We start from the raw sequence: 72089 nt of genomic DNA on the forward strand, positions 1-72089 counted from the left end.
GAGGAGAAAAGTTTTACACCTGATGTTCTACATGGCAACTTTACACACAAGACCTTTTTGCCGACACTACTACCACCTACATAAGTAAGCTTTTCCTGTGTTACTTTCAAGTAATGCACTTAAGCTATTCCTTATTTGTACTTCCCACTTTCATATCAACAGCCTCAAAATGCATATTGTAGACTTCGGGATATGTTACAGGTCAGCGTCACACCAAGATTGAGGAGAAAGGGGGGGGGGGGGGGCATGTCACTCTCCAACAAGTGTTTACCAATAAATAAGTGGCGGAAAATTACGGGTATAGGACGGCTTAACATGTGGAAAATGAGATTTTCATTATTCACTCACTGTATTTAACATTTATTATTCCTTTAAAATCGCACAACAACTTCAATAAAACACAGTTTAATCACTCATCTGCACACTTATTTCACAATTATGTCACTTTTGAACTGCAAATCCTCTAAGAGCTGTCTTGAATCTTCACGAGTCTCTCTCAACAGCCTTGATGTGGATAGATACGTACAGCAACCAACAATCAGAGTCAGAACTGTGTCTGCAAAATCACAAGGATTATTAAACAATTTTTGCTGTCACTAATTACAAGCAATGTAACTGACAGAGTAGATTGCTAATATTTGCTGTAATGAAAGCCACTCAGTGGGGTATATTTCACATTTGCAAGAACGATCTCACTGACGTAATTAAGTCCATCGAAACACTTAGAAACTAACCTCTCGTCTGACGAAAACGGTCTAGAGACGCAGTGGCAATTTCTCCAGATCTGTTGACAATGATATTTTGAGTTATCACTTTACTGAGTGACTGAATTGTAGTTCGGGTACCTGTGAACATAAAATATGTTAGAATTCATTTTCTAAACACGAACTATTACGGTACTGTATGGCTACTTACATATTAATTACACTTATTATTTTCACAGTTGTTTCTTTAATATAGAATTAAAGCAAACGGAAGAACAAACGTAAAACATACTTACCAATGACAGGTTTGTTGAGATGCAATTTTCTGTGTGGACAGATGTAACTTCTTCATACAGTGGTAAGTCGCAGAAATCGCAGGAGTCACAGACATCGCAGGAGTCACAGACATCGCAGAAGTCGCAGAAGTAGCAGAAATCACGGAAGTAGCAGAAATCGCAGAAATAGCAGTGGCGGAAGTGTACACGACCTAGGTTCCTTATCTGCGACAAATCACAGTTAAGAATAACAGATACTGAAAAGTAGCATTCACAGAAATCACCGATATCGGAAAATCGTAGTTTAGCCCATCACTATACTTGCGACTGCTAACTGTGACTGAAATCGCAGTTTGATTTTGTAAAGTTGTTATTGTGATATCTGTGACTTCTCAATCACTGTGATTTCTAACCGTTACGCGATTTCCTGCCCACCACTAGTTCTCATTTTTATTGAACCTCTTTGACTGCTAGAGCAGCTCGTAGCTAGTAACAACTTTGCTTGATGTGATAGCGTTGCAGAAGTGAATTATCTGCGTCAAAGAATTGTTTTGTTGTCGTTGAGGGTCTTGCATTTGTTAAGCAAGTAACGAAGTTTGGTGTGATGCTACGAAATACGTGAAAGGGGTAAATCTGTGTACAAGTAGTGACAGAAAAAAAAGCATCCAAAATGGATCAGATGTTACCAAGTCCTGGATTTAGCATACCAAGTATTGGTACTCCAATACATCATCAGGATGAGGATCAGCAGATTCTCCCTCAGGCTCAACAGCAGCAGCAACAACAGCAGCAGCAACAACAGCAGCCCCCTCAGCAACAACCACAGCAGCAGTTAACTTCATCATTACAAATGCCGATATTAGCTACACCTCAGAAGTCAATGCCGGCATTTACACCTGTGGTATTTACGACTCCTCAGAGCTTAATGCAGCCACAAACCCCGGTAAGTGTAATCAAATTTTCAGATTTATTTTGTGGTCGTTGTCTTTTGAAAGCTGGACGTGTAGTACTCACCATCTGTTGTGTCTGATGGATTTGAATTCAACAATGAAGGATGTGTGTGCGCGCCATAATAAGGCCTACGATGGGAACAAACTAACCAATCGAAGCCAAGTATTTGTTTCTGTCTCCCAGTAAACCCTACATAACTTTTACGCTTTAGTTACAGGCAGGAAAGGCATGGTTACATGCTTGACACCAGTTGTACATGAGTTTAGAAGTTATTGTTTATTTTGTGAACATTACGTTAATGGACAGATTTGTTCTTTAACTCCCTTCGCAAGCTATTAGACTGTGTTACCCGTTACATTTATTTAATTTCTCATTTAGACATGGATTATCAGCAGGCTTTCTTTTAACTGTCTATACGTTTCTGCTGGAGAAATACTCAGTGTGATTTGATTTAGTTCTATTTTGTATTTGTTGTAAAACTATGGTTTATAGGCTAGTCTGTATCTTGAAAGCTCTTGCGATCTTATCGACATAATAGCTTAGTGAATAATCGTCGAATTGGAATTTATTCATTTATTTTTCCCATACTGTAAGTGTAATCAACAAATCATTTGTAATATTATCATAAGATGAAATAGAGGTAGCCTAAATAAACACTTGTAAAGTCACAAACCTGACACATCCCCAATAGGCTACAATAATAGTGAGAAGAAGAAAAATGGACAAATTAAATGGGCACAAAAGGCAGTTACTACTGATTATTGGTGCTTGTTGTGAATTCTCTCTTCAGCCATAATTAGTGGCAAGCGATTATACAGAAACCAGATTAGGTCACCGATTTAGCTGTCATATGGTCCATCAGTGACTAAGTTTCAGGGGTACCTGAAGCAGACAAGTCAAGAAAAAGATTCAGCGCATTGAAAATGCATATTGGACCCCTTGAAATCTGGTTGTGGTACATTGCATTGCGTTAATACTTGTTCCAAAGTGGCAGCATAATTCATCCATTTTTGTGCCAAAGTCAGATTTAACTCAGAATAGTGAAGATCATCCTTTCATGTAGTGTTGTAGCTGTGCACTTCGCTATTATTTTTGAATTAGGTTGGGTTATTAATAACAAATTTTGTAAGTGAATACATGTATTGGGAAGGTACAGTGAATATTCCCTAAACAAATGTCTGCGAGGTGATCTTGGGTGGGCTGCAACTATTGTTGTGATTACACACTTTTGTACAATGAATACTTTTTCTCTTAATGATGAATTACCCCAAAATATGATGCCATATGAGAGTAGGCTAATCTACTAATATCATTATCGGACATTGAGACGCTGCTGAAGAAGCTCTGCTCCCTCAGTTAAAGATGACGGGTGACAGATGCAGAAGAAGAGCAGCTGCTAGGATGTCACTGAAAAGTACTTGGGGGGGAAAAAAAACCTGGAGGATGAGAAGATGAGAAAAAAGAGAAGTTCAAAAATTCCCTCTGGGCATTTGCTTCATATGGTGTCGAAGGTTTTTGGACTTCTTGATAATTTTTTACATTCGCCATAATTCATTTTATTTATTTTCTTGCATTCACCTTTTATAAAAAAAATATCTAATTTATTTTTTTATGTTCACCTTTTGTGAATTAGTTTATAATTGGTGAATGTGATACGAAAAAAATTTTCATTTTTATTAATTTTTCTAAGTACTTTAATATAAATATACTTTTTTAAATGAAATTATGTGAGCTAGGCCTGAAAATTGGATTATAGCAGATAAACTTAGTAGGTTGTATGTAACCTTACATGAGCTTGTGAACGAGGTCCAAAATTTGTAATAACCCTAGTAGCTTAAGTAGCTGAACCTATCTGTGTCAGGATATCATCAATGTGTTTTTTCCAATTCAATTTCCCGTCAGTGCACACATCCAGAAATTTTGAATATTTCTCATTAGCAACAGACTTCTGTTCAAAGTCTATATTTACCAGCGATGTTATGCCATTTACTGTACAGAATTGTATATACTGTCTTTTCTCAGAATTTAGTGAGAGTCCACGTGCAGAGAACCACTTAACAGTTTTCTGAAATATATTATTTATGATTTCCTCAGCTGATTCTTGTTTGTCGGGTGTGAGTACTATGCTTGGGGATTACAGGAGTGTCCAATTCCACCCATCTGCTTTGACCCATGTCATCATCAGCGTGGCAGAAATGGCTATTCTAAACGTCTCCAATATGGCGCCTGTGGCGTCACTACATACACGGCAACAAACATGAAAATACATGTAAATAAGACGACAACATCTCCTTCCAAAAATACAATGAAACTAATGAGACAAAGGGTGGGGAAAAGCTAAATATAACATTAAAAAACACACCACAATCAAAAAACACATTTAAATGTACAGGAATCGGACACTTCCTTTGACCTATATAGGTCAACCACAGCTGACAATGCCAAAACACCAATACCTAGAACTAAAACTACGAAAATTGGAATAGGACATTTCGCTTGACCTGTATAGGTAAACCACAGCTGACGATACCAAAACACCAACACCTACAGCTGAAACTACATAAATTGGAATCGGACGTTTCCCTTGACCTGTATAGGTCAACTACAACTATTGTTACCTAAAAACCAACACCTACAACTATGAAAAATAAAACCACAACACCTCAACAATCTAAAAATCAAACATCCCTGGACATATATTAAAACACATTCAATACACCACAAATACACGAAACGTCACAACCTAGAAGAATGGACAAAAAAAAAAAAAAACACACATACTTACACCAACAAATTCTGGCACTGCAAACTAGGTCCCCCCCCCCCCACCCCCTCCCTACACACACACACACACACACACACACACACACACACACACACACACACACACACACACACACACACACACACACACACACATGTCCTTGATCTGAGATGATGGAACTTGGGTCAACCTCATGTTCTCGCAATAAATACTACACTTCACAGTCTCAGCAATCAGCTCAAATAACTGGGGCAATTTAATAATGGACAACATGTCCTCATCCATCTCAGACTGCAACATACCACTGTTATATTTGATTGTCATATCCATACCTGACAACAAAGCCACACAATAAATTAAATGTCTTACTGCACTGCAAAAAGCAAGCAAATAACAGCCAGTGATAAAACCACATACATAAACAAAGAAAATTAATTGATAACTCACTGAAAAAATCTTCCAAACCTTACATCCCGAACTACAAAGACTGCCAATGACTTCATACATCTAACACCAAGGTTAAGATGATTCCAATACAGCACATTACACTCGGTACGCACACACACACACACACACACCGCCACAGCCACCACCACCATCAGACACAACAAGATGACATCCACAAACACAATGAACTTCTAAACTCCGCACCGTAATGGTGCCACACTCCACAACACCCTTACGTCACTGGTCAAAGCAGACAGGTGGAATCGGACACTTCCATTGTCCTTACACTTGTATAATCAGCAAAAAGAACTAGCTCTGCATCTTCATGAATATAGAGTGGCAAGTCATTGATATATATGTCTGCTTGTGTGTGGATATGTGTGGATGGATATGTGTGTGTGCGAGTGTATACCCGTCCTTTTTTCCCCCTAAGGTAAGTCTTTCCGCTCCTGGGATTGGAATGACTCCTTACCCTCTCCCTTAAAACCCACTTCCTTTCGTCTTTCCCTCTCCTTCCCTCTTTCCTGACGAAGCAACTGTTTGTTGCGAAAGCTAGAATTTTGTGTTTGTTTGTGTGTCTATCGACCTGCCAGCGCTTTCGTTCAGTAAGTCACATCATTATAACAATAAGGGATTCAACTGTGAACCCTATGGGACACCATTCTTTATACCTCCCCAGTTAGAGGACTCTGCTGATTTTTACAGACTATCTGTACTGTTAATTTCAATCTTCTGCATTCTTCCTGTTAAATATGAATTAAGCTAGTGCACTGTCCCAGTCATACCACAATATTTAAGCATATATAGAAGAATTTCATGATTCACACAGTCAAAAGCCTTCTAGAGATCACAAAGTATCTCAGCTTGTGATGTTTGGTTAGTCAAAGCATATATATCATTTTCTGTTGAAAAGCCTTTCTGAAAACCAAACTGACATTTTGTTAGTACTTCATTTTTACAAATTTGTGATGCTACTTTTGAATAGGCCTGCATTACTTTTTCAAGAATTTTGGAGAAAGCTGTCAGAAGTGAGATTGGGTGGTAGTTGTTGGCATCAGACCTATCCCAGTCCGTCTAGAAAAAATGCCCTGTTTCAGTGAATGACTACTTATGTGGCTGAGAATCGTACTTATCTGTTTGGAACAAGCTTTTAGTACTCTGTTGGAAATGCGATCAATTCCATGTGAGCTTTTACTTTTGAGTGAATTTATTTTTTCCTAATTTCAGTAGGCGAGAGGGGTTGACTTTCAATTTTATCAAATTGCATAGTTATTGCCTCTTCCATATACTGCCTTGTATTTTCTAATTGGTAGCTGGATCCTATTTTCTCTACAGCACGTAAAAAATTATTATTAAAAATGTTTTCTACATCAGACTTTTTGTTAACAAGCTTTTCATTGAGTTTGATAGAAGTACAGTCTTCCTGTGCTCTCGGCTGCGTGTTCTCTGTAACAATATTCCAATTGTTTTAATTTTATTATCAGATGTGCTAATCTCAGACATAATTCACATACTTCTGGACTTTTTCATAACTTTTCTTAATACATTCCAGTAGTTTTTATAATGTTCCATTGTTTCTGGATCATTACACCTTCTAGGGAAATACGGAAGCCTCCGATCCCGCCCATCTGCTTTGACCTATGGCGTCACAAATATGGCGGAAACGACCATAAATCACAATTCCAACATGGCGTATATAAAGTCGTTGCGTGCACATTATGAGGACGAAAATACATCGAAAAACAAACACACACACACTCCACAAAAAGCCTAATGACCCTAACGGACAAGTGCGGGAAATAGGGGGTTTTTGGATGGGGACAAACTGAATATAAACAAATTTAGAAACCCACCCCCGTACAAAACCACACAGAACAACGAAAAAAACCGACATCATGAAACTCCCCAAATACCACTAAACACAGTGTCATCTGGAATCAGACACTTCCCTTGACCTATATAGCTCAACAGCAACTCCCGATCTCATAAATTGGGATCGAACACTTCCCTTGACCTGTTATCCTTAAGACATCTCCACATACAGGCATCCCTGGTCCGAGACACCGGAACTTTAAGTAAGCCTCATTTCTTCATAACATACTGAACACTTCATGACTTCATCCAGAAATCCAAATGGTTGAAGAAATTTTACTAGAGACAATGCACTGTCCCCCATCATAGCCGACAACCGAAAACTGTTGACCCTGTCAGTCATATCCATACCTACCAAAGACATAAAAAAAAGCAATTTACCAAAATTCACACACGACACCACACTCGCAAACTAAACCAAAAACATCACCTAACACACCACTGGAGAGCACCACCGATTGCATCAAAATGACACTTACAAACACGCCACTCTCACGAACTAAATTCCGCGCCGTCATGATGTCACACACCACAACAGCCTTACGTCACGGGTCAAAGCCGATGGGTGGGATTGGACGCTTCGGTCGACCCCCTTCTAGCTGCAAGATACATTTCCCATTCCTCCTTACAAGATAATTTTATCCCTTTAGTAAGCCATGGCTTTTTAGATGATTTCTCATGGAAACTGTTTTCAAATATACTCACAAAGGTATCATGAAATAGGTTAAATTTTAAATTAGCATCATGTTCCCTGCACACCTCATCCCAGTCTAGCTGTTGCAAGCTTTTCCTAAAATTTTCAATTGTTAAATCATTAATTGAATGCACTATTTTGGTGATAGACTGATCTATAGGGCAGCCCAAGCTCTGGATTAGGTGGGGAGTTAACAGTTTGGTTGAGAGTTGGCAAAGCCAACAGAAGCAGGAAATCTGGTTGCTGTGATAAATTGACTGGTGGCGAAGCCCAATGTTTATGTCCACACTGTATGTCTTACATGAGTTTTGTTTCCTATTAAGAAAACCCAGCATTAATTCACAAAGCGTATAATGAGCAGGGCACCAGTGAAACCAGATTTTCCATGACATTGTGAACTGATTTGTTGTTATTGTTTCAAAGGCTGGTTTGCTGCAGTTCTCAGTGCTAGTATGTCCTGCTCAAGCTACAATTTTTACCAGTAGCTCTTCATTAGTTTCCAACTTACCCATCTGATCATCAGTGTTCCTCTTTAGTAGGCCTATCTCATTCCCAAAGATTCTATTGCCTTTTTGTCTTAACTGTTTATTGTCCTTGATTCACTTCTATACAATGCAGCACTCCAGGGAAAAACCTTTGCATAGGACTTCTTAGCATTTCAATTAATACTCTTCTCTTTTTCAGAAATACTTGGCATGTTGTTGCCAGTCTGCATTTTGTGTCCTCTCAACTTAGGCTATTGTTGATGATTTTGCTACTTAAATAGCAAAAATTATCTATTACTTTAGTGTATTGTTTGTTAATCTAACTCCCTCAATCACATGGTTCAGTTCAATTATAGTCCATTACCCACTTTTTACTTTTGTAGATATTAAACTTGTAAGATCATTTCAATACACTATCCATTCCTTTCACCAACTCTTCTGAGTCCTTTGCCATTGTTGACAAAATTACACCTTCATAAGCAAACCTTAAAGTTTAAATACATTGTAGAAACTTCTGGTAGAATGAAAATAAGTTAGCTGTAAAGGAAGCAACTCACCACATTGTAGAAGTGTTGAGCCATTGACAATCACACAAAATGCTAAGTGTGTGCGTGTGTGTAGGGTTGGCGAGTGAGTGAAAAGTGGCTGATGGCTTGGAGAAAGGCAGCAGGTGTAATAAGAATGTGGGAGGGAGACACAGCAGATGTAAGGATAGAAATAAGATACACAGGCACTGGAGTAAGTGCATTTGTGCAGTGCACATTGACAATAATGTGGGTGAGCAGACTGGGAAGGTGTGACAGGACAGAGGAAGGGGAGACAGTTACATAGAGTGCATGGGTGCAGTGAGTTGGTGTTGATTGAAGGTAGGAGGATTAAGAGAATGAAGGATGTGTGTTGTAAGGATAACTCCCATCCATGAAGTTCAGAAAAGCTGCTGCTGGGGTAAAGGATCCAGATGGCACGGATTGTGAAGTAGCTATTGAAATCAAGCATGTTACACTAAGCAGTTACTTCTTGCATTGGGTGGTCAACTCCGCTCTTGGCTACAGTTTGGCAGTGACCACTAATTTTGGTGGACTGCTGGTTGGTGAGCAAACTGATGCAAAGTGCTGTGCAGATATTGCAGCAGAGCTGAGAGGCTACACTACATGCAATGAATTGGAAGTGTTGATAGACAAGTGCAGGAATTCTTTCAGTGGCAGCACTCATATTATAGATATGAACCATTTTCTTCCCTGACTCCCCACCCCAGTACCTCCTGGATTTCAGTGCATTACTCTTGACGCCGCCACCTTATACTCGTGTCCACGGCCTTGCTGCTATTGAACCCTAACTCTCCCAATGTCCCACTGACTCCAACCTGCCAACCTCACTTGTACATTCAACTATTTATATCCTCTCACACAGCTTCTCCTGCTTTGAGGGGAAGATATACAAGCAAATCCACGTCATGTTCATGGGCCTTCCATGGGACTATCTCATTCCAGTCTGTTTAGGGACTGTTTAGAGGTAACCTTCCTGGCCACTCCAAATGCCTTGTTTCATCTGGGTTCATTGATGATATCTTCAAGATATGGACATAGAACCAAAACACCCTATCCTGTTTCCTCCACAGCCTCGACACCTCTCCCATTCACTTCACCTGGTCCTCCACAGGCCAGCATCCCTCCTTCCTGATTGTTGATCTCCACGTCTCTTCACCCGTACCGTAATTCATATTAAGCCCACTAACCATCAATAGTGCTTAGCATTTTGACAACTGTTATGCCCTCCACGCCAAAAAATCATTCTCATGGAGCCCGGCCACCTGTGGATGGTGTGCCTGCAGTGACGAGAATTTCCTTGCTCAGTATGCTGAAGGTCTTGCCAAGTTCTTCACAGACAGCCACTATCCTCCAAATTTAGTCCACTAACAAATTTATTACTCTATATCTTCACACACTTGAATATCATCCCTAGATTAGGAACTGAACCATGTCCTTCACCAGGGCTTCGAATATCTATTGCCATATCTGGAAATGAAAATCGTCCCCATAATATGTAGGTCTACCATCCCATCCCTTTTAAAGTGGTATTTAGCTGCCCACCCAACATACACAATATCCTAATCCAGCTTTATATCACTGCCATTCCCAGCCCCTTACCATAGGGGTTATTTTCATGTGGCATATACAGATGCAAGACATGTGGATTCACTCACCCAGCACATCCTACTGTAGTCCCGTAACAGCTTATCGTATCCTATCAGAGGCAAGGCCACCTATGAAAGCAGCCATGTCATATACCAGCTCTGCTGCAATTTTTGCACCTTTTTTTGTGGGCTTGGTCACCAAGCAGCTGTCCACCAAAATAAGTAGCCACCACAAAACTGTGCACTTGGTGATCAACACATCCAGTTAATTGCACATAGCCTAGCCTCTCAGCTCTGCTGCAGTTTATGCACAGCATTTTGCATCAGCATGACCACCAGCCATTGGTCCAGTAGAAGCAATGGTCACCGCAAGCTGCAGGCAAGAGCAGAGTTGACCACCCAGTAGTGGAAAGAGCTGCTTAGCCCAAGATGCTTGATTTCAATTTCTCCTGCACCAGTGTACCTGAACAACTTAGGTAGGAGTCAGCCTTGCAACATACCCTTCACTCCCGTAATCTTTGTGGTCTCTATCTCCAATAACCAAATGCACCAGCACCATCTAACCAACAGCCTTCGTTCCTCTATTGTCACCTCCTCCCAATCCACTCCACCGTATCATCATTGTCATTGTCGTATGCTGCATGAACTCACTGGCCTCCGTGCCTGTGTATTGCATTCTTATTGTGTTCCTCTGTTGCCTCTCACACTCTTGTTCCTACCTCACACCCCTGCTGCCTGCCTGTGAGCTGTCAGCCATTCTTCCCCAATGCTCCCTCCTGTTCCCACTTGTTTTCTCACCTCACCCACCCCTTCCAACACAACCTCTACCCCATTCTACTTGCCAACCTGTAGACCCAGCAGAGAGAGAGAGAGGGGGGGGGGGGGGGAGGAGGGTCACAAAACAGGAAGGCAATGAATTTTTTTTTATTTTGTTTTTGTGTGCCTGTTGATTTTTCCTCAGTTTCCTATACCGTTTACTCAATGTGCCAATTGATTAACATCAAGGACAGGCTACAACCTTGTCTCACTCCCTTCTCAACTACTGCGTCCCTATGTTCCTTGACTCTGTGTGTAAGTGCAATATGATTTGTAAAAGTATGTTTTAAAAGTGATTTCAGGATTTCTGCTATTGTATTTTGCCCCCAATTAGTTCTTGTTTGTCCCACATAAAGACTCTCATTTTGTCGTTGTTGCCAGCTTGATGCATTGCCGTTTTGACAGCTAAACAGATTTCATTCAAAATCTCTCTATCTAAAGCCCTATAATACTTTGTTTTATACCTGTTTCTTAGAAGTTTCTGTGCAAAATCTGTTTGCAATGGATTATTAGCAATTTCCATTATTTTTTTATTTCACTTCAAAAGGTTTTTAAGAAATAAAGTAGCAGAAAAATAAGACAATTGAAAAATCCCAAATTGTTATACTAAGTATAAACTGTATTCATAAATCCAGTGCTTGGACTACAATTTCTCTACCTAGTCCTGCCCAGAAGAAAAGTTTAGATTCCATCTTGAGATATGATACTACTACATCTTTATCCGTTTATCTAAAACATCTAAATCTGGGTTTTGACAATGTTATGAAAAGGATAGATTGCTACTTTCCTTATAGGGGAGATGTTGAGTGACAGGCACAAGAGAAAGACTGCCATACAAGTCAGTTTTCGGCCCAAAAATTCCTTTTTCCGAATTGGACAGAACACACACACACACACACACACACACACACACACACACACACACACACACACAAACAAACAAAACCACTGTCACTGGCTGCCTGAGTTCTCTTTGGCCCCTGCCTCCCATGTACTGGGCTCCTAGACCAATTAGTGGCATGCCACTCATAGTTAAGTAAGCAGTAAACAAAAAAAGTTTTCTGATTCTTGTTTAATTTGTGGATCTTTAATGTGACAAGGAATACAACTTCTCTTTAAGAACTGATGTGATTGAACAAAACAGTGATTTACTATTGTAACAGGAGAAAAAAATTGTGTTAAAATATGCTTATTCCTAAAGGTACCTGGAATTTTGAGTCTCAAAACTTTTTCTTTGTCGTGGTTATGCTCACTAATAAACTCAAAGAAAACAGAAATGTGCTTCAAATCTAGAATATATAAACATCTATTGAAAAGAGGAAGTAATGGAATACGATGTGCCATACGTAATGCAGACAGGACACACTATTATGCCACAGTAGTCGACGCCATAACAGCTATGTGTTTGTAATCTCTGCATGAAAGTCATAGAGTGGAAAAAAGTAGAATAGACCACTAATTACACAATTAACAACATTGTAATTAAAGTGAAACCACTTACCAAACCAGATATTGCTGTCAAAAGTTTTAGAATGCTCAACTGTAGCTTATAGCCATCAAATATTTGCTAGTTCGGTTTGTTCAGTGTTTCTATGACCCCATTTTCTTCTATAACTAACCTGCAAAAACAAAAAAAACTAATTAATGGTTTTGTTTTTTTTGAGATATATATATATATATATATATATATATATATATATATATATATATATATATATATATAGAGAGAGAGAGAGAGAGAGAGGGGGGGGGGGGGGCTTCAGTCATCAATATTATATTCACTTTCACTATGTATAACAGTCTGCCCAGCTGGGGTACTTTTTGGTACCACGACTGTAGAAATCGAACGGTTTGGAGGCAAAGAACTCGTCAAGCCTTGTTGAAAGCACACTTTCATCCAGAAAGGAAGTTCCTTGAAGGTTGTTTAGTAGAGAGCAAAAAAGGTGAAAGTGCCAATTCCTCTTCAGTGCTTTTTGTCACTGTGGCAGAGAGTGGGTGGGCATTATCCTGGAGTAACATCACTTCATGCAGTCTTCAGAGTCATTGTTCGTGTAATGCTTATGCTAGACATCTCTGTCGTTGACATTATCTTTAGTGGATGAACCCAGGCTTTTATACGGACAGTTGTTGTTTCGTTTGGGCTCAGGCATTCCTTTCCTTTCGTACGCCTTTTCTCTATTTTGTGTGGCACTCTTTAGTGGTAATTGAAAAACAAATTTTGATAAGAGGAAATTAACTGGAGTGACAGTAATTAAAAGAAGCAGCCAAGTAAAAAAAGAAAGAAAAAAAAAACACAGCACCACTAAGAGAGAGTTCATAATTCAAGATTTTGTCTAGCCTGCTTTGGTACCATTGAGTGAACGGTATCTGTTGGCCGTACGCCGATCATTAACGTTATGCTTTATGCACAGAAGTGGTGCCTGGAAACTGTGTTAACAGATCGACTTAACAGATCTTAGGGACCAAGAATAGCTGCTACAAATTCGAACATCAATGCTGTTTTGCAGTGGCCAGCAAACAATATGTTGACAGTCTTGCAGTTCTTCTAGCTGAAACGTTGAAAAGTTGGCAGGCAAGGTTAATGTTGTTGAAATTAAATGTTGGTAGGCCTAAACAATAACAATTATTCATATATATTGATGATACTTTTACATAGATAAATACTTTACATACCTTGAAAAAATCATTCGAGAGAGTGATCATTGAGAGACAGCCAGACGGCGCTCATGTTTATATACAAGTAGACAACTGAAGGCAACAGTACTGTCATTTTTTCCTCAGTCTCTTCCTGTTCTGGAATCCTCTTCAGTGAAAACATGTTGGAAAGACTTCGTTTCTGTCACAGCTGATCACATAAAATTTGATTGTTGAGACGCTTGCGCTGCATCTGATGCATTATTTGACAATTAAAAAATCTCACATTTAATCCTAGTATGCATACCCTGGGTCCAATGGGCCTGCAGGGAGTTTTAACTTTTAATTGCTATGTGAAAGACTTAAAATTGTGGCCCAACTAGTCAGGTATGCTCAATTGCAGTATTCAGAAATACATTAAAGGTACCATTAGAAATCTGTGTCAATAGTTTTAAGTGTCACATTTTCATCTTTGTACCACACATTTACGTAATCTTGGTCTGGCGGACACTGTGGTTTGTGTTGTAGTGTCGTCAAATTAGACTGGGTTGTAATCGATTACATTTTGTTGGAATTCAGGGACTGCATTATTGGTATACCTACACATTGTTGTAATTGCAGAAAATATGTTGTTACAACTCTTCCCTATGGGCCCCACTTTCACTGTTCCCCTGATGTACTCATTCCTTAGCCTGTCCTTTCGTGTCACCCCACTCATCCACCTATCATGCTCGTTTCTGCCACGTCCATCTTTCTCTCTTGGGCTTTTGTAATTAGCCAAGAGAAAAAGATGGAATTGGCAGAAATGAGAAAGTTAAGGTGGATGAGTGTGGTGACACAAAAGGATAGACTAAGGAATGAGTACATCAGGGAAACAGTGAAAGTGGTGGCCCATGGGGAAGAAGATCCAAGAAAGTAGGCTAAGATGGTATGGACATGTGCAGAGAAGAGGGGAGTACTACATGAGGAGAACAATTGAAGACCTAGAAATCGAAGGACCAAGGAGAAGAGGAAGACCAAAACTGAGATGGAACGAAAAGGTAGCAGGGGACCTACGGGAGAAGGGATGGCTCAGAGAAGAAGCACTGGATAGACATTTATGGAAGCGAGGGATCCAGCAAAGCAATGCTGACCCCACATGACGTGGGAAAAGGCTGAGATGATGATGATGTTACAACTCGCAACTCTGTTCAACTGTCGGATAGCGTTCTCTTGTGTTGTGTAACAGAGCGAAATATTATAGTGGATTCTTATGAGTATGTGAAGCAGTATAGTAATGTTATAGGAATTTGCTGCACAGCAATGTTGTGTTTGATATTTGATCTGAACTCAGAAGAAAGGTAAGTGTTATTTGTAACACTAAACAATAAAATAAAACAACAGTTACATTCTTACTGTCGACAGAAGAAGAGAGCAATGATGTTAAGATAGCATACACTTATCAGGCCCAAATTTTGAATCAGTTGTTAGTCAATGGGTAGCTGAAGATGATGATTTCCTTTCAGATATAAGTACTGCTTCAGATGAAAACCATGAAGTTGTTCATCAGGCAGCAGCATGCAACTCTCTGAGTGATGAATGAAATATGGTGGTGGTGGTAATAATGCCTCTGGACAAATAAACAGTGAAAATGTTAACATAAATGTTGCTCCAAATGGTATGCGATGGAGTAAGTCACTCCCTACCCACCCCCCCTCCTTTGTGCAAAATAAAATGCTTGCACACAATTTGGTGAAATTTATTCCAGGACCAGTAAGGGGTATAATCACTAGCACCCCCAAAAAGATGCTTGGGATTTATTTATTCCTCTAGCCATTGTGAATGAAATTGTGAGATGCACAAACCTAGAAGCAAGAAGAGTTTCTGTATCAAGAAAAATAACTGGAATAATGTAGCTAGTCAAAATGCTCGCCTTCTGGGGAATTTTACTTCATATTGGAGCAGATAAGGGTTGGGATGGTCCAATCTGGGAACTTTTTCTGGGAAAGTTTTCCACTCCGTTATATAGAGCTACAATATCTGTAAGTAAGTATGAGACAATAAGAAAATTCATTGGATCTGGTGACAAAAGAACACAAGAGGCTAGGTTACAAACTGATAAGCTTGCTGCTATATCCTATGCATGGAAAATATTTACAGGACAGTGCAAGAAAATAATGATATCTAAAAGTAATGTTACCATGGATGAATAGCTATTCCATTTAGTGGCCATTGTGGGTTTGTGCAGTATATGCCTGGAAAGTATGAAATGAAAATATTCTGGATGTGCAAAGCTGAAACTGGTTATGCCACTGACGGGATTGTGTACACGGAAAGAGAACCAGATGAGCCACCCCAGAAAAATTTGGACCGTACCACAATGAAAACCCTGGCAGGCAATGTTGCTAGTACAGCCAGAAATGTTACCGTACATAATTATTTTACAAGTGTACCATTGGCACAACATCTGTTGAGTAAAAGCGTAACTGCTGTGGGAACAATGAGGATGAATAAAAGAGAAATTCCAAAAGAGGTGAAGCCAAATAGGAGTAGAGCAGTAAATTCAAGTGTATTTGCATTTAAAGAAGAAATGACGGTGGTTAGTTTTTCACCAAAGAAAAACAAGTGCTTAATCTCCTAAGCACCATGCATCATGATAAATGTATGGATCAACAATGTCCAAAATGGAAGCCTGTGATTGTGAATTTTTATAACCAAACGAAGGGTGGTGTGGATGTTATGGATCAACTAGTGCGTAATTATACACGCAAAAGACAAACTTAAATTGTGGCCAGTGGCTCTCTGGTGCAACATAATGTATTTATGTACTCTAAATGCCTTTATTCTTTACAAAACACATCATCTCACATATCATGAAGGGCTTTTGCACAAGAGGAGACTTTTCATCAAGGACCTTTCAGTGGAGATGATACAACCATTTATGATCAGATCGTCTAATCCCTTTTTACATAAATCCATGTATCTGGATATGAAAAAGTTCATTACTATTCCTAAAAGACAAAAACAGCGGTAGTAACAACAGCACACTGAGTCATCTGGAGAGAACGTGTTCATTGTGTCCTGCTTCAAAGGACAGAAAAACAAAGACAGTGTGCTGTAAGTGCACAGAACGTTTGCCGGGACCATAGCATTGTGGTGTGTAACAATTGTAAAAATTAATGTTATCCTTGTTTGTTTAATGATTTGCTCTTTGTGAATACCATAACTGCCAATCTGTGAACAGTTTATGATAATACTGGTGGCTTATGTTTCAGTTTCTATAATGCAATTTATTTAATGAAAATTATTCAGGGTTAAAAATGTACTCCTTTTGATTTAATAAAATCGTTAAAAATGACCACAGCTGTATTATACTGATAAACCATACAAAAATACAAGGTTTCTTATGTAGGTTTACATAATTTTTTTAGTTTTGGGGCTTAAATTTATTTACACATAAAAAGAAATGTTTCAGTGGGGTTGGGTCAGAATAGCATGGAGGCTATAACATGAATTGCTGACCATCACCACCACAACTGATCAATCAGTTTCTCAGTTTCCTGTTTAAGAATTCACGAACATCATAATGGAAGTGGGATGCAGCACCATCTTAGTGGTCTACAGCTGTTTCATGAGTCGGTTTTCCAAGATGTCCAGAGACATAAGTCCTGTAGCACTGTTTTCAAAAAAGGAGAAGGGGCCATTAACTTCAAACTGTGGGAATGCACAGAACACATTAACTTTTGGTGAATCTCAATGTTGCTTTTTCACTGAAGATGTGTTTCTCACAAAACCCTTCCTCTTCCATAAGCTGTTGCAGCTGTGCTGAAAATTCAAAGATCCTGATGTCCGACTTTGTGATTGGGACTTACAGCTTGTAGCAGTTGCAAGTGGTAAGGCTTCAGCTTGAGTTGTTTCCTTAAGATCTTCCAAATGGTCGGTTGTGTTATGACCAGCTGCCTGCTTGATCCTGCTCATAGACTTCTATGGACCAAGTACAAAACTCGCCCATGTGTAGTCAAACATTTCTTCAGTCACTGCAGGCTGACCCAGTGATTTCCCAGTGCAGAGGTATCCTGAAGCTTCAAACTGCACATATCATTGCCAAATGAAGTTGACAGTTGGTTGATCTTTGTTCTGAAGTGTCTTTGCTCTGTTACAGCAGACTGATGTTAATGAATTTCAGGCACAATATACAAGGTGGAATCCATAATTTTCGGGACTGGTGCTGCCATCTGGAAAGTAGGAGTAGTAGATCTTTGCACCGCTAGGTGGTGAGAGCTGCACATCTGATGAGTCAGTGTGTGGAGTGGCATTCAGCTGGGAGGACGTGTTGCGTGTCCACAGTGATTTCTGTAATACTCTATGTTTGGTGTGTGGCAATTTTGCGATGGATCTGCGAACAGAACAGCGTGTGTGTATCAAATTCTGTGCAGATCTCAGGAAAAGTGCTACATAGACCCTTGCAGTGATTCATCAAGTGTTTGGGGGACAGAGCATGAGCCGTACGCATGTGTTTGAGTGGCATGCTTGGTTCAGGGCTGGCCGTACAGATGTTGAAGATGATGCTCACACTGTGAAGAGCATGATCATCGTTTTCTTTGATACCAAGGGAATTGTCCACAAAGAATTCGTCCCACCCAACCAAACAGTGAATTCCGCGTACTACTGTGACGTTTTGTGACGGCTCCTTGAAAACTTGTGGTGACGACGGCCAGAACTTTGGCGTCAAGGGAACTGCCTGCTGCGTCATGACAACCCGCCCTGTCACACGTCCTTGCTCACCAGGAACTTTTTGGCAAAAAACAACATGGTGGTTGTACCCCACCCACCGTACTCACCAGATTTGGCACCTTGCGACTTCACGCTATTCCCAAAACTCAAACTGAAGTTGAAAGGCCATCGGTTCGACACTCCAGAGAGGATTCAAGAAGCATCGCTGGTGGTGATAAACACCCTCAAAGAACAGGACTTCTAGAAAATGTTTGACCAGTGGCAGAAATTCTGGGACCGGTGTGTATGTGCGGGTGGTAACTACTTCTAGGGTGATGGTGACCATTAGTCCAAAGGTAGATGGCAGCACCAGTTTCAAAAATTTTGGATAGCACCTCGTACGTTTTTGTGGTGCCTGTCCCATTTTATCTAACTGCTCACTGCTGCACTCTTGTGGCAGAAACCTGAAGTGCGGCCGCAACAGTACAAAACTTTTTGAGTTTTTTCCATATGAGTGTTGTCTTTTCTGATAATATGCTAATTAATGCAACTACAGTGAATTTATGGAATTGATTTAGTCATTTATAATAACCTTGTGTTGTCTGCTTTGACAGTTGTAGTGAGTTATGAGCTTTCCTATTATGCTATGAGCTTCTAAAGTTATCAAAAATTCAAAATGTACCAAATATTGCCTATATCCACCACTTATCCAAAAATTTACACCACTGAATGTATAATCATTTACCCCACTGAAAAGAATGTATTTAAGTCTTATCTAATATATTTGGTATGGAAGTAAAAGATCATTTAAATCCTTGCAGTTTTAAAAATGTTAACAATGGAAGTAAAAAATCATTTAAATCTTTGCAGTTTTAAAAATGTTACCAATTAGTAAATCTGAACACACAGCCAGTGCCTAGAACCATGTGTATCATATTACAAGTGTGTGTCACTATGCCACTGAGACACCCACACCAAAGATTTCAGGAGACCATTAGAGGCAGCGTGTCATCTGGTGGAACAACAAATTCTATGTTGCAATCAGGAACAGACAAGTGGCACTTCAAAGGTTCAGTGCCAGTATGTCAGGAGAGAACCTTGCATCTTTTTGAGTCGCAAGAGCAAAAGTACAGTGAGCAATTAAAGGGCTCATAAGGAGATCGTAGCAAGAGATTTCAAAATCAATCAATGTCATCCATTCCACACCAGGTACAAGAATATGGAAGTCAATGAAGAGTGTCTCTGGTAAAGGAGACAGAAAGAAGATTGACACCTACCCCTGCCATAACAATTAATGGGAATGTTTTAAATTCTCTTGCTGGAGTAACATAGCTGATGATTATTTACTTCCATTCCATAAAATACAGTCCCAAGAGGGTACAGGTGGATTTCACTTCAGACAACCAAGAAGAATGTAACTCCCCCTTCTCTATAAGGAATCTTAAATATGCCTTTTCTAAGACTATGGAAACAGCCTGTAACCTTCCCCTCACTTATCGACGTTAATGACAGTGAAAAATTAAACCGAGTGTACCTAATGGAAATTTGGGAAAAGCAATCGTCACCGAAGTTAATCTGTCGGTAAAGAGGGAGAGAGGGTTACATCTAAATTAAAGGAAAAATGCAAATGAAACGTGGAAATTAATTTTGAAAAGCTGTAAAGTTAATAAAGAAAGTAAATGTGCGGCCATTACATTAACAATTAACTAGCGGTAATTAGATATTTGAGATTTGGGGGAAATTACGGTCGCCAGTCCTATGGACAGCTACTATAATAACTGAAAATGAAAGATTAATGCACATTTAATTAGCACTGAAAGTGTGGCAACTGAAGGTTGTCACGTGTTGTGTGAAAACTGAATGTTTGTCAGAAGTAATGAATTTAGCTACACTCTGACTTAATTTAGCAAAAGAATTAATAAAACCGGAAAATTGAAAGTTAATTTAGTGACTGAAATTAATAGTGAGATTTGTTTCTGAAGCACCACGAAATTCAGTAAAATAAGGGCTTGGGCTACCTCAACAATCATTTCAAAAGCTACTTGAATCTACGCAATTTAGAAATAAGAGATTTAACTTTGAACTTGAATTAAATGATTCTGGACAATTAACAATAGTAACATTTAGTATGTACCAAGCTGAGCTGCAGTCACAGGTAAGCTAAAATATGCTAACAAAACTCGCACTCTTAATTTGTGCTTGTGTAATCTAAATATTGTAGCCAGCTATGAATACCTTAACTGAACTTTGAAATTAATGCAGTGAAATGGAATGTTGTTGTTGTTGTTGTTGTTGTTGTGGTCTTCAGTCCTGAGACTGGTTTGATGCAGCTCTCCATGCTACTCTATCCTGTGCAAGCTTTTTCATCTCCCAGTACCTACTGCAACCTACATCCTTCTGAATCTGCTTAGTGTATTCGTTTCTTGGCCTCCCTCTACGATTTTTACCCTCCACGCTGCCCTCCAATACTAAATTGGTGATCCCTTGATGCCTCAGAACATGTCCTACTAACCGATCCCTTCTTCTGGTCAAGTTGTGTCACAAACTTCTCTTCTCCCCAATCCTATTCAATACTTCCTCATTAGTTATGTGATCTACCCATCTAATCTTCAGCATTCTTCTGTAGCACCACATTTCGAAAGCTTCTATTCTCTTCTTGTCCAAACTATTTATCGTCCATGTTTCACTTCCATACATGGCTACACTCCATACAAATACTTTCAGAAATAACTTCCTGACACTTAAATCTATACTCGATGTTAACAAATTTCTCTTCTTCAGAAACGCTTTCCTTGCCATTGCCAGTCTACATTTTATATCCTCTCTACTTTGTCCATCATCAGTTATTTTGCTCCCCAAGTAGCAAAACTCCTTTACTGCTTTAAGTGTATCACTTCCTAATCTAATTCCCTCAGCATCACCTGACTTTATTCTACTACATTCCATTATCCTCGTTTTGCTTTTGTTGATGTTCATCTTATATACTCCTCTCAAGACACTGTCCATTCCATTCAACTGCTCTTCCAAGTCCTTTGCTGTCTGACAGAATTACAATGTCATCGGCGAACCTCAAAGTTTTTATTTCTTCTGCATGGATTTTAATACCTACTCCGAATTTTTCTTTTGTTTCCTTTACTGCTTGCTTAATATACAGATTGAATAACATCGGGGAGAGGCTACAACCCTGTCTTACTCCCTTCCCAACCACTGCTTCCCTCTCATGCCCCTCGACTCTTATAACTGCTATCTGGTTTCTGTACAAATTGTAAATAGCCTTTCATTCCCTGTATTTTACCCCTGCCACCTTTAGAATTTGAAAGAGAGTATCCCAGTCAACATTGTCAAAAGCTTTCTCTAAGTCTACAAATGCTAGACATGTAGGTTTGCCTTTACTTAATATTACTTTAATGCTGGTGTCTGAATTTCAACGACACTCGGGTTCATTTCGGAAAAGGAAGGGACCCTGCTTCGTAATGCAATTGGGGCAATGAGCAACAAAGGTTCATGCTAAGAAACTGTAATTTTGTGATGCAACAATTTTAAAAGCTGAGGTCTGCCATACAGTTCTAAAATGCTACGTGCTTCCAGTCTTCCTTGTTGGTTGATTGAAGGTTTGAAGTCGTCGATCGAGGAGGTGGCGACAGTCACTCATTGTCGGCCGTCGCTGTTGCAGAAGCTGGATGTTGGCGCGCCTTCTTCTCGACACGGTCACCAGGCGAAACGGGCTCTTGATGTGCGCCAGCTAATGCTTCCCGTCCGCGACACCGTGTCAGAAACTATCATAGAAAGTCGAGCGCAATTACATGCTGCCAAACCCCGAAAGCGCGGCAACTCGCGGGAGCGTCACTCAGCACACCTGCTCAACCGCACTACTCCAGCCAGACTCTCTCTGCCCGCGCTCCACCAGCCGAGTTCACACTACCAAAGATCCGAAACACTTTGGTTCTCCACACGACCTATCGATGTAATAGTTCGATAGCATAGTTTTCCCTAAGTAAAAATACAAATAATATTTACAAAACAAACCAATTATACATCGACATAAATGCATAAATATATATATACAAATAGTAAAACAATTACAATATATAAAGAACAGAAATGTCATATCTTCAGGTAACAAAATAAGGAAAAAAAATATAGTGCATTTCCGGCGTTACACGTGCCCCACATTGTCTGAGGATGTTCGTGTAACCTAAACAGACTCAGAAAATGTCCCAAAAAGGTAAAAAAGTAACGGAAATGCATATGCTCAAAATATCAAGAAAATTTAGCATTAGGCTAATTAACCATAAACCAATTTTTAGACCATGGTAATTGAGTGGAGACACTCCTAACCTTATTCCACTCTGTCATCTTACACAAAAGAAAACAGGTTGACAACATATTAAAATTCATAGAAAACATAGAAAATGGTTTAGCTATTCCAAAATCATTAAAATTCGTAAAACTATCAAGAAATGGAATACTATTTACAAAATTAATCGGAGTACATGGTCATAAAAAATAGGTATATCAAAATACGCAAATTAATAATTAATTACATAGAATACACATTTTTATTTAACCTTTTCATAATTCTCGCCATGAGAGTCCACTTAACGCTAAACAAGAAAATAATATACAGCAGATCGACAAAAATATAAATATTGACAGCAGAATTCTGTCACATCAGCTGTCCGGGAAGAAAAACAACTCCGCCTTCCGCACCCGCAAGTACAAAGAATGCCGACAGCGGCTCCGCCTCGCCAGTATTGTTGCGCCCGCCTGTGCGGCACGCTTGATCTCACTCGCCTGTGTAACGGCATTTCCAGAACGTCCGTTTCACTGGATTCTTTCGGAAAAAACTCACTCCCGAGTAATCTCAAGGAGTCCATTAGCACTATCACAGTGGATAACTCAACACTGTCCATCATCACACGCATGTACTAGCCTGAAACTTAAAACAGCGTCTAAGTACATCGGCAATGACTAGCAAATCACATATTCATGAAATCTTACAGCTAGTTACAAAATCATATTTACATTCCTTAATCTACTGTGACTCAGTTGAAAACTTAAAATAGCAGCTTGGATTTTTCAATTGATTAATAATCAGTTACTCTTAAATCATTTAGTCAAAATTAATTACATATTAATTACAACTTCTTTAATGTCCTCTTGATCAGGCAAAAGCATGGCATCTCGCAAATCGTTAAATATTACACTCTATATTTACATACTGTACAAATTACCCATTCTGTGGTTTTTAACAACCCTAGGTTGGTACAATTTCAAGTCTACAATGTTCGTTATACCTAATAGTTTTCCAGAGCTTGGATGCCCTAAGCAGTAAGCATTTGTGTGAGGTATACCAATGACTTTATATGGTCCATTATAAACAAACTTAAATTTAGAGATTTCACTGTCTACCTCGCTCGATTTCTCATGAGCTTTTACAAGTACTAAGTCTCCGATTGCAAACTTAGCAAAACGCGCTTTAGCGTCATGACGACGTATGCGAGCATCGGCTTTTAGCTTCATTATTTCTCGCAAACGATCTTTTTTCACACTAATACTAATGTCAATCCGTGGAGGGAATTTGATTATCTCTTCCACTAAACTTTTACTTCGGTCATCTAACAGGATTTCCTCTGGAGAAAATCCCGTAGACTCATGTCTCAAGGTGTTTATAATTCTCTCAAATTCTGCACGTGTCAATCAATACGTTTAGTTGTAGGCCGTGCATATTAACAGACACTACTATCTGTCTCCACTTATCCTCGACTGTTTCTTTATTTTCCCACAATAAATCCTCGTCTGTATCCAAGTCATTCCAGAAAAAACCATCCGGATTTGATCCTAAATCCGGCTTATCCGGCGGCTTTTTCAGCCTCTGTTCACATACAGTTTTAATTTCAACACGTTTGTCCTGAGGCTTAGTCTGTAGCTCCGCCTCCAATACCGAAACCTTTTCCTGTAACTCGTCAACTAGTGAGTGTTGCTTTGCTATCAATTCACTAATTGTCACCTTCGTCGATTCCTCTTTGGCCAGATTGATCTCATCTGCCAATCTACCTGGAGCAATGTGCCCAGAAGTATCTGCAATTACTTCCTCTGGATCTGCGCAACCCACACTGCTACCGTCTGGCCGTATAACGTCAGCTCTAACCTCATACACGCTATAATCTACGTGCTTTTCTACCAATCGTATCCGGCTATCACTAAAATTTTCGTAATCTTTCTCCTTAATACTCTCGCAATGTTTAAACTGGAGTTATGCGTCAGATGGGTCCGCTACTTCTACCACTATAACTTTCGGTAAGGTCTGCCGGTTAGGGCCAGAACTTTCCGTTACTACTTCAACATCCAACTCCTGCGGGACGAAACACGACGAATCTTGCTCGTGCTCCCCATTAACATCAACTATTTCTGGTAAAGTCTGCCGGTTAGGGCTAGAACTTTCTATCACATCACAAACACTTATCCTTCCGCGGGACGAGACGCGGCAAATCCCGTCCGCGCTCCCCATAAACACTTCTCCCGTACAGGCCCCTATAATCTCTTAGTTCGCCGTATAAGCGACCGAACTGCCTTAACCAGATCTCATCCCTCTCTGCATCCCCTCGCTCGATGACGGACGTGTTATCCGACATCAGATCTTCTCTCAACACTTGCGAATCATTCTTAAACTCAATCTCCAGTTCCGCTGTGGGTGTTACGGCTGCCTCTTTATAATCGATTCCCGGAACACTACTTAAATTGTTCTCACTGACAATGAATGTATTTTCTACTGCCGTGTCTACAGCTGATCTACTATTTGTGGGCGCACTCCTTTCTCCTAACACTGGCACACTCTCCCGCCGTTGATAATTCGATACGGAATTATCATAACGACGACACATCGGTTTTCTACTGTTATTGGGCCGCCAAAATTTCTCCACGCCCGATCGGCCCGGCTAATGGTTTCCCTGTCTCGTCCCAGCAGATACGCTCCCCGGATGCTGCTGAGGCGACTGATCACACCCTCTGGCGTTATTACTATTCTGCGAAGCCCGTATCACGCTAGTATGATACTTGTTTCCGTCATTCCTGTTATTATTTGCATTGTACCGATTGTCATTACGGCCCGAACCACTATTGTTATTGCTGCCAAGATTGCGGTATGCATTATTCCCATAGTTATCGTTGTTGTGGTTGCTGTGGTACCCGTTGTTGTTACCACGGCCTCTACCACTGTCGCGATTATTGCGCCAATTGTCCTCGTCCTCAACGCTTTCCAGGAAATCATTGATTGTCCTGTAATTGCTTCCTACGTAGCGTTTTGTATCATCTGGAAGCTTCTTGTAGAGTTCCCAGACTATTTCGGATTCCGTGCGGCGATCACGCAAATATTCCAACTTGCGGATCCAGCCCTCACAAAACTCCTTCATCTAGCCGCGCGAATTCGCATCGAAAGGCCTCGATACGACAAATTCGCGCCAGACACTTTGTTGTTTTTGCTCTGACCAGTATTCAGCCAGAAACAAATTTTTAAACTCGTCAAAAGTCAGGTTCGTCATGTTGAGGTATAAGCCCCGACGCTTGGCATCATCAGGCAACACGTCAATAACCGCATTAATTTTTCTCTCATTAGTCCATGATCTGGGTAAAACACTTTCACAAATTTTAATGAAATCCGTCGCGTGTATAGCGCCTTTTTTCAAGGGGTCGAACCGCTCCTCTTTCGTCAACAATTCCGAACTATGTGCACAGATTGGCACATAGCTCTGTTTTTCGTCAAGTTTCTTTTCTAATTCCGACACACTCGTAATTACGTGGCAAATGGTTGTCGCAAGCATTTCCACTTCCACCTTTTTCTCTTCACAGGTATTAGCCTGCTTCCTCACCTTAGTATCTACTTCGGACTCTAAAGCCTTTAAAGTTTCCACCTTCTGTTGATCCTCGTTTTTCACTAATTGAATTTGTTCCGTCACCTTATTCTCGATGATCGGAGCAACTGCGTCTCCTACACTTTTCTCGATTCTGCTAATTTCGGAATCAAAACGAGTATTTATGCTCGCAATTTCCGCTTGAAAGCCTATCATTTCCTGTTTAAGATTACCGATTTCGGTATTAATTACAACAATATCTTCTTTGATTTTATCAACTTTTGTGTTAACAACTCCAACATTGTTGTTAGCAACATTAATAGCTTTGTTCTGATTAGCTTCCTGTCAATTTTTTCAGACTGATCTTCTTGCTTGGCAGACTGAGATTCTTGCTTGGCAGCCTGAGCTTTAATTTCTGCCGATTGAGTTTCTATCTTGCTAGACTGAACCTTGATTTCGTTAATCAAAACATTCAATAAATCAGCTAAATTCCCGGAAACCAGCGGTTTTACTTCCGTAGCGGGTGCCTCTTTAATTGTCCCTCCGTATTCGTCATCAAGGGGTTCAGATTTGATTATCACTTCCGATTCCGAAACATTTTCTAAAGTTGGGAATTCCATTTCTGCTCTTTGTTGCGTTTCGGCGGTCGCGTCTTTCATGCTAGCCGCCTGCCCCTGAACAATGGGTTCCGCGGTGCGCGTTTCCCACTGTTCGACCGATTCTTCCGTGTCTAAGTCTACCAAATTTTGGTAATTGTTGCCTTCACTCATTTTAATAATTTTCAATATAAATGCCAAATCTTATTAGGATTCCTCGCACTACTTATTGTCGCTGACATAACGGCCTGTTCGTAACCAGTACTTTGTTACGAGATTTGCACAATACAAAATTCGTGTCCGGAACAACCTGAAATCTGAAGATTGTCCTGTCACCAGGTCGCCACGTGTAACCTCCCTCTCACTTATCGACCTTAATGACAGTGAAAAATTAAACCGCGTGTACCTAATGGAAATTTGGAAAAAGCAATCGTCACCGAAGTTAATTTGTCAGTAAAGAGGAAGGAAAGGGTTACATCTAAATGAAAGGAAAAATTCAAATGAAATTGGTGGAAATTAATTTTGAGAAAAGGGTAAAATTAATAAAGGAAGTAAATGTGCGGTCGTTACGTTGACAATTAATTGGCGTTAATTAGATATTTGAGATTTGGGGAAAATTGCGGTCGCCAGTCCTATGGACAACTACTATAATAACTGAAAATGAAAGATTAATGCACATATAACACTGAAAGCGTAGCAACTGAAGGTTGACACGTGTTGTGTGAAAACTGAATGTTTGCCAGAAGTAATGAATTTAGCTACACTCTGACTTAATTTAGCAAAAGAATTAATAAAACCGGAAAATTGAAAGTTAATTTAGTGACTGAAATTAATAGTGAGATTTGTTTCTGAAGCACTACGAAATTCAGTAAAATAGGGTTAGTCTTGGGCTACCTCAACAATCGTTTCAAAAGCTACTTGAATCTACGCAATTTAGAAATAAGAGATTTAACTTTGAACTTGAATTAAATGATTCTGGACGATTAACAATAGTAACATTTAGTACGTACCAAGCTGAGCTGCAGTCACAGGTAAGCTAAAATATGCTAACAAAACTCGCACTCTTAATTTGTGCTTGTGTAATCTAAATATTGTAGCCAGCTATGAATACCTTAACTGAACTTTGAAATTAAAGCAGTGAAATGGAATGATATTACTTTAATGCTGGCGTCTGAATTTCGACACTCGGGTTCATTTCGGAAAAGGAAGGGACCCTGCTTGGTAATGCAATTGGGGCAATGAGCAACAAAGGTTCATGCTAAGTTGCTGTAATTTTGTGATGCAACAATTTTAAAAGCTGAGGTCTGCCATACAGTTCTAAAACGTTACGTGCTTCCAGTCTTCCTTGTTGGTTGATGGAGGGTTTGAAGTCGTCGATCGAGGAGGTGGCGACAGTCACTCATTGTCGGCCGTCGCTGTTGCAGAAGCTGGATGTTGGCGCGCCTTCTTCTCGACACGGTCACCAGGCGAAACGGGCTCTTGATGTGCGCCAGCTAATGCTTCCCGTCCACGACACCGTGTCAGAAACTGTCATAGCAAGTTGAGCGCAATTACATGCTGTCAAACCCCGAAAGCGCGGCAACTCGCGGGAGCGTCACTCAGCACACCTGCTCAACCGCACTACTCCAGCCAGACTCTCTCTGCCCGCGCTCCACCGGCCGAGTTCACACTACCAAAGATCCGAAACACTTTGGTTCTCCACACGACCTATCGATGTAATAGTTCGATAGCATAGTTTTCCCTAAGCCAGACCCAGCGTAAAAATACAAATAATATTTACAAAACAAACCAATTATACATCGACATAAATGCATAAATATATATATACAAATAGTAAAACAATTACAATATATAAAGACACAGAAATGTCATATCTTCAGGTAACAAAATAAGGAAAAAAATTATAGTACAATAGATGGAAATAGGAGGATATGCATTTCCGGCGTTACAAGCCTCAGGACCAAGTAGTATTACACATAGCATATTGAGACAGTTACATAGGGAATCGAAAGAAACTCTCCATGATCTTTTCATTTGTATATGGTCACAGGGGCTGTACCCAGACTTGTGGAAAGAATCTATAATAGAACACTTGCTTAAATGAGGAGGGGCAGTATGACCACAAACAGATACCTGTGACAAGCAGTAGGTTCCAAAGTTCTTGGAGACTCTTATAGAACAACTCCCCCCCCCCCAAATCCCCCCCAATCATTTCTCCAACTGGGAACTTCAGTGCCAGTAACATATTTCCCAGGGACCGAGTGGAGACAGCCCTGCATGAAGTCAGGATGCCGTTGGGAACCTGTGGTGTGTCTTTGACAAGTTGTTGTTCTTCCATACCAACCTTGACTGATGCATTATATGGATGTGTATTGGAGTCTAGCTGTTGTCTGCTGAACCAGCTCAGCATCTGCACGACTAGGTGAGATGTTTATGACCTGGGCACCGCAGCTTGTTGCCAGCAGGCAGTTGCAGCCATTTCTCAGTGTGAATTGGTCTTGTATTGGTTGCTGGAGTGTCCTCTGTCCTGCACCGAATTCTACAATAACCCTTGATGACCCGTCAGCAGTGCACCTGTTGTTGGTAGTCGTGTGGTCGGTTGATCTCCTCCTTACCAGCCATTAGGTTTTAGCACATGACTGCGCCTGGATGTTGAACATGAATGTGGACGCCAAAAGCCCCCTTTGCTGGCTTCCACATTGAAGTTTATTGCTGGCAGCACCATGTGATGTGGTGTTGTCAGGAGTTTCTCCATCAGTAGATGGTAGGTGGTGAGCAGCAGGAAGTTCGTCAGGTGGAGACCATCATCTTGAGTACATTTTCAGCTACTTCATAGACTGTGCTGAAGCATCTAGGACATAGATTCACTACAGTATCATTATCATGGAATTGAGTGCTATAACTGTGAATGCCATCAGTCCCAATAATTAACTCATCACAAGAGATAGAATGCTTGAGTATTTAACGGGAGCTGGCATGAGGCTGTGTCATGAGACTTGGTCCGTAATGACTGCATGTGTCCTTATTCTGCTATATTCACTTAATGACTGTTAACTACTATGTCAGTTTCTTGCTGGATGCTCTTGTGTAAGTGATGGGTGTCTTATGAGCTAACAAATATGCTTGTCTCACTTCCTTTGGTTTTCTGTCACAGTCTTCTTTCTGTTGAATGCGTATTCTCACTCAGCAGGTGCCATCATAATGTGTCGAGGGCTTTGTGACATAATGGGTGTCTTCTTGTTTCTGCCTCTTGTTTTGGCATGACTTGATTTTGCCTGTGGCAATGTTAATGAGTTTTAGTAAAAATTTCTAATTTCCAACCTCTCATTATTCTGCACCATAGCAGTACTATGGGGCCCAAACTCTACTTGCTCCAAGTTTTAAGGAGCCTCATGATGTTTCAGGAGCTGTGTATCATCAACTTGGGCAATCTCACTCATGTCAACTCTGATATGAGTCAACCTCAGCTGTAGACATCTCTTTCTGCTCTCCCCCCTTCCCCCATCCCCCCTCCTTCCTTCCAGGAAGTTACTGATGACCTTCATGCCGGTGACCACTTTCCAAACCAGATGCACCTATGAGATGGAGCAGTTCTTGAAAGGCAGCTGCCAAGATGAATGGTGAGCAGAACAAACTGGACATTGTTCATCCAGATAGCTATGTTTAAACAGGGGAAGCATCCAGAAATGGATAGACCCCATGTCACAAGTGTAATCCACCATGCAGCCATCTTATCCACACTTAAGTCCTCAGGCCGTGTTAGAAGGTGGACTGACGAATGCCACTCAGCAATGCGGTCCAGCTGTGTGGCCTTTTTTCAGTGTGGGAGCTGGATTCAGCAATGTCTTTCGATCCTGTATCCAATACAGCGCAACATGCTATGAAACTTGCAAATGCTGTTAAAAAAAAAAAAAAAAATCCTGCTAAAATATTTTAACTTAATATGGCAGACAGTACAATTTTGCAATTCATTGAGGGAGCCAAATTCAATATCTTTCCTTAAACCAGGAAAGCACCAAACATGTCCCAGTAATTACCAGAGCATTGCTTTAACAAGCTGTGTAGAAAAGAACTTAGAATGAATAGATGTCAGTCAGTGTTGACAACGTGACCCTGCTAGAGGCAGGTATTCAGCAGGTTTACCAACAACAGCATTGTATAGGAACACTTTTTGATATCAGTGAAGTGTACGATATGGCTTGGAGGCCAAGTGTTCTAGGACAGCTGCACCAGTTGGGTTTTTGTGGCCACCTGGATTCTTCTTATCTAAACACTATTTTCCAAGTTGGTGATATGCTGTGTAATAGTTTTGGGCAGGAGATATCACCCCACCCGCAGGTTTTGGGGAACGGACAAGTTGTGCCTGCTACAGTTTTATAGGGATTTCGTTAGATGGTGGCCTGACTGTGGGTGCTCAGTGCACAGATTAGTGAGACCTTCTTACCTGAAGGTAACTGATGGATTTCACCATGAGGTGATCATATTGGTCACAATTGCTCACAGGCCCAGGCCCATACCCAGTATGGGTAAAGAGACTAAGGATCTGCCACTTACCATCTGGCAGCAACTCCTCATTGTTCATCAGGCATATAAAATCCTTGCTGTTTCCAATTCATGAGCATACCATACTGTTGCTCATCCATCTCAAATTGTCCACAAGCAATAGGCTGTTTTGGAACCATGTTACGTATGAGCTGGAGTCACTGGTGAGGGGTGTGTATACATAGATGGATATATGCACAGGGACTATCTTGGTTTCTCTGTTATTTTTCGTGACTGTGTTCACAAGATCAGGTTGCCTCAAAGCTTCCCAATGTTCAGCACTGCATTATACACAATGTTGAGGGCACTAGAGCAGATGAGATGTGCTGCAACTGCTAAATTCCTTGTTTGTTCCAACTACATGAGTGTCCTTAATTCTCTACAGCACAAGCCAGTTATGGCCTCAGAGGTGGGATCTGACAGAGTGTGTTCCACAGCTTTGGGAGAGAGGGCTGTCTTTTTTTTTTTTTTTTTTTTTTTTTTCTTGGGGGCTCTGCTGGTAGTGATTCAGTACGGGCACAGCAACTCCACGTTTCCCAAGCTGAGGACTGGCCAGCACTGCCAGACCTCTTCTACCATAAACTCTGGGCATACATCAGGGACCATATTTAGGTGTGACAATGGAACATTGTGTGTTTCAGAGAATGGCAGGCTTGTCATCACTGCCTGGACTGGTTTTATACTGCAAATGGGCTGAATGGCTGTTGCTCTGGAACATCTGCCCCCCCCCCCCCCCCCCCCCCCCCCCTCCCCCAGTTGTATAAGGCTTGCGCAGGCTTGTGGGGCTCTTCCTGGTTCGGTATCAGCTTCCCTGGCAGCTCATGGGATTCCTGTTGAGTGACCTCAACCCAAGTCTACTCCTGCTGGGACAGGTGTACCGTCAAGAAGCTACATCTACCCAACAAATAGAGCCTGGATGGTCAGTCTGCCCAAGTAGTAGTCTCAAAATTATTGTGTCAAGGCACTAGTTTGTCATAACACTTTCATCATAATCAAGAGAGCAGAGAGAACCTTTGAGATGCTTTCCTCTTTTCTTCCTTCTATATTCTTAAGGGGGTTTGAGGTTATTGCTTAGTACTTAAAAAGGTGTTAATTGACTTAATAATGTTCACACTTGTAGTTGAAACTGACATGTTACACGAAGTACCTTAACTTCTGTAAGGTGTGGGTACCTGTTTCAGTATAATGGAGATGGACTCTGAGGAATTATGTGATAATTAGAAAAAGCATAGATGTCACAGAAGTGCAGAACTATATGAGTACAGTCAGTGGCACTTTGGAAAAAAACTGCAGCACTTGTTCTGACCTTCAACACTCCAGAATTACTTGAACATATTCTTAGAGATTATATCTGTCTTACGGTTTACTTGTTTATTCCCAGTACAATGTGATATTTAAAATGCCAAAGATTTGAGGATACCAGTATTTAAATACCGCTCTGGGGACTGCCTAGTATGGAGTAGGAAGTGCGTAGTTTGTAATGAAGAAAGGAAAATTCAAGAGTTGAAAGTTAAGAGACACATACCCTAAGGTGAAGATAATAAAGCTTTCCAAGTTATGCAAACTATGGCATTTGCTACTTATTTTGCGTTGGTTCTCAAGAAGCCATTCACAAAGTGTAATGCCACCACACAAACCCAGACCACAGAATCAAGTATGAGTACATGCACTTGTCAATGTACCAGCAGGGAAAAAACTACATTTGACACAGAAACCACTCGGAAGTCATCAAGGATGGGCTTTGAACGTCAGCAAGATACCACTGCACACCATCTGAGTTCCACTAAGCCATCTCCTCTATCCATGCAACCAGCTCCTCCCGTAAGTGAGGAAAAAGTCCCAAACAAAGTAATTCAAAATCGACTATAGTCACAGCTAAGTCATCTATTTTTCGATTTTGATTTTACTGTTGAGGCTATTGATGTTCACATGGAGGAACCAGAGATAAGGGTACCATCTAATGTTCCCCCAGACCTCTCGGGTAAATCACTGCCCTTGGAGAGGAGGACGAGAATGTCCATCTCTAGTCAGTGACTACGGAATTGCAGTGGATCTTAAGTGGATATCAAACACATTTGAAAGAATTGCAGCTTCTGGCATGGGAGAGACAGTTCTGCATCTGCTTACAAGAAACTCATTTTGAAGTTACCGTTACACCAGCTTTATGGGCTACCACCTGTGCAGGAAGGACAATCCTATAGGAGACAGGGCGAAGAGTATGGTGGCTGTTTTCATTGATGACAGCACTCCTGTCCTCTTACCACGGTCATACATGCAGTTGCAGTGGAAGTCCTCACACTAAAAACATAATGTGTTTTTTATATCTTTCACCTTACTATCCGTTGGGTGCAGGTGCAGTGACAGAGCTCTTCCAGGCACTCCCCCACCCATCTCTCCTCATTGGTAACAACACTGCACATCATGTGCTGTGGGGCTTGGCTACCACATGCCCCAGGTGTCGAATTATCAAGCACCTTATCCATTTAGAGTGTATCTGCCTTTTGAACTCTATTGAGATGACACACTTTTCTACAGTAATCTTTCGCTGCTGACCTCTGTTTTTGCTCCCCACATGTTGCAGACTCATTTGAGTGGGAAGTGGCCACAGATTTACATTCCAGTGACCACCTTACAGTGTGGATCCACCTGCTGACACTGATGATGGTTGACAGAAGACTACAAGGATGAATGTTTCAAAGGGCAAATGTTTGAAAGACAGTCAGTAGGCCATTTCTGAACAACAGAAATGTTCCTGGGACAACAACTGATGTGTTTGCTATGCTGGGGAATGGAATCAGCACCAGTTCAGTGGATCATATGTGTAATATTGTGTAGTTTAATTATTTATTGTATTTAATATTGTCCATAGTGTGAAGTGTAATTTACAAAGTTAAAAAACAAGTTTGGTGCACAACATTGTGTGCAGATAGATCGTATCTCTGCTTATAATGTTTGATTATCTAAGGACGAGTGTCCCTTGTGGACGCTAGTCAGTTGTTTCCTGAGGATGGCCCAATAAGCCAAAAATTAGTTAGGAATAAACAAAAATCAATAGAACAAAAACAACTTGTTAATCAACCTCAAAAAAGTAATATGGTAACATGTCACCTGTGTGATCCACTGAACTGTTGCTGGTTCCATTCCACAGTCTAGCAACCCCGTCAGATGATGGCCTGCCCGAGATGGAATCAAGAATGTTGCTTGGCAATCAGAGCCAAATACACAGCCTTTCTGAAATTAGAACACCATCCATACACAAGTGAGGTGAATGATAAAAGAACTGAAGAGGAACTGCAGGAAGGAATTTGTGACTTTCATTAATCGGTTTGCCTCCACTGCACAAAATTGGGAATCAGTAAGGCAGATTTCAGGTAGGGTGGTACACCTCATGTTGCAAACTTATTGAGGAATGGAATCTTGGTGGGCATTGCTAGATACATGGATCAGGCTTTAGCTGAACACTCTTTTATTTTCACTGTGTCATTTGGACAAATTCCTGAATTCCAGATGTTCCGTAGGACTGTGGAGATGAAGACATCTTAGTTTACCATTCTGCAAGTGGGAGTTGGAATCAGCTCTGTCTGTAGCCAAAGACACTGTTCCAGGAACCGATCAGATTCATTATACCAAAAGCAGGTTCTTATGTTTCAATCAGACATGGTTTGATGGACAGTATACCCCCTCTCCCCCCCCCCCCCCCCCCCTCCGTCCTCTTGGAAGAAGGCAATGTTAATCCCATTATGGAAACCGTACAAGCATTGTACCAACCCTAACAGTTACCGGTGTGTGATTAAGATTCTCAAGTGCATCATCACCAGCCACCTCATCTGGCTTCCCGAATCCCAAGGTCACCTGTGCCTCTCACAGTGTGGTTTCACTTGCTGCCAATCTGCCGTTGACAACTTAATTCTACTGAAGATGATTGCTCTGCAATCAGGAGCTCCTTTAAATACTCTTTGTGGATGACTATCTTCTACTCTTCCTCTGATCTTACAGCACAACGAGGCAACTACAGCTGACTGTTAGAAGTCTGTAAACTTAGGCCTATTAAACTAATGTTAAGTTCTCAACAGAGTAGGCTACATGCATCTATATTAATTTTGGTTGTCGATGTTTTAACTAGCCAAAGTTCACAACAAGAGACAGTATTTTAAACTTTATGAACAGTGTACACCTTTTGGGCCTACTAGTTGACTGACACGAAATTAACCTGGCTTTCACAACTGAAAGACTGCAAACAGGTTGTGTCAAATCACTGAATATTTTGAAATTACTCAGCAGAAAGGTGTGGGCTGCTGATAGGTCCGGCATGCAGTTTTATAGAGTGTTTTTTCAGATCATGATTATGTGAAGTCTGGACCTGGTGTAGATGCGGCTCCCTCATACTCATGCTGTTCGGTTCTGTGTATTTTATGTTCTTACATTAGGGCACCCTTTAGTTTGGCTGAAGATCTGCCTGCCATCCTCGCTCATGCCGCCACCAATGCAACAGGGGTTTTCAAATTTTGTGAACTGTCACACTTCATCCCTAAAGTACTGTGGAGGGGCGGAGAGGGTAGGTCATTGTGCACTACATGGATAGCATGCCCAGATAGTTTGGCATAATAATTAAGTGATTTTCAGTTTAAAAGGTTAGTGCATTGTGACAGCAGCTTTTTATAATTAAGTGGACTTTAATACATTAAAAGCAAGTCTTTCTGTGGGAGAATGGCCTTTGGTTCTCCCCCTTCCTTTCTTACACTTCATACACCGTGGCATTGTCATAAGAAAGAAGAATGTTACTTCTAACAGAACTATGTGAAACACTGAATATCTTGTGGATCTGGATCATTGCTGTTCAGAGCTACCCACTAGTTTATCTCAAAAGAATCGGAGCTTTTCAAAATCTCTTCGCAAACACTACATTGGTACTCTCAATATACACACACTCTTCAAACTTGAGAAACTAAAACAACTCAGACATACTAGAAAAATTTCATATCAAAATTCTCGCCATTCAAGAGATGCGCTTCAGAGATGAAAACCATTTCAATACAGAAAATTACAGGATCTACAAAGGGAAAACGGCTGTCAGAAGAGGCATACCATCACTGTTTGGTACAGGATTTGCTGTACATAAATCAGTCGTGGATAACATCATAGACTTCAGGTCCATATCAGAATGTATTTCCACACTCCCCTTCAAATCAGCTAATCAAGCATTCACAATTACCAGTGCTCATGCACCAACAAATAACCATTATAGAAAAAAGCCACAAGAAGTTGAAAACTTCTTGGAAGACATGGAAGAAGTAACCAACAACATTCCAAAAAGACACATGAAATTTTTAATGGGAGATTTTAATGCGCAATTAGGTAAAGAAAGTAAGTACAAACAAATCAAAGGTCCGCACTCAGCACACATTCGTACAAACAAAAGTGGAGAACACCTCATAAAATATGGTCAAAATTTCAACCTCAAAGTTATGTCGACGCAATTTCAAAAGCCAAGATGAAAACTTACAACATGGAAAGCACCCAACACCGTGTGGAGAGAATTCCAGATTGATCATGTGGCCATTTCCACCAAATGTACACGGGAAATTCTAAATGTCACAACATGTAAGGGACTTTTCGAGTCTGATAATTATTTACTACAAGTTAAGATTAGGACAATCCCGAGACAGCAAAAAAACAGCACGAAACAAAATAGTCAAACCTGATCCGGAATACTTGAAGATAAACAGGGACAAAGTTGTTGAAGAGATTATAGGCATTCAACAGACACTTGGACAGACTTTGTGTAAACAATTCAGAAGGCAATGCAATGGGGGCAACCTCCTAGGAAATGAAAACATAGGTGGTGGAATGTGAATTGTGATATAGCCATTGAAAGAAGAACACAGGCATGGAAGAAATTCAGCAGTAACAGAACATCAGAAACATGGAAAGAATTTCACAAGATTCAGAAACAATTAACAAAGGAAATCAGAATAGAAAAATGGGCATATGACAACAACAGGATGAAAGAAATTGATGAAGATTTCAACAGAAATAACACTAGAAATTTTTACAGAATATTCAAAGAAAATATGAAAGGTTATCAACCTCCTAGCCTCTGCTTCCGAAGAACAGATGGATCCCTCGAAATGAACATGAAAGAAAATTGCAAAATCCTCAAACAATACTTTGATGAACTTCTGAATTGCAAAAAACCCACAGAAAAATTAACCTTCCAAAAGGCCACAGCCAACCCAGATTCTAATCCACCCACAATAGAAGAGATAGAGAGAATCATCAAACAAATGAGAAATAACAGAGCAGCAGGAGAAGATGGTATTATTGCCGAGAGCTGGAAGCTCCAAGATGAAAACATCACCAAGCAAATTTTTTAGATTATCTCAGAAATTTGGGTCACAGAGAAGTTGCCAAAGGAATGGAAATGTGCTTCGGTCCATCCCCTACATAAAAAGGATGATAAGTCAGATCCAAATAATTACAGAGGTATTTCTCTAGTACCAGTGACATACAAAATTCTCTCAAAGGTGTTATTAAACGGACTAGAACCACAAGTAGAGCCGCAAATAGGTGAATATCGGGCAGGCTTCAGAAGAGGGAGACCAGGCATAGAACAGATCTTGAACTTGAGAAAACTTTTGAAAGTCAGACAGATGAGAAACACTGTAGTTACCTTTGTTGACTTTAAAAAGCATAAGACTCCATAGACCAGCAAACTCTCTTTGACATACTGGAAGAGTATCGCATCGACAAAGAAGCGAGGGCAATTATACAATAGATGCTCACAGACACCACCTCGAAGATTAAGTTCATGGAAGAAATTTCGGTACCCTTCCGGATACACACAGGCGTCCGACAAGGAAATGGACTTTCACCAATCCTGTTTAACATAGTCTTAGACAAAATTGTCAAACAATGGGAAGAACAAGTTAAAGGAATACAGCTAGGAAGAACACGTGAAACAAAAACAATCATAAAATGTCTGGCATTTGCAGATGACATAGCCATAGCACACAGGAGGCAAAGGAAGCACTGGAACACCTACATGAAATAGCTGCCAAAACAGGTCTACGGATATTGTATGAGAATACTCAATACATGAAACGACAAACCAACAATGTACACATCATGCAAACGATGTATGGATCCGTAAAAAGAGTTGAAAAATTTAAATATTTAGGGGAATACGTACAAATAGGAGGATCAAACAAGGCATCCAACATAGAACGAACAGAAAGACTCCAGAAAGCATACAAACTCAAATGGTCACATTATAATAAGAAAAGCATAGCAAGACAGGCCAAAACTAGACACTACAAAATAGTTGTATTACCGGAAGCACTATATGCATCAGAAACGACCACAATTGGAGCATCAGGCAATATAGAGACAGAAAAAATAGAACACAAAATTCTCAGGAAAATATTTGGACCAATACACAAAGATGGCATATGGATCAAAAGACCTACCAATGAGTTATAGCAACACATTTATGCTATTTTCGGAGGTTTTTTTCACATATATACCAATTGCCCATAATAGTGAGAAAAATTCCTGTGAAACTGTGATGTTCCAACTTATATTTCTAATTATTTAATTTTTGCATGAACCTATCTTCCTTTGTTGTCTTTCCTTAGTTGACACATTAGGTATGACAACCATTATTAATTTTTCAGCAAAATCTCATGTCGCCAATGGTTGCACCATCAAGCCAGATTGCACCACCAGCTAGTCTTGGGCCTGCTACTCCTGGTCCAATGACACCAATGACTCCTGCTTCTGCTGATCCTGGAATTGTCCCACAGCTTCAGTAAGTAGCACGTTATTTATGTACAGTGGATTGTGACGTTTATACTCTACTCGAGGAGTAATATTGAACTAATTTCAGGAATATTGTATCGACAGTAAATCTTGGTTGCAAACTGGACCTTAAAAAGATTGCACTGCATGCACGAAATGCTGAATACAATCCCAAACGCTTTGCTGCAGTAATCATGAGAATTCGTGAACCAAGGACCACTGCTTTAATATTTAGTTCTGGAAAAATGGTATGCACAGGTGCAAAGAGTGAAGATGATTCAAGACTGGCAGCAAGAAAGTATGCACGTATCATCCAGAAGCTTGGGTTCTCAGTGCGTAATATTATTATTTTTATTACTATGATTAGTAGTAGTAGTAGTACTGTTTAATCATCATCATTGTCATAATTATAAGATGCCTAGCATGTAGTAGGAATTATTTTCTCATTCATGAAATGGATATTTACTGATCCTTAAAGAAATATTGTGTTGCAGGCCAAATTTTTGGATTTTAAAATTCAAAATATGGTGGGAAGTTGTGATGTTAAGTTTCCCATCAGGCTTGAAGGTTTAGTTTTAACGCATGGGCAGTTCAGCAGGTACGATGTCTAATATTATGGGAGGTTAAATAGATATATTAAATTCCTTTGGGAATAACATTTGCTTTATTGTGTGTTTCAGCTATGAGCCAGAGCTTTTTCCGGGACTGATATATAGAATGGTCAAACCAAGAATTGTCCTCCTCATCTTTGTGTCTGGAAAGGTTGTTCTGACAGGTAAGAGTGAATATAAAACTAACCTAATTGTCTTTATTGCTATATGTTTCATTAAGATTGTCTGTTCAAATTTACTTACATTTTATGTCCTGCTGCTGAGTAGTAGCCGGAGGGCACTTAAAATTATGCATCTGAAGCATTGTCACATCAGGAATACATTTTCAGGACAAGGGTTAATGTATGTATGTATGTATGTTCACAAGTTGTCTCTGACCTGTCACACCAGCCCCTTTATTGAAAACAAGCACCTTCAAGAATGAAATGTATAGTTGCCCACTTCACAAAACGTAAAAATATAGCGATCTTTCATTACAGCATTAAGGAATCACAATCGGAGTACTCCTGTTACTTGGGAGTAACAGAATATGTGGATGTAAAGTATAACAATTTCATAGGCTCTTCTACAGGTTAAGCAAATGAAAGGCTTTAATTTACTGACAAGATACTGGAAAACTACACTTTTTTCAGTGAAAAAGATTGCTTGAAGCATTTGTATGGCTGCCCACTTCACAAAACATAAAAATATAGTGATCTTTCATTACAGCATTAAGGAATCACAATCGGAGTACTCCTGTTACTTGGGAGTAACGGAATATGTGGATGTAAAGTATAACAATTTCATAGGCTCTTCTGCAGGTTAAGCAAATGAAAGGCTTTAATTTACTGACAAGATACTGGAAAACTACACTTTTTTCAGTGAAAAAGATTGCTTGAAGCATTTGTATGGCACATACTAGAATGTTGCTCATTTGAAGCATATGGAATTTCAAGCTTGGGGAATGTGCAAAGTAAGTCAGATGGTATACATGCATCTTAACTGATGCCAATTCAAAGAAAACTGTCTTATGTCCAGCAAAATCCACTTTGCAAATTTCAAAAACTGGCTTCAGAGGAAATATTCTTCTATTAAGTACTTATCTTCAAGAGATTGTGAATATGTCATTAGATTAATAACAATATGTGCAGAACGGAAAGTATTTTTCCAGCACACTAACCTTGAACTGAATGAAGGCAAAGGTAGTATGTGGTACAATAAAATGTAGAGTCTGTTACACACTATCAGGGTGGCTTGGAAAGTTCTCAGAACGGAATAGAAAAAGGTACCTACATCACTGAACCTTTTTTTTATTTTTCAATGTAGTCTCCTTGTAGATTAATGCACTTGGTCCAACGATGTTCCAGTGCCTTGATCCCATCTCGAAAATGAGTTTCGTCCAGGCCTGCAAAATAGTTGTCAGCTCCGGCTATCAATTCTTCGTTTGAAGTGAATCTCTGTCCACCAAGAAAAATATTCATTTTGGGAAGAGTGGAAGTCTGACACACCCATATCAGATGAATAAGGCTAGTGTGGCAACAATTCATACTTTAGTTTGTGTAATTTAGCCGTGGCGGTGGCACATATGTGCGGACACGCATTCTCTTGATGAAAGATAACTTCCTTCCTGGTTAACCTGGCCTTTTTACACATATATTTTTTTTTGCAATTTGTCCAGGAGGTTAACATAGTATTCTCCAGTAATTCTTTGCCCAGTGGGGAGACAGTCTACAAACAGAATGCCCTTCGCATCCCAGAACACTGATGCCATAACTTTTCCCGCCAAAGGAATTGTCTTTGCTTTCTTTGGTGGCATCAGAGAATCAGCATGTTTCCACTGCTTTGACTGTTGTTTTGTCTCTGTGGGCCCAAGTTTCATCTGTTGTTACAAACCAGTGTAAAAAAAAAAATGTTTGTTTCTTCTAAAATGGGCCAAACATTGTCCTGATATGTCCATTCTCATGCGTTTTTGATCCAGTGTCAAGAGTCGTGGCACCCATCTTGCAGATAATTTTTTCATTTCTAATTCTGCAGTTAAAATGTGACACACCCTTTCAGATGACATCTGGCAAGTATGAGCAATTTCACGCACTTTCAATCTGCGATCTCTAACGTTTTCCTGACGACTGGAGACTGTGTGGCACTGGGGTGCGAGCCTCTCACATCTCTCGCGGGTGATTTATGTATTGTGTGCAGCCGATCTTCTTCTTAGGACAGACGTCTGTGTCAAATACTTCTTCTCCGAAGATTTCATTCTGGTTAGGGAAATGATACTGAACTACTTCTCTACTTTTGAAATGATTTCTTACTCTCAGAATACTTTCACATCAACTTCGCTATATTTTCTTCTCCACAATAAAACAACCACACAAGTTTCACATGTGCTTTCAAGTCTCGTTATCTGGCGGTTTCCTGTGATTAAGGGTGGCAGTGTAGTACTGGTGTTGGTGTGCAAGACTCACGCTCCCTCTTGGCTGTCAAACTTACTTGGAGTTACTTCACCGATCTTCTTTCAGGATAGTCTATTGCGGTATTCTGCCCAGCTTCTTCTCGGAGGAATAGATGCTACTGTGGAGGAATTTTCTATACTTTTAAATTACTCAGTACACTCGAGAATACTTTGAGTTCAATCTCACTATATTTCATAACACACAACACTTTTCATACACTAAACATTTCTCCTTCCGGTCTGACAGAAGCTATTACAATCATCTTTCTACACATACAGTCTATAAATCTCTCCAAGTTTAACAAGACAACTGTCTCGACTTTACGGCAGTAAATGAGAGAATGAATGAATGAATAAAAGTCTCTTCTTTTCTTTCAACAACTATCAAATGTTCTCACCAATAATATTTTATATCTCACAGAGTACAATGCGCTTACACCTTGGGTGGGACGTGTAACTTCTTAGGCGGGCTCGGTGACTACCTGCTCGCGCCGATCATCAGTCCGATACACGTCCGTCATGTGCACACATAATTGTGGGGCAGTAGACATAGTACTACTTTACCACACTTATCTCTAAAATAACGTGTGTTTGAAACGGTGGAAATACGAGTGTCTCTAGAATTTACTCCGAAATTCTCGAGACACTACATATCCCCCTCCTTAGCTCAAACACACGATATTTTATACATGTTCGTTATGTACATCAGTGTCGTATTTATATAACATTACTTTATGGTTCCAACAGTTTTCCTTTTAACAATTGTGCACTTAATACATCATGGACCTTTTGGTTAATTTAAACTTTGTAAGGACAAGGATCTTTCTGTTCCCTTTCCAATCGTAAATTCCGAGTGTGCATTACCCAAGTGTATGCTGTTATTTGCTCTTACTTCGCGTACTACTTTATCTAAGTATGGATTTATTTATTACTTACTACAATCTAGAGGAACCCTGGGTAAATAAAGGTGTTCTTTTCAACACATGTAACTTCACACAAACATAACACTGCGAGTGGGAACAAGAATTCAAAGTTACCTGAATAATCTCTACAAAATGTGTGACTTTTGTCACAATACTGCCCTTCTCCTTCCTTCCTTGTGTCTGCCTACCTGCCCTTTTCCATCCAATCAATTCTAGGTGCTTCCACCTTATCCTTCCTGAGTAGGCTTTGTAGTCCATTGCCCTAGTATACCTATTTATGTACACTGTGATTCAAAACTACCCGGAAAAATTAATATCCTATTTTACCCCTCACACTCGCTTCACAATACTTCCTTTAACCCTTTCTTGAGTCCTCCATTTCTCTTCCCATCCTCAGTTTCCAGTAGACACACACACACACACACACACACACACACACACACACACACACACACACACACACACACAAAATTCGTTAGAATAGTCATTAAACTGACATCAATTTAGTCCATTTAAGTATACGCTGTAGCATAACGAACCACCAGATGTTCCTCTTCCTCCAACATACACCTACTATGATGTAATACTGTCCTCATAAACATGAATACTCTGTTCTTACCTATATAAATATCTCTGTACATGACCATGAACATTCTTCTGTACATATCTTTATGTAATGCGGAACCATCACCTTACATAACCATGTGCGCATACCTATCACTATGTGCACAATTTTCCTCCTCCAACACACGATGGTTCTTACATCATCTTAAACTGTGCTCTTTCTGTTTGTGTCTTTGTGTTTCACTGTGTGTATGCTTATGGGTAGTTGTGTAGCCTGATTCTTCAGCCAGCTTATGTAAAATAAGTTGAAGGTTATAGAAAACCACAGAAATTGAGAAGGACTTCAGCAATAGAAGTGTAAGCATATGGACAGGGGGAAAGATAGATTGGTACTCAAAAGAGAAGTAAGAAAGGAAAAAGTAGAAATGGTTGCTAAGGTTGAAGAAGAGAAAGAAGATAGCCCCAAAGACAGGAAACCCTTCCCATCCTCCTTTTCGAGGATCCCCGCTTTGCTGGTACTTGAGTGAGAAGCCGGAGGAGGTACGATGTTAAATGTCTCCTGCAGAATGGACATTCTCACCTTCGCCTTTGAAGCCCCCAAAGAAAGATCTTACCAAACCCTATGGAATGGCAAATGGTGAAGAATCAGTCACACTTGACTGCGAGGCTTATGTGAAAGATGTGGTGTGTATGTGTAGTGTTAGTCATGTTTGTACCTACACTACCCACCCCTTTCAAAATCGATATAAACGCTGCCCTCTGCATTACATCTCATAAAAGGTATAAATCTTCCATAAAAATGGAAAATTATACACTATGATAACATAGTTATTTCATTATTCACCTCATATTATATTTTATATACACATAAAATACCCTGTTCACTTTATGTAATCTAGATATCGTTCTTCTTAAACAGTATCATCATATTATATCTTCTCCTAGAATGTTATTCTGTTAGTTTTACCTCATGCTTAGAAGTCACTGTTTACAGTGACTCCTTAAATTAGTCATAACTGTGCAGTCATAATCAGTCACTTAAATACTAATATGATAGGATAGTTTAAGAGGTTATAAATAGATTACAGAATAGTCGAAGATTTGAAGTGAATCCAGTGTAGGAAAACTAATGTGGAAGTAACACCTAACCCAACTCAAGAACTGACGGTCGTCACTCCGCCCGTTAACACAGAATGTTAACATCCCTGAGGTACAGATGTGACTCCACCCGGATCCCGTGGATCTGAAATTAACCTCGCTTGATTACTTACGGACCAATACTTTCGTTAAATTTCGTGTGAAAGTCCCCACAACGAAACAGTTACCATTTTAGCAGGAAACACAACATTAAGTAAAGTTATTCTATGTTCTAATCTGTCCTGGACAAGTTTGAATTCTTTGCAAAAGTCATCTATAACCTTGTTAGCATCATTAGGATTGGAAAAAGCAACAATTGAAATGTTTCCGAAGATTATACTCTTGGTAATTTCTCGATCTATAATTATCTCAAATTTTTCCTCCAGACTACTTACATTTATAATGTCAAAGTTGGCTAATTTTTCTTTAAAATTTTGTTCTACATTGTTTATTCGTGAATTGACAGCTCATACATTAATACCTGGAATTTTCAATTGATTAATCAATATTAATTCCTTAGGTCGATCTGTGCTCTCTTTCAAGATATTCATTTCCTGTCTTACCGAATTAAATTTAACATTACATACATTTTCAAAAGATTCCAATTTTTCACTAATTTCAGATTCTGCATTATTATGTTTGTCTTCAGTGTCAAATACTAATTTTTTAGTTAAATCCTGAAATTGCACATCCTGTCTCTGGTTAAATTCAGTAAATAGCTGATTAATGTGAGTATTTAAAGAACTGGTTAGTTCACTCTTTAAATCTAATTTCAGATTCTCGACTTTATTATTCAGAGTGTCAAATTCAGTCTTTAGCAAACTTATATTTGTTGCATGACTGTTTAAGATTTCACTTTGGCTACTTAAAACCTCACTCTGATCATCTAATTTGATGTTCATTTGTGTATTTACTGAATCTAACTTAAGACTTGGAGCACTTAAAGTTTCATTCAATTCCTTTCTTAAGGAAACACTCAGTTCATGTCTTAACAAAGCATTTTGAGCATTTCGTTCTTGTCTTAAAGAAACTGAATCTGCTCTCTGTTCTTCTAATCTAATATTTAGTTCTTGTCTCTAGTTGTCTAATTTAAGGCTAGTGCTTTAATTAAATTTGCTACCTCAGTCCAGTCTGGCATTTCCTTTGTTACAGTCATTGCCATGGCTGGCTCTGAAGTTCTTGATGCACAATTTTATGGATCTTGGACCTGGTGATCATCTAAAGAAAATTCACCACTGAATACAATAACTATAATAATAGTTTATCATGCAATCATCCCATCAACTCTAACAAAAAATTATTGTTTTTTCACTCACCCGGCACAAAGTTTTTGGCTGCGTCGGTGAGTAGGTGTAGAATCGGCACTGGTGAATAGCATAGGTGCCGGTAGTGTCGAACATTGGTTATGGTGTCGGCGTTGGCGAGCAGACGCGAAGTCAGCAACAGTGAACGGCAGCCATTGCAGTCAGCAACGGCGGCAGGTTACGGCGTTGGCGTCATTGGCAGGATACTGCATCGGGGTCGGCTGGATCGATGTGTGTGTGAGGACAGCTTACCTCCCCACACCAAATCATCTTAGTCGAACTATTCTCTGTCTTTTCCTTTGTTTGGTGCTTATTAACTTTTTCACCCTTTTTCCCTTTTAGGCAGAAACCAATTATGCGTAACAGTTTTCTTCACTTGATACTCCCGGTTGCTACGGCAACTCAGTATCTTCCTATCTCTATATCTGTCGTAAAATTCCCGCTTTCTTCGGGTCCTGTCACGGTCGCCACATTCTAGCGTTTTCCTGATGACTGGAGACTGTGTGGTACTGGGGTGCGAGCCTCTCGCATCTCTCGCGGATGATTTGCGTATCGTGTGTAGCCAATCTTCTTCTCAGGACAGACGGCTGCGTCGATCTTCACAATGCTTCTTCTCCGAAGATTTCATGCTGGTTAGGGAAATGATACTGAACTACTTCTCTTCTTTTGAAATGATTTCCTACTCTCAGAATACTTTCACATCAACTTTGCTATATTTTCTTCTCCACAATAAAATAACTACACAAGTTTCACATGCGCTTTCAAGTCTCGTAAATCGACCAGGTCTGGAAAACATTAGAACTTACAGTCTCTTTTGGTTTTAATAACCCTTGTCAAAACAGTTCTTGCTCCTAGCAAGTCAAACAACAGAGTATATCCGAGTCTGTAGATAATACATATTTCATTTGTTCCCAACAGTCACTACTATTCCACTGCCTTAGAGTAACCCTTGATTACTCCTTGTACTGGACATACGGCTTCCAATGCGTACGTGGCCACCACTTCTCAGCACCGATAGACCACCACAACTTGAGTCTTCTCGTAACACACACACACACACACACACACACACACACAAACTGTGGCGCAATAGACACATTTCCATCTCTCACTCTTGTACGTAAAATATCGGGCGTTCGAGACTGTGGAAAGCCGAGGGTCTCTAGAATTTGCGTGGAAATTCTCGAGGCACTACAGATTCTCCTTGAACATTTTGTGCACTTTTGCATTGATTTCTGGAGTAGTGACACATCTTAGCTGACCACTGCACAGATCATCAACTAAGCTGTCCCTACCAAATTTAAATTCATGTGTCCACTTCCAACAGTTGAATATGAAGATATGAAGGAGCAGAGTCCCCATTGTATTCTGGAAATTGGCATGTATGTCCTTTGCTTTCATACCTTTCTTTACAAAGTGCTTAATCAATGCTCAAATCTCGATCTCCCCCCCACCCCCCACCCATCCACCATCTTCTCATATCCCTACATGGAAACGACAACAGAGCCACATCACCGCCACAGCTCTCTTCCGAGAGCACTGACATTGCAGGTGTTTACAGGCAACAGTCCAATGAATATCAAATGAACAACTTGTTGTGCTAGTGCTAACCTCTCATGGTGATTCCGAGAACTTTTCAAACCACCCCCATGTAATCATTTACAAATTAAAAATATAGATGCAAATGTTGAATATTATGTTGCTTGGAAACTGGAAGGAACTCATCTTTAGAATTTCCATGAGAAAATATTACAAAACTGGTATGATTATATAAGGTCTCTCTCCCTCTCCCTCCCCCTCCCCCCCCCTTCCCTCTCTCACCCCTCTTCCTTTTTTTTCCCTTTCCTCTACAGGATGTACACATATTTTTCCACCCCCTTTTCTTGGATGTTTTTCTTTTGGATGTTCATGATGCCATTTGAATTTTGAAGGAATCATTGATAAGGAGTTTATTGTCTGAGCTTTTTATATAAGGCAAGTAGGGTGTACTCTAAAAGTATTATCACAATAGATAATTGAGGATGGAAGGTAAATAATAGGTCTGTAGTTGTATTTGTTTATTATTTATTGCTGATTAAGACTGTTGTCTTGAATTCTAAAACAAGTCAAACTGTGTGTGTAAAATTATCCATATATAAGTGATAACTATGTTCAGAGAAATCTGTATTTTATCTTTGAGGTAACTTCCCATTAACTACCTTACAGCTCTTTCCCATCCAGCCTTACTAGCGACAATCTTAATTAACTAATAACTAACTGTAGTCTTGAGATTTCTCGAAATACCTCTCCTGCTTCTATCCTGGTGTAATTATTTTGTCTTATGCCTGTTCACCTCCCAACAGTTCGTCCATACAATGAGCAGTGAACTGTCCAGACTGTTATACTAAACAACCAGTTCACCTTAAATGATGGACATTAATGTATCACATTTTTATGCACAGCTACAATACTGCATTTACTCATGAACTGAACTATATTTGGTCAGACAATATAATTATATAATTACTTTTCTGTGGAATTTATTGTTTGTATTCTCTAATTTAATCCAAGACCCCCAAAATCACAGTTTTATTTTCTTTACTTCTTTCTTACACAATGACCAGAACAAGGCAGCAACAATTTGTATTCATACTCACTTTTTTTTGTTCCATCCTCATTCTAGACCCTTTTAATGTTTGTTTTAGCATTTTCTTGGTTTTTAGAATGCCTTCACTATACTTATCTTTGGCAGATTTGATCTCAAAATCCTCACATAGATCTGTATTGGCTTTGGCGAATGCAAATCAGAATACCATTATAGTTATGATGGATCTTAATTCCATGGCGATCTTGATGGTCTGTTTAACTTTCGCAGTTTCTGATGCATAATTTAACATCTGTACTAGTTTGTTGTTATGTATATTGCAACATAGGTGCCCACTTGATTGTTTTTGTTATTTTCTTGCTACCCTCACTTATAGTTTATACTGTGCCCCCCTCCCCGGTTGTTTGTGACTCTTTCAAGTTTATTCTCCATTTCACTAGTATTAAAGACATGTTTCATTTTCTTAACTTATTGTTACTAATCAGGACACTAGGTTTGTATTGTATAGTCAGCTACAATGCTCGCTCATACATCCATATCACTGTTTTGTGAAATACACGTTAGTTAATTTGACATTTAACAGACTTAAAATAATGTTCATCCATTTTTCAGGTGCAAAGATACGGCAAGAAATATATGAAGCTTTTGATAACATTTATCCAATACTGAAAAGTTTCAAGAAGCAATGACAGTTATTTTCCTTCTACTATCCAGAGATGCCTGGCATTCCTCTCAAGGGGAGAGAGCAAGACAAACAGGAAACTCAAAGGACAGAATAAATTTGTAATTACTGTAAATTAATATGTACCCTACTGCTTTTATAGCAGCTTAATGTGTAACTCCCATGGAGTTGTAAAATTTATTGACTACATTTGTATGTGGGGCGGCTCTGCAAGTGCTTGAAGACATATGGGTGCCGTTATGTATAAAGTATTCAGAATGTCCTCACCAAAGTGATTTTGTATTGAACATATTAATTTAGGAATGGTGACTCATGTCTGTGCCTCTAATTGAATTGTATTATATCATGGTCAGCTATTGTGAACACCTTACTGGATTGCATCCTTTTACCATAAGACAGCAATAAACTTTTTATTTAATTGGCTTGTCTTACTTTCTGGTATATTTTTAAGAAAGTGCTGTAACTCTTTTGAGTGAGAGTTGTCTTTATGTTTTCAGTTGAAAAATCACTTTTTCATGTAGATCATGCTTAAAAAGTTGTGATTGTAAATCTTCTAGTGTTGAATAAGACTAAAAAGCAAACTATGCTGATGTTGTATGTTGTGTTTTGGACTTGGTACTTATGCATAGATAACATACATAGACAACAAACACAACAAAAATCTGTTTTTGGGGTGAAGAAGGGAGTAAATTGTGTAGTACAAATTTAAAGAGATTAACAGAAAAAAACCTAAATGTAGTCCATTACGCTTGCACTGCTGCTGCAAGGAGGCATTGCTGACTTGCTTGGACAGTGCGATGTGCATTGTTTTAAACATGGGACTAACTTATAGGCTGGTGATTGATAGCTGGTTTAACATTTAGCCTACCACTTTCAATATTGTGTAGGTTCAGTAGAGTTTGAGAGGATGAAGATAGTTTGTCATGGACATTGTACAGTTATGGGTGCAATGACTTCAATTGCTGCTCTTATCTGAACAGAGTTGCAGCACCTTACCCATTTGGTGTCAGTGCAATGGTTGATGCTGCTTGAAGTAGTTTTTGTTGTTTACATCTAGAACTGATACCACAGTTGTTTCAGTTGCACTTTTAACCATTTTGCAGTTTCTGGTGCTGTTTACAAATCTAGACTACTCATTCCAGACACAGTTAAATTTGCCATGCTCACAATGGGATCACAACTTTGTAAATAACAATAACAGTAACAACTACACATTCACAGTGTGTGTGTGTGTGTGTGTGTGTGCTGTGATGACAAGCGGTACGAAGTTCAAGCAGGAAATGAGTATGGCTCATTAAGCTGTGTCAGTGGTTGGAGACTGACTATCAGGTACGAATTTCGAGACTATAAATGTGTGTTACAGGAGTCGCTAATGAACACATGTTGATGTTGTACAGCAAAGAAATAAATGAGCCATGGTGGAACATAAAAGAAATTGTGGAGTGTGAACCTGGGGAGCGAGGGGGCAGAGGAGGGAACAGGGATGGAGATACGAGCCTGTGGAGGATGGAGACTAGAGGAGATTAATACCATGTGAGTTACAGGGAAAAGAATATGTTGGAGGGACATCACCCACTTTGGAAAATGTAGTATTGGGTGGTAAGATACGGATGCTGCGTGTTGGGTTGTAGCTGTTAATGTCAGCCACATTATTATGAGCAGTATGCCCAGAAACGGGAAAGTCTAGTTGGTTCTTGGCAGTGACCAATCATATAGTTGGTTTGTGGCTGTACTAATGTCGAATTCTGTACATTGGTTACAGTAATGTTGGTAGATCGTACTCAGACAGGCGCCCTGTCTTTGATGACATAAGAAGAGCCTGAGAGAAGTCTAGCACCTGTGTCCTCCGCTGGGACATTGGAAGGAATGAGTAGGCTCACAGGGATGATATTTCTGTTCACAGCTCAAGATGAGAGTAGCTGAATATATTTTGGAGATTGTGGCTCAATTTTCTTAGTCATAGTAGTATTGTACGACAAAGGAAGTCCTCATTTATGGCTAGTTTATCATCTGTAAAGCACAAATATTGGAAAACAGCGCACACTAACAGAAACAAAGCGCGAAGAAAAAGTTCTTACATGAAATCTAGGAAAATTACCAGCACTATCAAACAAATTGGCAAATCTTACACAAAAATACTAAGAAATCCCAAGAAAACATTAAAGAATCATCTAGAATCATTTAAAGAATAATTGCAGTGCAACATACTTTTAGAAAACATTCAAGAAGGAACTGTAAGTTTATCTCCCCCCCCCCCCCCCCCCCCCCCCCCCCCCCCCCCCCCCCGCAATAACTCTGCGATTTGGAGGAGAAAGTGGGGACAGAGCACATAACACAGATAGCTGTACATGATTAGCTACTGCTTTAGAAAGCTTCTCCGCTATTACAGACCTAAAAAAAAAGACTACCATTCCAACAACCTGAAAATCAGAATAGATTCCATTCTGTGTACTTTAGAAGAAATAAGAATAATAGCCCAAAAAACAGACTAGCATTCCAACAACCTGAAAATCAAAATAGATTCCAGTGCACTTACTTCAGAAGAAATAAAAATGATAGTCCAAAAACTGTAAAGCATGAAGTATCTGTAGGAGACTGAATAGCAACAGAAGTGTGGAAACTTTCTAGTCCACATTTGGAAAGTTTCTGCTACAGCTAATCATATATAAAATTAGGGGTGAGAGGATTGGAAATGGCACCAATCCTCATACTTCACAAAAAGAGACGTAAGCAATTCCCCCCTCCAGGGGGCTGACAATTCTTTTGTGAGTACTTGCTTGGCTACCATGGGGCCACATCCTTTCCAGCATTACTTCGTTTCCATGCTGCAAGCTTATATTTGCACTATCCCTTTCTCCCTCTGCCTCTTCATCTGATGATTGTCTTGGTGCAGACTCTGCTTGGACCTGGTATATAACTGGGACTCGAGTTTCCAGTTTCAATGTTTCCCACAACTTTTCATTAAATAAATACGTGGTCCCTATTGTTGTGTTTGACGTGCCACCAATTTTCAAAATTCTCCAGAAGTGCTGGCTGGGTGGTGTCTATGGGGAGAGCCCCGGTTCAGACTGGATGGCCCCATGGCAGATGAGTTGCAAGTTAAGCAGATGAAGTTATCTCTCACTGGTGCTCGTACAGCCCCAGCAGTCTCTATGGAAGGAAATAATATGTTTAATGCAGAGAGATATGTCCCTAAAATGTTCCCTTCCCTTGCTGTGCCATGGGAGCAATGAAGATGTAAGCGGCAAGCAGAGAAATACTCCCACAATACTTGGCTTGCACAAGGAGTGATGGGGATTCCTTTTTGGCCAGAAAGCCCTTATTCTTTATGGAGAAATTAGAAATTAGAAGACAAGTTTGGCATAATGGGAGCCATCTCTAAAACAAAAAGTGGATCAATGTCGATCAAAACAGCATCCCCTGTGCAGTCCCGGGTGCTGCTCGCTTGTAACAAGCTGGGTGACATATCGGTGACTGTCACTCCCCGTATTGGTCTAAATGTGGTTCAGGGCATCATTTTCCACCGAGACCTGCTCTTGCAGTTTGATGATGAGCTATGGTCAACTTGGAGCAGCAGGACTTGCACTTTATCATGTACATCAGGGACCAAAGGACAGTACGAAACTGTCTTTACATCATAACATGGATTTAAACTTTGCATACCAAAGCAGAGTTAGTGCCTTCTCCTAAACTGACACCATTTTTGCTTGAACAGACAACTGCGAAAGAATGAAGATGCAACAAATGTTGACAAAAATAAGGCAACAACATTAGATCCTTCTGCAGCAAGTGGATAAGAAAAATATGTTTTCTGTTTTAAAATGCCTCAAAAAGAGGACATTTTGTTGTAGGCACCCTGTACTTGACACAAAAGAAAACGAGAAAATTATTAGCTGTTTTTGACAAATGTGGACTAGTTATGCAGGTACAACATATAATATTCAAATATTGACCTGAGTGTGGCCTACAGCATAGTAAATGTCAGGAAACCTCTCCCATAACTGTAAGACACTTCAAAAATTATGATTTTAATGATCACTTCAAAGCTGCTCAGCAATAGAAAATTGTGTGTTAATTTTCAAAACACTCATAATTGGTGGTGGAAAACAAAAAATGGTCTTCGCCAATGAAGTGTGCTTGCTCCCACACTATTTAGTTTGTACATCAATGACCAGCCATGTAATAAGGCTTCCACCTAAACTTTTTATACAGCTGATCTGCCCTTCTTGACCCAGAAACACACATTGGAAGATGTCTAAAGACAACTTTCATTGCTCTTGGTGACTCGGAAGAGTATTACGAAGCCAAACCACAGCAAAACAGTAGTCAGTGCTTTCCATTTCCGAAACAAAGATGCCAACTACAACTTAAAAATATCATGGCTGGGAACTCCTCTCAATCACAGCTCTATCCCTGAATACTTCAGAATTATTCATGACGGGAGTCGGACTTTTAAGGAGCAATGCTATGCTTTCTGAATGAAGGTTGCAGCATGAAACAATGCCTTAAGAAAACTCAAAGCCACAAAGCAGAACTGCATCTTGGGAGCAGGCCTGTATGTAACTAGAGACCTTCAGCTGGCAAGTCCCAAATGGCCAAACAAAGAACTGCAACACGCTGCTTGATACTAGAGCACAGCAAGAGGTGTGGATCTGTCTATGTCAACGCTGATACCATTTGCTGTTTGCTGAACTGGAGATACTCACCTTATTGTACCCGATTATAATGTTTAGAAAGCAGAACTGCATCATCTTGTACTGCACTGATGGCTTCATTCATAGTAAATGCTACCATCATGACCTCAGTCTGGTAGTCCACACTATTAAGCAGGATATCTGGAATGAGATGTGTTTAACTAAAGTGAGCTATGAAAGGAAAGTAATGTTTTCTCAGAATGAATGTGAGCACATAGTGTCTTCAGCACTAACAGTGTTTGCTTGCACTTTTCTTGTTTGCTTTATTTATGTACCTGGGTAATGCAGTGTACATTGTGAAGAGTTTTGTTTACTTTTCCATGTTATTCCAGTGGCTAGGAAGTTTAGATAGAGCTTTGAATTTTGAAGGAACTGATAATGACCATACCTCAAAGTCATCTGACTGTGCACAGCTGAATATTGAAATAAAGAAGCAATCATTTTAAGAAAGTGTAATTGTAAAAAATGATAAAATGGGTTTAATCTTAATATTCACAGTTATGTTCAGGCTGTGAGTAGCTGTAAAATAATACTAAGTGGAAACAGAAATTAATAGTGTCTTGTATACTAATGCACTATCTTGTCCCGAAGAGGACAGAACTATTCCAGGGCCCAAACCAGAAGACCACTCCCAAACGAGAAAAGCAAGCAGCAAATCACCTGTGGTCATATGGAGCAGAGGCATGTGTTATGTATATCTGATAGTCACTTAACACTGGAAGTACCACGTGGGTCATGTTTGACCCACAAGAGTTTTTCAGAGGCCCTACTCCCCTCCATAGTCATCGCAGAACCAAACGGTCTTACGGCTTTTCATCATTTATGCGGTTGTACAATTCGGTTAAATTTCATCCTCCTAGCCCAGGTAGAAGTATGAAAAATTTACCTGTTATACCATTGGTTTACCTGTTATACCATGTGGACCATTTTTGATCCATATGCATTTTAACACAATTTTATATCAGTAAAATCGATTTTCAGACACTAAATAGTTTCTGGGCATAATTTTGACATTGTTCACGAAATGTTGGAGTATATTATAACACTTTGGGCCGAAAAGAATGTGAAATATGAAGGATCTGGAGGTCGGACAGTACTTTATATCAGCACAGCTTTCCATTTTCTATGGACTGACAACATGCAGACCTGTGGTGTGACACTGGGAAGCTACAGAGTAACATATTATACAGTGGGGAATCTCCATGCCCCTTCCTACACTGCTGTCTGGGGCACTGCTAATAGTTCTCCTACACGACAGCAGATGTCAGCCGCATCGCCCTTACGGAATATCACAACTGACAACCTCTTCACCTCCGTGAAACTGTCACGTGAGTGAAACAAAAAGCAACAAGTTTAGCTGGCATTCTTGGGAGAACACTCAGTGAGGTCCCTTCTGCGGCGCGAAGTGGAGATGACACACTGTATGCAACACACTTACAAGTCAGGCAACAATCTTCTCACAGCATACCGAGGGAAAAAGGAAAAAAAAGTCCTTATTCTGAGTAATATGCATGCTGGATGTCAGGTGAATGAGAATACTGAGAAGACACTTTCAGAAACTGTGAAGTTTTATAAAGAAACTAAGTATGGACTTGATATAGTTGACCAAATGGCTAGACACTATAGTGCCCAAGCTGGCACCCACCGATGGCCAGTGCAGGTCTTTTGCAACATTCTTGATCTTGCCACGATCAAAGCTCACACAGTTTTGAAATTACTCACCTCTAAGAAGATTTCACATTGAGACTTTGTTCTCAGAGTAGCAGATGAGTTTGCTGCTGTCTACAAACTGCAGAGAGGAGCCAATCACCCCTTGCAAGCACTCAATACCAGCATTAGCCAGTAGGGGAGTAGAAGGTGTTGTCAAATTCAGGTTTCCTGCTAACAACAAAGGGAAATAAAACATCAAATGTATGATTCAAGTGCAACAAGTATGTGTGAAAAAGTTTCCAAGCAAAAACACTTGTCGAATGTCTGCACTGCGAGCCCATCCCAACTTAGGCAATTCTGTCAAGTTCTTAAATATTTCCAAATATTTATAATTATAGACAGAAAGTACTTGTTCTAATGTTTTAGTTATTTGATTGCAAAAAGCAAGAAAACACATACAGTGTTTGTCACCTGCTGCATTTTAGAATCTTTCACAAATAATTGGTACTTACACTATTTGTCTGTAAAAGTATAAATACTATTAGTAGTCACATAAACAACATGTTTTGATCCTGTTTTAATCTTTTTATAGACAAAAACATCGTAGCATTGTTTTACTTACTTGTTTTAATGGTGATTGATGCAAGATTGTGGAATTTCTTCCATAAAATTTAAAATAAAAAAAAGTTTATTTCTGAATATTTATGTTTGACAGTGTACTATTAATTTTAGAGACCAAATTATACTTTGGTTGCACTTTAGAGTCTTCCTGAACGTATTGTCAACATGGCGACACTCAAAACAGCACCCAAATACGAATAAAATGGTGGTTTTCTTCTGTGAGTAAAAAGTGACCCACACAATACTACTAGGGGTACAGCAAAGTCCGGTACTTCTAGTTAACTGTGTTTATTTCTGCATCCGTTTTGATGTTGGGTAAGGATATTGACCTTTTAACTGGTGTATTGAGGCAGAACTTCCCTGAGCTGTGCTATGAATCCATAGAGGGTGGTGGGAGGCAGGGTGCCTTTCACTGGATTCTCCCCGAGAGACTGCTGCACATTTGAAGTTGAAGACCTGTAGTGGCAAGAGGCTCAAGTAGTGGGTTAGAGGCTGCGAGAGGGGAAATATTTCATTGCTTGTCTTCCAGTAATGACAACTCACAGCTTGCGTGACTTGTACGGATCATCTGCTATGGTATAAATTTTGATGCAGAAGTAACATGGATTTGTGAATATGCATTATAGAGATGATGATCTTAAAATGAAGTACGTATTTGTCACAAGGAATGTGAAATTAAGTTAGGCTGTTGTTAATACAATGAGTAGAAAAAAAGACATTCCAAAAATTTAGTAAACATTTGTGATTGCAACTTTCCAAGTGTAAAAAATATTCCATGAGGTTTCAGGATTGCAGCCAGATAACAATGACTTCTTGTCATGATATTTTGGCTGTCAATCATTCAAACATTTTCAGTCGTCTTCAGAATGGTTGTCTGCCGAAATATCACGGCAAAAAGTCAGTGTCATCTGGCTGCAATCCCAATGCTTCTTGGAGTATTTGTGATTGCATCTCGTATTGCATTATGGATTTAAATGGAATTACAATTACTGTTATTGATAAATCTTCCACTCACACAGACAACACAACACCATTTCATCAGACAGTTATACCCTCACAACTTGAGGATTGTCGAGGGTGACACCAATCTGAAACTTAGAATACTTTATAGTAAGTGTTTCTTACAATAGCTAATCTATTAGGAGCTAGTAACATACTGATTTATGGAGGTTACCAATTAATAAGATATTCATATTTGTAGTCTGAGGTGCTGCCACACAATGTCTATTGGCTTTTGAGAAGAAAAGTTTGGCGACCACTGCTCTAGCTGGTCTGTGGGAACTGCTGATGTTGACAACATGAATGGTGTAGTAGGTACTGATGTTCTGTGTACACCCATCTAGGGAGCCCATGGAATTGGCGGCTGCAATAGCTGCAGATTGCTTCTCTTGCACAAGCTGTGATGGGTATGCTACGGCGAGTCTCATCACCCGTGGTGATTTTTTTCCATAAAAGAACTGTCCACCGTTTGCATTTCAACTCAAGTTGTGTCAGTTGTCCATCTGTTATGATTTTTGTTTGAGAGTTGAGGTGTCTGAGAAAAACTTTGCACACACTTTTCTCTTCTTCAAAGCATTTTGGAAAAGGTCTTGAACTCTCGATTTAGAGTTGTTATTCCATTGCGATTTATGACACAACACTTGACACTGCAGTTGCACGTCCACTGCTCAACAGTATCTGCTCGTAACTGACTAGTATCTGCTCGTAACTGACTGCTTGAATGCACATCAGTTTTTTATAGCTGTTAGTTCAAGCTTCCGCAGTAGTTACTGTGCTGATGTTGCTTATATGCCAAGAATAAAATCAGTTTCAGAACTTTTTGGAGGGACAGTGTGTCGTCGTCTTCTTCTTCTTCTTCTTCTTCTTCTTCTTCTTTATCGTCGCCTTGTCCCACGTCACGTAGGGTCAGCATTGCTCTTCTGGATCCTTGTCCCTCATAGTTCTCTATTCATTGCCCCTTCCTTCTTCCATCCTTTCTCCCTTAGGTCCCCAGATGTCTTATCCTTCCATCTCATCTTCGGTCTTCCTCTCCTTCTCGCTCCTTCAATCTTTATATCTTCAACTCTGTTTCCGATATACTCTTCCCCTTTTCTCTGTAAGTGTCCGTACCACCTTAGTCTGCTCTCGTATCGTTTTCCCTGTGGGTCCCACTTTCACAGCTCCTCTAACAAATTCATTTCTAATCCTGTCCTTCCTTGTTACCCCACACATGCACCTCAGCATCCTCATTTCCGCCACTTCCATCTTCCTTTCCTGGGCTACTGTGATTGGCCATGTCTCTGCCCCGTATATCATAGCAGGCCTTACCACCGACTTGTACACTTTCCCTTTGAACCCAATGCTCACCTTCTTGTCACACAACACTCCACTCATTTTCCTCCAGTTGTTCCAATCGCAATTTATTCGGTGTTGTATCTTGCTTTCCAGTCCTCCATCCCTCTGTATGTACGACCCCAGATATTTAAATTTGCAGACCGATTTCAGCTCATCATCCTGGATCTTACAAGACCTCATCTGCACATCCTTCAGTGCTAAATATTCTGACTTTGTCCTGCTAATTTTCATCCGTCTTTCTTCTAGTGCCTTCCTCCAATCCTCCAGCTTTTCCTCAAGTCTGTCGATTCTCTGCTTACAGAGAACCACATCAGCCGCAAACATTATATTCCACGGTGCTTCCTTCTTCACATCTTTCACCAGCACATCCATAATCAGGACAAAGAGGTAGGGATTAAGTGCAGACCCTTGATGTAACCCTACTTTTACTGGAAACTCCTTTGCCATGCCCACACTACTACTCACCTGTGTCATTGCTCCTCTGTACATTTCCTTCACTAACCTAACATACTTCTATGCCACACACTGCTCTCTCATGCTTCTCCATATTTCGTCCCTTGGGACTCTGTCATATGCTTTCTCCAAATCAATGAAAGCCTATGTAGATCGGCTTGTAGCTCCCCGTGTCTCTCCACTATCCGCCTTAAAGCATGTATTCCATCAGTCGTTCCTCTTCCCAAACTGTTCTCCTCACACCACAGTCTCCTTGCGTAATCTTGCTTCTATAGCTCTTTCCCAAATTTTCATTGTGTGTGCCATCAGTTTAATACCTCTATAGTTACTGCAGTCCTGCTCATCACCTTTCCCTTTAAATATTGGGATCAGTACACTAGTTCTCCACTTGTCTGGCATCTCCTCCTGTCGCCAAATCTTCTTCATTAAATCCCAAAGGAGCTCAATTCCCTTTTTACCAAGACACTTCCATAGCTCAACGGGGATCTGGTCTGGGCCAACTGCCTTCCGTTTTTCATCTTTTCAACTGCCCATTCGACTTCATCTCTACTTATATCCATCGTTAATCCTTCATTTGCCCCTCCTTCCTCAGTTTTCACTCTTACGTTTTCTTCATTCAGCAATTTCTCAAAATAATTCTACCACCTTTGGATTATTTTTCCATGGTCATGCAGAATTATTTCTGTTTCATCTTTCATTTGTTTTATTGCTGTTAGATCCTTAGAAGCTTTATCTCTTGATTTGCCTATTTGTATCAGTTGTCTCATATCCTGATTTTTCTGTAGTTGTTCATATGCCTCCCTTACTGATTCAGCTTTAGCTTTAGCCACAGCTCGTTTTGGCTCCTTCTTCGCACTTTTGTATGCTTACCCATCCTCAGCACTTCCAGACATATCCCACTTCCTCTTAGCGTCTTTCTTTTCCTTCACAACCTTCTGCACCTCTTCATTCCACCACCATGCTTCCTTATCTTTTGGTATCCCTCTCCCAGATGTTAACCCAAACACTTCTCCCCAATCTTCCTTATAACAGCATTATTTATTTTCCACCACTCCTGCACACTCTCTGCCAATTTTACCTTACCCAGTACTTTTTCAATAAACTCCTCTCTCAATTTTTTATCCTTTAATCTCCACCACTTAATTTTCCTTTCACATTGATTTATGTGCACCTGTCTTTTACATACTTTCATCTCACAATCCGCTACAATCAATTTATGTTGTGTTGCTATTCCTTCCCCGTATATGACCTTATATTTCGCACCTCCCCACTATTTTTCCTTCTACATAACATATGATGAATTTGGCTTTTATTTTCGCCACTCCTGTATGTTATTAGTTTTTCTCTTTTTCTTTGGAAGTAGGTATTCATAATCACTAGATCAAAAGCCACTGCAAACTCCACTATCTTTTTTCCTCCTTCATTTCTCTCGCCATACCCCTATCCTCCATGCCACCTCTCTTCCCCACCTTTCCTTCCGCCAACAGGACCATTTAGATCCCTTCTGACTATCACTCTTTCATTCTCTGGTATTCCGACCATTACTCCATCCAAATCTCTCCAAAAATTTTCCTTCTCGTCCTCGGAACATCCCGCTTGGGGTGCATAGGCTGTCAGCACTGTTACCATTTCTCCGCCAAACATCGTCTTAACATATATGATCCTATCATTTACTCTGCTGACTTCACATACCTCTTCTTGAAGCTCTCTGTGCAGAATAACTCCAACTCCATTTCTTGATTCCGGGCTTGCACTACTATAAAGTAGCTTCTAGCCTTCAGCTAAGATCTTTGCCTTATTGCCCTTCCACCTTGTCTCTTGCACACACAAAGCCTTTATCTTCCTCCTCTGCATCATGTCTACTATCTCTCTTCCCTTTCCCATCATCGTTCCCACGTTTAGAGTTCCCACTCTGATCTTGAACACCTTTGGATCCTTCGCAAAACTCCTCCCCCGTAGATCCAAATGGGAGGCTATTACTCCGGAACATTTATCTTGAGAAGCATCCATCATTCCTCTTGTTTTGGCAATGTTTTTACAGCCGGATGCCCTTCCTGCCACAAACCCCCTTCCCTTGTTGGAGTGGCAGAGGCTTGCTAGTTTTGGTCCACCCTGGGTATTTTATTTCCCCATTACCCACCATATCTGGTGAGTGTTCCCCTATCCGCCACCCGGAGAGGTGCCTGATGGGAGACTAGCAACTCCACATGGGTTTGGAGGGACAGTGTGTAGTGCTTAGTTAATCTTTGTCTGGAATGTATAGATAAGCCATTCAACTTCTGAAATGATTGGAGGATGTAGTGGAGTGGTTGTCAGATGTTTACTCTTGATCCTATGATGGAACTATTCGGACTTCGGGCCATTGTCCGTTGCTATGGTAAAATGAGTGTCCTCAGTTGGAAAATAAAAAAAAATCTCTCTTTTTTATGATGATGGCTCTGCCCCTAAGGTAAAGCAAAATTACTTAGGCCATCAATAACCAAGATTGACTAGGGTTCACATGGTTTCCAATATAGGCTCAGCAAAATTTACTAATATCCATTTCTAAGGATGCTGTGGTTTTGGCCAGGCAGGAAGCATTGAGTGATTATGCATGCACGGTAGGAATCAGCAGACTACTTCCCCGTCTCTGTGTTAATGCTACATATTTCATTCTTTATGTCTGCCAGTGTATAGAATGGAAGATTTTTGGATGGAGGGCCCCGAGAGGTGGCGACCACATGTATTGATGAATCTGTTGCCAGCAGTAAGACGCCATTTTGGATGTTCAAGCAGTGACATACCACAGGCAACGTTGGAGGCCCTATGAGTTACAGGTCCAACCACCTTTGCTTCATGATTCAAGGGATGCTCATCAGCAGTGCGTCCTTGGTGGCAGTCCAGATGATTTTTTTACAGCAAGATTAGGAAGTTGTACAATTTTGCTGCAATTCAGAATGCAGCTGGAAGCAAAGTTTCCTGAAAACTGAAAAATATATCAGGATTCCTGTGTTGGCATTTTTTAGTTGAGCAATGGGCCAGTAATGCGTGGATTAGTTGATATTACTTACAAAAAGATTACTGCTTAAGTTGCTGAGTCATCATCTCAGGTGACTTGCCTGATGGAGCAATAATGTCTTCTACACCATACTGCCTAGAAAATGACAAAATTTGATGTTATAGTTGAAAATGCGGAACTTTCAAATGTCGTAGATTAGCACCAACACCTTCTGTTTTGGCTAGTGCTGAAATCTGATGGCTGAGGTACCGATTGGTAGAGGTTAATTGAGATGTCGCTGGTCACATGAAAGGGCTTAGCTGTTGCTTGAACACTGCCGCACAGTGTAGAGTAACGTGAGTTATTCGTGAGAATGACCTATGTTCCACTGAAGATGCTCATTCTGGTGAAAGATGGTCATGTATTCTATAAGTCTCTTATGTAGTGTGACAAATATACAGTGCACACCCCCGATATGCAATCTGTGCAGGTGGTGCATCTGCTGTGACATAACACAGCAGGGGCAAGGCGTGGAATGGTGCACGCGGTAGCACTTGATGAACGTGGACATTTATGCCTTGGTGATGCACCTAGAAGGTATCGTGAACACCCAGAGAAAACGTGCTCAAATGTGGGGACACGAAGGATCACAATGCGACGCTGGATGCTGCCAACCGAGGTGGGGAGTGAGGCTGGAGCAGGAGGCAGTTGGAAGAGAGAAAGTCATCAGGGAGGGATAGTGTCTCGCCTTATAAAATCCTGGCTAGTGTGGCACTGAGGTCTTGTTAATGCACTGTGCAGACACCCAGCAGCACCCACAACAGTGCGTCAGACCTGTCACCATTATGGTACATAAGAGCGGCCTTTAGATTGTGATGCCGCCTCTCAGCAAGTCTTATTACCTTGAGGGTGGGAGGCGGTGGTTCTCTAATGGGTAATGCCATATAGTTTACAGAGTTTGGTAAACAGCAAGGACTCAAATTGCCTCCCTCAGTCCATAGTTATGGAGGCAGAATAGCCAAAATGCGCAGACCAGGTAGATGAGCAGTGATGTCTTGGATGGTGGTAGCCTCTACCCAGTGTGTTACCTGGTCAACAATGGAGAGGGTGTAGTGGTAGTTGCTGGATGGGGGAAAGGGGATGATCAGGTCCCCGTGAATGTGTTGGAAGTGTCCCTTCTTTCTCTGGAATGTGCCTAGTGGGGGCTGAATGCCCTCATCAATAAACTTTCAGTCTCACTTAACATTGGGCCAAACGTATGGCTCAGTTATAAGGCTAGTAGTAGGTTTGACAGTGGGGTGGGTGAGCTTGTGAACCATGCTGAAAATAATCCTGCATAATTGTTGTGAGACGAGCAGGTGTCACAGAGGATAGGGTGGGTTCAACCAGAGATAAACTTTGGCTCAGTGATGAGAGTGGAAGAGGGATCATTTAAGAGGTCCTGTATCTTAGGGTTGTCCTGCTGAGCCTGCACATGCTTGTCAAAGCTGATCATGGCTGAGATGGCACAGGTGCATGACAGGTAGCCAGCGACTAAGTTGTCTGCACTTTTCACATGAAGGACATCCGTACTGAATTACATGATGTGTTCGAGGTGACGGTAACAGCGGAGGCACTCGTCCTCAGTTGTGCTATGGATTGTGTCAGCTAGGGGCGTGTGGTCCATGCAAATGACAAGGGTATGTCCTTCAATATCCTGTCCAAAATACTGCGAGGCCTCGTAAACAGCCAGTATCTCCTGGTCATAAGCCGACCAAGTGTGCTGTGCCACGGTTACGTTACATGAGAAGAAACACAAGGGTCAATGGGAGCTGTCAACCTCTTGCTGAGGGATGGGTCCTATTACTAAATTGCTAGTGACAGCAGTGATGAACATGGGAGCTTCTGGAATCGGGTGAGCTAAGGAAGCTGCCTGAACTGGATCATCCTTGATCGCTTGGAAGTTGCGCTGCATGTCCATGGTCCATGTGAGCTTCCTGTGACCAGTTGTATTTTTGTCTTTGAGGACCTTTATTAAGCGTTCCTACAGGGCAGCAGTGTGGGGCAAGTGAGGGAAATAGAAATTGATCATCCCGAGGAAACAGTGGAGTTCATGGTAGTCGGATGGTGGTATTAGGTGACGAATCAGCTCAGTGCATTCTGGAGTTGGATAGATGCCAGAAGCATTAACGATTTGGCCCAAGGAAGTGACTTGCCCCCGATGAAGTTGATATTAGTCGCTGTTGATCACTACACCGTTGGCTTCATGAACGCCGAGAACTTGTTGAAGGTAGGTTTAGTGTGAGTCCACGTCTGGCGAAAAAATGAGGATATTGTCCAGATATGCATAACAAAAAGAAAATTTAAAAAGCAGGCTGTTTATAAAGTGTTTACAGGCTTGTGGAGCATGGTATAGTCCATGAGGCATAAAAAAGGAATTCAGACAATCCAAAACGTGGTTATGGCAGTGTCGTGAAAGTCATTTTTGTTCATCGGTATTGCAGATATGCTTTCTTACAATCATTTATGCTGAAAATTTTAGTGCTGGAAAGATATTGTGTGAAGTCTTGGATATTAGGAACCAGGTAATTTCCATGATTGTGCAGGCATTCCAGGCACGATAGTCCCCAGTCCCTGCAAAGTCTGGCAAAGCCGTCCATCTTAGGAACAAGGAGGATGGGTGAGACCCAGCTGCTATTTGATGGGTGAATGATGCCAGCTTGTTACAACTCATCCGCTACTGCCGCCTTCACCGTGTGGAGGCAGTCAGGGAGTAGACGTCTGGGGTGTTGACTAACCAGCGGGCTGGGGGTAGTGTTAATGCAGTGCAACATGCCATTGTTGATGGTTGACAAGATAAAAAGGTCACGTGACATGGAGCCACTGGTCGAAACTTTGTCAGTGTGGTCTGTGTAGATTTCAGTGTCCCGAGTAGCAGGAATGATGTCAGCTGTAGGCCAGAGTCGGGCTGCCTGAACAAGGCAGTAATCTATGCAAGCACAAGGCAGTCAGTGAGCTGTGGAAATACGGACACAATGCAGCAGGCCAAGCAGTGCTGCTCGCAGGTGTTGGCTCTGCCTGGGAAGTGGTGTGGCCACATGGCAACTGGAGCTGGGCTGCCTGGGCGAGACCAGTGCACATGCAAGCGTGGCATGGTCGACGAACTGCAAAGGTTTGTTCGTGGCACGATGGGTAACAGTGGGTGCAGGCACTGGCTCGACACGTGCAGCAGCATACCGTGCCGGTGCGGGCAAAGTGCAGGTAAGGCCTTCCTGCGTAGGGTAGGAGGCAGTAAACCGTGCAGGTGCGGACACAGCACGGGAGGCATTGTCTGGCACGGGTGCAGGGGTGGTGGAGGTGAGCGGTAGTAGCACGAGCGCAGTGCAGATGATGTCAGGTTATGAAGGAGTAGGCACAGAATAAGTGGCAGGCAATGTGCTGACCTGGGAAATAGTGAGGTGGGAGTGGCTGTGTCAAGTGACTTGAGGTGTCGGGTGAAAGGTGGAGGTCATAAGCGTGGGTGATAGGTGAGGAACAAAGGTGCACGAGGATGGAGTGAATCTATGTGAGTTCAGCCTGTGCTGTTTGGATGCGGCAGCATAGGAACGGATTGTCCTTTTGGAGGCAAGTTTCTCTTGCGTGTCCGTACACTGTTGCCAAATTTGTAGCAAGTGGTTAGTGCAGTCCACATACTGTGGTATGTACCATTGCACGGGTGTGGCTGAGAGCAAAGGAGCATTGGCGTCATTGCACTGGGCCAGTGAGGTGGCTGAGGTGTGTGTACTGTAAGCAGCACGGTCAGGGGGCGTGTAGGTGAATTCGTTTGCTTGCAATAAGGGCACGAGGTGGAAGGCCTGTAAGAAATCGACACCCACGAGGAGCTCCACAACATCAGTGACGATGAATGACCACGTGAAGAATGTAATGAAGCCAAGGTCTAGAGTCCATGTGTGGACGCCCCTAGTGGCAATAGTAGAGTTGTTAGCAGCTGTCTAGCGAAGGTGCGAGTCGTCATATGTAGGTGAGGTAGGCGTGTGAGTTGCTGTGGTGATCTGCGATCCGGTGTAGACCAGGAAGCGTAGTTTGCTAATGCAGTTGAGGGTGCACAAACTGTTGTTCAGAGTGACATCAGAAGCCAGCAGGGGAGGGAGGGGTGGCGACTTTTTGAGTGTGTCGAGGCAGCTTACACATCATTTACACGTTGTTAGGGGCACCTCTCGTGGGCTGTGAAGTGAGTTTGGGTAGTCACAAGGTTGATGACAGAGGTGCATAGTGTCATTGAAGCAGGTGTGGTACCTACAGAGGGAAGACAATGCATGCACATCTGCTGATGTACTGGAAGTGGCAGCTGGAGTCGAGTATGTTTTATAAACGCAGGAGGTTGCGGCCACTGTGACGTCAGCATCGGGTGGGGCCAGGGGTGCTCGGTGACTGTCAGTGGCTTAACGATGTTATGTGTATGGCAGTGCAGCATGCATATCCATACCATTGTTAGAAGCGTTGTTCATGCTGTGCCCGTGCCAATAAACAGCGAAAATGCTGTCGGCCAGGGACAGGCAGGCATCAAGAGATGGGTTACTGGTGGCGAGTAAAATCATCTACAGCTGGGATGGGAGCTTAGCGAACCAGATCGTTCACAGTGCCTTGTTGAGCAATACGGAATGGCAGTAGTGTGAGCTGTGAAGCACTTGACTGTTCGGTTCAGTAATGTGGTTGGAATACGGCCACACAGCACGGTTATTACTGCCGTTGGGCAGTGGCCAGTAACATATGTGGCTGCACAGACCTGAGGACAGACGGTCCGTTGTACAGCGCGGATGAGACAGTGTGCATATCAGGCAGGCACGTGTCTGGTGTGTACAATAACGGCTCTGATTAGTAGTCCAGATTGTGAAAATGTCGATGGCATGTGGTGGTAGACATTACACTAGTAGAGTCCATAACAAAGTCAATCAGTGGACTGTCAATTTCACTGCATCGTTATGCCCTTGTGATTTGTGAGGAGACTGCAGTGTGAGAAATCTCACTGTTACTTTTAATCATTTGGGAAGCTTACAGAGCACTGTTCATGTCTGTCGATAGTGGGAGTGCAAGTGGTAGATGAAATTTGTGGTCAACGTAACACAATTTTCGCGGTCGGAGGGGGGGGGGGGGGGGCTGATGGCCACATTGTTGCTGTGTGAATTTGCACTATTTTAACGTTCACTTGAAACTATGGGTCACCAATGTAGAATTCTGGTATGTAGTCATAGCAAATGGTAGGTGACACAGTGGTACAGAGTTCACACTGCACTTTATTGTATAGAAACTCAGTACGTACAAGAACAGACAACCATCAGACATAAGACTGCAAGTCATTTTCTCTGATCAGTAATGCTGAGTACCAGGAGCAGGAGGTAAAACAAACAGGAGGGATGCAGCTGCATAGGGTGTCAGGTGCTGGCTGGTGGTTCAGCAGCACTGGATTGAGGAGGGGGCAGCTCTGGTGGCACCACAAGTGATGCCATCACATAGTCAGTGATGACGTCAGTGGTGTCAGCAGGAAGACCACAACTACCTGTGGCACATAGATGTGAAGGGTAAGCACATCCCCTGATTTGAGTCTGTCAATAGAAACAACTGACGGGATGCCGTGTGAAGGTGGGGACTCGTGAACAGAAGCCACATTTTTTGGAAACAGTCTAAAAAAGCTAGCCATGCCAAGAAATCTCTGAAGTTCCTTCTACATCATGGGGTGCAGAAAAGTGGAGATCGCTCAGACTTTTTTGGGCAGTGGAGAGCTCAAAGAAGAAATGGTGTGTCATAGGAATTCTTTTTTGCCTACCCAAAAATGCATATCCAGATTAAAAATTATTCATCCTTTTTTGAAATTGGCAAAAATTTCCTGAGATCCTTGTGATGTTCCATTATATCCCAGAACTAAGTGAGGATGTTGTCTAAGTATGCAAAACAGCTCACTGAGCAATGTTGGATGTTGTCTAGGAAACATTTCCAGGTTTTCACTATATAACGGAGGCCGACAGTCATAAAGGAAATCTCAAAAAGGCCTAAAGGTATTGTTGTAGCCATTTTGTCGGTGTCCTCCAGTGCAGTTGGTTTCTGTGTGAAGGCTTTGGCACAGCTGCTCATGCTGAAGATAGTGGAGCCAGAAATTTCATCGCTATAGATGCAGAAGAGTGGCATGGGGTAGCAATGAGGAACAGTTCTTGTACTGTGTTGTCAATAATCATAGCAAGAGCACTGGGTCCTGTCCATCTTGGGTACCAAATGTAGTGCAGAGTGCCAAGGGCTTTTTGATGGACAGAGGACCCTTGTAGTGATGGAGGTCTCAATATCTGCCTCTGTAAAATTGTTTGTGGGTACTGAGCTGATGCTCAAAAGCATCCAAGATCTCTTCTGCCGAGTTCATATCGGGCAACTTTGGCAGTCAACACCAACATGAGTTCACTATCATGCTCCTAAAACAACTGTAGCATAATTATAGCTTTGTGATGCAGACAGTTCAACTGCAAACACGGCCAATACAAGGGGCTGCAAATCAAAATGATGGATAGTTCATCTACATCTGTATGACTACTCTGCAATTCACAGTTAAGTGCCTGACAGACAGTTCATCGAACCATGTTTTGACTGTTTCTCTTCTATTCCACTCTCAAACAGCACATGCGAAAAATAAACATTTAAATCTGTGAAGCTCTGCTTTCTCTAATCTTATTATGACATTGATCATTTCTCCCTATGTAGATTGGCATCAATAAAATATTCAGAGGAGAAAGTTGGTGATTGAAATTTCATGAAAATATCTCTCCACAAATATAAACGCCTTTGTTTTAATGATTGCCATCCCAGTTTGCTTATTGTATTTATGACACTCTCTCCCCTATTTCACAATAATACGAAACAAGTTGCCTTTCTTTGGACTACTTCATCATTCTCTGACAATCCTATCTGGTAAGGATCCCATACCACACAGCAATACTCTGGCAGAGGACAGACAAGCATTGTGTAGGCAGTCACTTTAGGCGACCTGCTGCATCTTCTAAGTGTTCTGCCAATAAATGCAGCCTATAGTTTGCCTTCCCCACAACATTATCTATGTGACTGTTCCAGTCTAATTTTATCAATCAATCAATCACTTCCTTTTATTTGTCTGAAGACAACATTGCTGTTGCATAAGACATCGTCAAGTACAAGTTATTTCTTTGGAGACAACAGAATAACTTACATAAATTTTAATTTATACTTGAATAAGTTATTTCTTTATGGGCAACAAAATACAATGTTACATATTAAACTTACATAAATTTCAATATACACTTTACAGTTAAATCATTTATAGTATTCCATAAAAATCCCTGAACATTATAGAAAGCCTTTCTTTTTAGCCATGGTTCCATCACAATTTTAAATTTATTGTGTGCCAGTTCGTTAATACTTTGTGGTATTTTGTCCAGAAATGCCTTGCCAATGTGTGTAAAATTGTTTTTGGTCTTGGATAGTCTAGTCCAGGGGACATTTATCGAGTTTCTGTTCCTGGTTTCATAAGTATGGACATTAGCCCTAGTTTCATATATAAGAGCATTCTCTTTGGCGTAGACAAGAACTCGCAGTATGTACAAGCTGGGAACAGTAAGTATTTTGTATTTGGTGAAGTATTCTTTGCAGGAAGTCGTGTTTTGTGGACCAACAATGCACCTTACTACTTTCTTCTGCCACAGGAAGACATTCTTAGCCACAGCAGAGTTCCCCCAGAGTATTATCCCATAGTTCAAATGTGTGTGAAAAAATGCATAATAGGCCATAAGGAGGTCGTCTTGATTGACGCAGCTTTTTAATTCTTATCAGGTACACTACTCTTGATAATTTATTACAAACTTTTTCTGTCTGGGTATTCCAACATAAGTTATTGTCCAGATGGATGCCTAACAATGTCACTGACGTTTCCTTGAGTTTGTGCAGGTCAGTATCAAGGTTCCTGGAGGAGAAAAGTATGTGTTCTGTTTTATCAATACCAGAGAAGGAACGTTGCTACTCACCATATAGCGGAGATGCTGAGTAATGATAGGGACAATAAAAACACTGTTTTATCATCATTTATCTTTAATCTATCTTTTTCCCACGTGGAATGTTTCCCTCTATTATATTTATCTTTAATCTGTTGTACCTGAACCACTCACTAGCCTCTACCATCATTAATTCATTCATTTGTATCACAACCTTTTCATCTGTGTGAGATGTGATGAAAGTGGTGTCATCTGCATACATCACTACTTTACATGGCACCATACTTAGCACATATATGACAAACCGGAAGGGTCCAAGCACAGAACCTTGTGGGACCCCATACATAACATTCTGAAAATCTGATTTTTTTTGTTTGGATTTATGATCACCATTTGTTTTCTGTTAGATAAATATGATCTCAAAAATGCCAGTTAATTGCCTTTTATTCCATAATGTTCTATTTTGTTTATTAAAATATAATGTGAAACAGTGTCAAAGGCCTTGCTAAGATCCAACAGAGTGGCATTGGTATGTTGTCTATCTTCAAAGCCATGTAGAGCAGATAACACAACATTTTGAATGACCTTAATTGTAGACAGCCCATTTCGAAACCCACACTGAGCCCTGTTTAAGAGGTTATTACTTAAAAAAAAAATCATTCAGTTGATTTTTTTTACATGATATTATTGGGACTATTGCAACTGGCCTATTGTTTTTAGGTGTGTTTGTGTCTACATTTTTATGCACAGGCAATATGGTGGTTAACATCAAGCTGTCTGGAAATACTCCTTTTGTGAACATAAGATTTATAAGGAAACTCATAGGGTGACAGATTTTATTTGCAATTTTTTTTTTTTAAGGATAAGATTGGACATACCATAGACATCCTCTGTTCTAGAGTTGCTCATGTTGAAGAAAACATCTATTATTTCCTTAGGGTCAACAGTTTTCCACCGAATAGTTTCTAAACCAGCATTAGATCCATCTTTCCATAAAACAGGCAGTTTATCTGCACTTCTGTGATTATTACTTGCCTTGACTTCATCTGTCATAGAAAATTTTCCAGCATTTATGAAGTAATTATTAAGCTCTTCTGCACTTAAGGGAATGAGTAATTTTTCTGTGGTAGTCCTAGTTTCTGTTTTAATTACATTCCACACTGCTTTGCATTTGTTGCTGGAATTAAGAATGTAGTCACCATTGGCCTTTTTTTTTTCATCAGCAATCTACGTCCTGTATATCTTTTTCAGTTTATCGTAAGCGTGTTTAGAGTGGTTGTCTCTGTGTGATTTTTCATAATACACTCCTAGTAAGATCCTTAATTTATGGAGATAAGGTGTATACCAGTTGCTGGAACTTCTGTTCTGCTTCTTGGTATGTAACCAATTTGATTTTGTTTTGAGTGGGCAGCACTCATTAAAGATATTTACAACTGTACATAGGAAGCAATCAAATGCTCCAGTAAATGAGTCAGTTTCAATCACAGTGAAATTCCAGTCTACACTCATAATTCTATGTGTCATATTTATTATGTTTGTATGATTTAGCCGTCTCACTGCCCTAGGTTCTTTTGTTTGCTCTTGACCTTTGCCAAGCCCAGTTAATTTTAGAAATATGCCATCATGGTCAGACAGCATGGGTTTCACAACATCCAAGACAACATTATTTCTGCAGAAAGTTGAGATAACATTATCTAGGCATGCATTTTGTCTTGTGGGTTTACTGTTGAGACAGAAGAAATTATATGATCTCAATGTATCTAACAGGAGGCTAGTTTGAGAGTTATGCACAGTCACATCTATATTAATATCTCCAAAGATAAGAATTTTATATGTCTTGTATCTGAGTAGAAACAATAACAATTTTTCTATGTGGTCCACTGTAACTTTTG

The 72089-nt window shown here is 40.6% G+C and overlaps 1 protein-coding gene across 1 annotated transcript; it reads left to right on the plus strand.

The window, feature by feature from the left end:
• Positions 1-1427: 1427 nt before the first annotated feature.
• LOC124771312 (TATA-box-binding protein-like) lies at positions 1428-49904 on the plus strand. Its single transcript, XM_047249318.1, has 6 exons — positions 1428-1922; positions 39130-39263; positions 39342-39585; positions 39748-39851; positions 39934-40028; positions 49417-49904. Exons 1-6 carry the CDS (start codon positions 1650-1652, stop codon positions 49491-49493), a joined length of 927 nt encoding a protein of 308 aa, XP_047105274.1. The 5' UTR covers positions 1428-1649; the 3' UTR covers positions 49494-49904.
• The last annotated feature ends 22185 nt before the right edge of the window (positions 49905-72089 follow it).

Source organism: Schistocerca piceifrons, unplaced genomic scaffold (genome assembly GCF_021461385.2).
Source record: "Schistocerca piceifrons isolate TAMUIC-IGC-003096 unplaced genomic scaffold, iqSchPice1.1 HiC_scaffold_936, whole genome shotgun sequence".
Taxonomy (NCBI): Eukaryota; Metazoa; Arthropoda; class Insecta; order Orthoptera; family Acrididae; genus Schistocerca; species Schistocerca piceifrons.

Excerpts from the sequence above, each read along its gene's own strand:
- LOC124771312 (XM_047249318.1), top strand. The coding sequence starts at position 1,650 with ATGGATCAGATGTTACCAAGTCCTGGATTTAGCATACCAAGTATTGGT. Across the intron at positions 1,923-39,129 it reads TAATGCAGCCACAAACCCCG|CAAAATCTCATGTCGCCAAT; the intron begins GTAAGTGTAATC and ends TTAATTTTTCAG. Across the intron at positions 39,586-39,747 it reads TCCAGAAGCTTGGGTTCTCA|GCCAAATTTTTGGATTTTAA; the intron begins GTGCGTAATATT and ends ATTGTGTTGCAG.